Below are 72089 nucleotides of genomic sequence, written 5' to 3'. Positions count from 1 at the left end.
CCCCCCCAAAAAAAATTAAGAGTCGATGTCGCTGGCTCCGACTCCAACTCGTCGGCCCTGGCCCATCACCGACCCCACATCACCATCCCAGGCCCGCCATCATCGTCGCAGCCTGTAGGGCCCACGTGGTCGTGTCCCGCAGGCCCCACGTGGCCGCGATCCACCATCCCGACCTAGGTGCACCGTCCCTGGCACATTCCCCATCCCCATCGTCGGCCAAAACCCACCCCCCCCAAAAAAAAACAAAGATGAAGTCAACTCACCTCGACGGTGGTGGTGGCGACGACGGCGGTGGAGGAAACCGGAGGCATACGGGACGTCGGGGGGGGGGGAGGGGGAGGAAGCTCGTGGGAGGGGGAGGAAGCCGGACTGCCGGGGGGGTCAAGGAAGAAAAATGGGTTTCTGATGGGAGTCGATGGGATGCGAGATATTAGCGACATAAATTTTCATCGTTAATAATTAATTTTCATCATAAATAATTTGAATAAAAAATATTTACAATGAAAAATAAATTTTTGTCACTAATAATTCCCATCAAAAAAAAATTTGCTGAAAAATTCAGCCCAGGAAAATATTATTGACAACAATAATTTTCAATTTCATCGCTAATTACATAATTAGCGATAAATTTTTTTTCATCATTAATAATAAATAAAAAATAATTTTTAATTTAAAAAAAAATTCTGACCAAGTCTTGTTCCCCATATTATTTTCTTCCATTCATTTTTCATTCATCTCTTAGCCACAATAATGCAATAATATATGTATATATGTGTGTGTGTATATATATATAGCTGATGTAGTAAATATATCAACTTTTCAGAATATTTTAGTAATGAAATGGATGAACTATGGTAAGAACAAAAACTTGCAACAACTCTGTCACTTCTCATCGACAGTCATCTCGACGAAGCATGGGTGATGCAGTGCAAGCATCCACTCCTCAAGAGCCTATACCACCACCTATTGTAGAGGACCCGTAATGATTCAATGACCTGATTCGATAGGTCCAAGCATTGACCAACACCATCCAGCATTTACAGCAAACCACAGAGCAATGAAAACCCCCACAACATGCTCCTCAAACGTGCCCTCTCCATGTAGCCAGCAAAACTGCTTCCAAGAATCCCCTTCGAGGTGCCCGTCGTTCTGCCCTGATCGATCGACAATCACCATCCCATCAGGGTCCAGGCATGAAGAATAATGCCAACATTCTCCGATCTCCTCCAATGGAGATTCAACTTTGGGCTATTCTCTGTGCTTTAGAAAATCTCGTCGGGAGGAAGATCTCGAGCAAAAGATCCGAAAGATCGAACATCATCTGGGCAAGATTCAAATGGACAGCCAAAGGAATGATGACATCCTCAGCTTCAATTTTTAACCATCTTACTCTTGATCCATCCTCCAAGAATTGATTTTGGATTGGTTCAAGATGCCACAGATAGAGCCTTATAAAGATTGAGGATCAGGGATATCTTAATATTCTACATACTTTTCTTATGCACATATTATTTTTTAAAATTTATCTAATATTTATTTTTATAAATATAAAAAATTTACTATAATATATCTAAATATCCTTCAATAAAAAAATTTATGGCTAATAATATGTAATTTATAAATTTTTAAAATTTTTATTTTTTTCAAATATTAGCGATTAAAATTATAAATACATGTTATTTTACCATAAATACATGTTATATAAACTGAGTTTTCATCGCAAATAATGTATAATTTTTAATTTTTAATTTTTTTATTTTTTCTCATTTATTAGTGATAAAATTTTTTATCATAAATAATAGAGTATTTACAACAAAAATTAAGTTTTTATCATCAATATTTGATTATTGATGATGTTAAATTTTTATCATAAATAATCTATAATTTTTAAATTTTTATAATTTTTATTTTCTTTCATATCTTAGTGATGAAAATTTTTATCATAAATAATTGATTATTTATGATGGAATAGTAGTTTTCATCATAAAAACTCATTATTTACAATGTAATATTTTCATCGTAAATAATCTATAATTTTTAAATTTTTAAATTTTTTATTTTTTTCATATATTAGAGATGAAAAATTTTATCATAAATAATAAGTTTTTATCACCAATACTACATAATTTGTGATGCATAATTTTTATCATAAATAATTTCTAATTTCTAAATTTTTAAATTTTTTATTTTTTTCACATATTAGAGATGAAAAAGTTTCATCGTAAATAATTTAATATTTATGATAAAAATTTAGTTTTAGTCACCAATATGTGATTTTTAAAAATATAAATATTTATCATAAGTAATCTTTAATTGTTGTATTTTTAAATTTTTATTTTTTCAAATATTAGTGATAAAAATTATCATCTTTATTTATGATAAAAATTTAATTTTTATTGCAAATACTTCTATTATTTATGATAAAAATATTTTTATCACTAATATTTAAAAATTTAAAATTAAAATAAATATTTTATTATTTACGATGATTAGTTTCATCGCAAATTAGTTGTAATTATGATGAATTTTTTTCATTGCAAATATGAATCTATTTACGATGATAAATAATTTTTATCATAAATAAATAATTATTAGTAGTGAATTTTAATTTTTATCATAAATATTCTTATTTGCGATGAAAAAGATTTTCATCGTAAATAAATTTATCGCAAAAAGTAGCATTTCTTATAGTATAGCTTGCCAATTAGCCACCCAATTAGGTTCAATTGACCCATAAAATGAATCTGATTAATTCTTTGATCAATTCTTGATGTGTGACCCATTGGGTTCCATATCTAGCTAGCAGTAGGTCTAGGTGTATGTTGATCAGTCATATTAGAGCCGATCCAATCAATTTAGGTCAAATCACATGCCGACCTAAGTTGTCCAATTAGAATTTTTTCTAATTGACTTATGAAATAAACTCTTTAATTCATAAAATCTACAAGATAAGATTGACGTCTAGCAATGTATCATGCCTACTCCAAAAATATAAATTTGATAAAAATTTTAAAAATATCCTCAGTGGCAAGTTACCATGCAATTCAATCCTTCGATCAACTTTCATCCTGAATAAGTGATGGGCATGGAATTAAGTCAAACCCTAACACTTATTCATATAGATCTCATCTTGCTAATGAAGACTCGATTAAAGAAGTATTAGAAACCATTTCTAATTTTCTTATGCTTTGATTAAAGACTTCTTGAGTCATCATTTGATGAGATAGCTTAGGATGATAAATTCTCTTATCAGGAATGATCGATTCCTTATTGATCGAACTCATGATCTTCATACATAATTCACCATAGCTGGAACACCTCGTTTATGACTTAGTCATGAGTGAGTATGAACTAAAATATGGGTTCATGTGAATAAGATCTCATGGTGGTCTCAGGTCTAAAGACTAGTTGTACAACTCTCACTTAGAGAACCTTCTTTGATATGTAAGGGTTCATAAGAAGTTCTCTTTTAGTAGGTAATTCAGTGAACTCATTACCTAATGAGCACCACATCCTTGTATTAGTGTCTCACATAAGTGATTTGTAAGATCAACTACCCTCTCCTTTGAGCATACATAGGATGTGCCAGTTTATCCGAAATATTGATCCCGACTCAATGTTCCTATGACTAGGAATGATTTTAGACTAGAATTTTAGGATTTTAGGTCTTACAGGCATGACCACTTCATGATCCCAAAAATATTGCCCTAATCTATGAGGTTATCATTATCTTTTAAACATAGAAAGATATAGCTTAAATGATGAATCAAAGGATGCCTTTATTAATATATAAATATCAATACATGAGTTTGGATTTTACAAAGATAAGTGCCATCAAAATATAAATTTGATTGGCTTTAGGGCACCTATCTTTCATTCTCCCACTTGCACTAAAGCTAATCGCCCCTATATTTTAAACCCATACAATCAAGATGGTGATCAAACAGCTGTAATAGTAAGACTTTAGTGAATGGGTCTGCTATATTATTCTTCGTCTCAACCCGTTCAATAGATACATCTTGTCTCTCGACAATCTCTCGAACGAGATGGTAGAGTCTGAGGATGTGCTTAATCTGTGGTGAGACCTCGGACTCCTTTGTTTGAACAATGGTTCCAGTGTTATCACAATAAAGTGGTACTGGTTGTTCAATCTCAAGAACTACTCCTAACTCAGTGATGAATTTTTTCATCTAGACAGCTTTCTTGGTGGCTTCACTAGCAGCATGTACTCTGCCTCAGTGGTTGATTCAGCTACAGTCTGCTGTTTGAAATCTTCCAACTTATGCTCCTTCCATTTAAGGTAAAGACATACCCAGATATTGATTTGCTATCATCTGGATTAGATGAAAACTAGAATCGATATATCCTTCTAGTTTTAGCTCTGATCCTCCATAGATTAGAAAAATATCTTTAGTCCTTCTTAGGTACTTAAGGATGTTCTTCACAGTTTTCAATGTTCTTCTCTTGGATTGCCCTGAAATCTACTGACTATGCCTAAAGCATAAGCCACATCGAGCTGGTACATAGCATGGCATATATTATAAATCCCACAGCTGAAGCATAAGGGATACAATTCATTCTTTCTCTCTTTTTTGTGTCTTAGGAGACATTTTCTTAGAGAGACATATGCCTTGACTCATTGGCAAGTAACTCTTTTACTGCCTCCATGTTGAATCTCTTCAACACTAGATCAATGTACCTAGACTGGGATAAGCCTAACATTCTTTTAGATCTATCTTATAGATCTTTATACCTGATATATAGGATGTTCTCCCAAGTCTTTCATGAAAACTGATTTGATAGTCAAGTTTTGATCGATTGAAGCATTGGAACATCATTCCCAATTAATAATATATCATCGACATAAAGAACTAAGAAGACAATGACACTCCCACTTGTCTTCTTATACACACAAGGTTCATCCAAATTTTTGATGAAGCCAAACTATTTGGCAGTAACATCAAAGTGGATGTTCCAACTCCTCAATGCCTGCTTTAATCCATAAATAGATTTTTTAGCTTGCACACTTGATTTGCTCTCCCACTAGAGACAAATGCCTCTGGTGTGTCATGTAGACTTCTTCCTCAAGATTTTTATTGAGAAATGCAGTCTTGATATCCATCTACCAGATTTCATAGTCATAGTATCAGCTATTACAAGCAAAATCCTGATGGACTTGAGCATAGTCATAGGTGAGAAGTTTTATCATAGTCAATTTTTATCTTTGTTTGAAACCCTTTACGACCAACCTAGCCTTTAGGTTTCAACTTGGCCATCTACTCCAATCTTCTTTTTCAAGATCTATTTACAGTCTATCGGGTGACACCCTCAGGCAAATCAATCAAAGTCCATACTTGGTTGGTCATCATGGATTCCATTTCAATTTTATGGCTTCTAACAATTTATCAGAGTCCTTACTCATGATAGCTTCTGAATATGTCAGTGGATCATCATTCTCAAGATACTGGCTTCATTGTATTCCTTATGATAAAACCATATCTAAGAGGTATATGACAACTCTTTTTGAACTTTGGAGAGGAGGTGTGTGTCGTGGATGTACCTCTTCATTTGGTACTTCTGGATGAGAAATCTCTTAAGGACTGTCCATATTTATTTGTACGTTATTAACTTCTTGAAGTTCAATTGTCCTCCCACTAGCTCCTTCTTGGATAAACTCTCTTTTCAAGAAAGTAGCATGCCTACTAACAATTATCTTTTGTTCAGTAGACTCATAAAGTAGTATCCAATATTTTTCTGTGGATAACCTACAAACCTACTTTTTTGAGATCTAGCACTTAACTTATGTCCAAAAATATTCTTGACATAAGCTGGACAGTCCCAATTCTTAAGATGCTTAAGACTAGATTTCTATCGATCCATATCTCATATGAAGTGCTAGGAAATAGCTTTAGAAGATATCCTATTTAAAACATATGCAGCAGTTTTCAGGGCATATCCCAGAAAGATATTGGCATGTCAGTGAAGCACATCATGGACCGCATCATGTCTAATAACGTGCGATTTCTTCTTTTGCTACATCATTTAATTATGGTGTGTAAGGAGGGTCCATTCAGAAAGAATACCTTTTAATTAAGATGATCAAAAAATTCACTGGATAAGTATTCTCCTCTTCGATCAGATCGAAGGACCTTAATATTTTTTTAGTTTATTTCTCGACCAAGCTTTGATACTCCTTAAATTTACCAAAAACTTTAGATTTATGTTTCATAAGAAATACATATCCAAACCTTGATAGATCATCAGTAAATGTGATGAAAAAGAGTATCCTCTTCTAGCTTGAGTCGTCATAGGCCCACATACATCGGAGTGTACAAGAGCCAACAACTCATTTGCCCTTTCTTCATGTCCAACAAAAGGAGTTTAGTCATCTTTCCTTGAGACAAGATTCACAAGTCCCATAAGATTCTAAATTACATGAGTCAAAGAACATATCTTTGTATAATTTATTTATTCTTGACTCACTGATATGACCAAGACGGCAATGTCAGAGGTATGTCTCATTGATATCCTCTCTTTTTCTTTTCATATTTGTATTAATATGAAAAATTTCATCATTAAGTGACAAAACTAGAAGACTATTTTCAATAAAACCAATGTCAAAGATTTTATTAGAATGAATAATAGAGCAACTGTTGCCCTTTACATTTATTTCAAAATCTTATCTTAATAACAAGAGTATAGATATTATATTTCTAATTATCTTCAGCATATAGTAGCAATCTTTCAGTTTCAGAACTGTCTGAAGGTAACTTTAGCAGGTAGGTGCCTACAGCTTCGGCGTATATGGTCTCTCCACTAGCGCCAAACAGCTTAAAATCACTTTCTTCAGCCTTCGGATTCTCTGCAGTCTCTGCAAAGATTTGCAAATATGTGAACCACAGGCGGTATCCAATACCCAAAGATTACTACTGAATGACTTAATGATAAAGCAGTTTGTATCATATACATGAAAGAATTATGTCCTACAAGCCAATCACATATGGGATGCGATAGGATGTATTTTGTAATTTATCTTCCAAACTCATATAATTGATATTTATTTTATAATTTTTAAAATTTTAAAATCAAATAAATAATAGTTTTATCGAATAAAACTATCGAGCCGAATCCAAAAATACATACCCTTTTGTGCAGTGCTTGCACCCTGCTTCACACTTGCAAGAAAACTTTTGCATTTTTTTCCAATGTCCTGATTTGCTGCAGTGGAAATAGATAACATTCTTAGCCTTCTTCTTAAAGATGCTATTTTAGGGTTCAATTTTTGTTTCGAACCCTTCTTGTTAGTTTTCTTCTTATTCATAAGAAGAATAGTACCCTTCTCTCCCTTGATGTGGGTTTCTGCTATCTTAAGCATATTAAGCAGCTCTGGCAATGAAGTATCCAGCTTGTTCATATGATAGTTGATTACAAACTGAGAGAAGGAGTTTGGAGAGATTGCAATATCAGATCCTGACTGAGTTCTCCATCCATGTGAAAACCTAATTGACTTAATCTAGTGATCAAATCAATGAGTTTAAGCACATGGGTTTGAACTGGTGTGCTCTCAGTCATCCTTGCTCGAAAAAGCTGTTTGGATATTTTATATCTGACAGTCCGGCTCTGTTCTCCAACTCCTTAAGATTAAGGAGTATGGATTGAGGATCCATTTCTCATGTTGCTCTGTAGCTCGTTGCTCATGGAGGCCAACATGATGCACTTAACAGTAGTACTGTCATTCTACCACATCTTATATGTGTGGCTCTCCTCCTCGATAGCATCTTCCCTAATAGAATCAAGACTGGGAGTATCCAAGATGTAGGAGATCTTTTCTTGTGCAAGAATAATGTGCAAGTTCCTCATCCATCCACAAAATTTGGACCGATCAACTTATTATTATCTAGGATGCTTCGCAATGAGAGTGAAGAAGCATAATGAAATTATCTACATAACAAGAACAATAAACAATCAGACCACTCATAATGACATTCACAACAAGATAAGATTTTCTATCTAGTTGTGTCTCCCACTATTTTATCGGATACGATAACCTCTCCTATGGTAAACGAGAAACCCAATCCTGATTTCTTAAGTGGGGTTGAGATCCTAATTCTCATATCAGTCTTGTGGTTTCACAACAAACTTCTATGAGTTCAAAGGTAGGAGATCCTTTCCAATTGCATCCCATACAACTCTCAACAATATTCTTGCCTCTAAAACTCTTATAGTCTTGTGGTTACACAAAAATTATAAAGTTTTAGTTAAGTTAGATCCTTCATTTTCATATAGTCAAATTTGAATAATGATGTCCTTGTGGTTACACAATAAAGCAGCACACTCAAAAATGCCATAAGCATCTAATATGCACCAGAACTATATTACAACTATCCTCATAGCAGGTCTTGTGGTTACACAACAAACCTATATAGTTCTAGTCATAACATAGACCTAGCATGAAGGAAGGCCCCTAGTAGCAATATTTCAACATCAAGCAATCCAATTTAAGATTCGAACTAATCCAATTGGCCAGAAAAGTGTAAATATAAATTTGGTGGGGGTCCCTCCATTGCTTTTCTAGACACCAACAAGTTAGTCAGGCCAGCAAATGAACCAATTAAATAACCACCATATTTGAAACACTCCTAGACACTAATTGATTTAATCGATTCAAGAATTGGATAGCTTATAGTTGCTTATCACTACAACTTAATATAACTTTAATGAGGGTTTTTCATGGTCTCATGCACATCTTTATACTATAACAAAAATTTAAACATGCTATTATCAAAGTAATAATAATATCATATGATGTGCAAGGTGATAGTTATTTTATCATTCTAGGACAACCATTTATCACATAGCAGACATCCACCGCTATGCCAGGGCAACCTTACAGAATGATAAATAACCAATTCTAAACATATCTCTAATGTTGATTAGGATTTTGATACATAGTTTGTAATCATAAACCCTAATCAGTGGCAATCAGAAACATATATATACATACAAATAATACTCTTTGATTGCATTGATTAAGGAAGGCTCTGATACCACTGTTGGATTTCAGGAGCATAACGGAAGATGGATTTCAAAATTTTCTTGAAATTTAAGTCTCCAGAAATCCAAAAACCTTAGAACCCCTTAACCATAAAGTAAATAATAACTAATAGATATAAAACTCATACCTATTAAGTCGATGAAGAAAAGGAAGAAGTCGGTAATCGATTCCACAAGACCCCTAAGTGTGAGTCCTCCAACGTTGATCCACACAGGAAGTTGATCAAAAAATTACTCCGACAGACTAATTGAGCCTTTTAGCCTACCCTAGACAAGACCCCTCTCAGATGAACCTTAGCCTTTCTTCTTTACTCTCTCTACCCTCTAAATCACCTCCTACTCTCTTCCTAAGCCTTGTCTTAAAATCAGCGGACTTGTCTTAATAGAAGAACTTTGTCCTAACAAGACAAGAAGAGAGAGGGATTGATTTTGTTTGAGAGTTTTTTGTGCCTTGGACTCTCGAATGAGTCCTATTTATAGGAGCAAAAGGGGCGTAGAAAAGGGCTTAGATATGCCTCTTCATGTGTTTCTTAAATCAGCATATCAAAAAATTAAGATACTTATTTGAGAAGGACTCCTAATTTTCAGATACGTTGATTCAGGATTTGCATGCATCTATCTGCATTCCGATAAGCATTCAATGCCCCTTTTTAAATCAAAAAATTTTGATTTTTGACACATGGAAAGCTCTTTGAACAAGGCTTCTGATGGCATAAGTTTTGAGGCATGACTATATCCCAGTGAGGAGAAATCTTGGCATGAAGTTGTGACTATTTGCATCACTTCATCCCATGGTGCCAAGAATTAAGGGCATTTGATGCCCCATCTAGCCATGACAACTTTAAATTTTGTACCACTTAGATAGAGGGCTAAGAGGGATCCACATGGGCTTTGGTTTTAGATTAAAAGGATTTTTAAATCCTCTTCACCGATCAAAACAATACAAGGTTTTGTTTTGTGGTGTCGTTCCAAGTTGTGGCGTCCAAACAAAGTCTCCATATTAATTTAAAAATTAAATTTGATCCTATCAAACTCAAGGGATGTGGAAGGCTTCTTATCCATCTAGAATCTATCAAAAAATAAGTGATTAACATGCAAAAGGACTCTCGTCTCTTTTGCATGCTAAATATATTTGTCGCACAAAATTGGTGCACCCCAGAGTCCAACTCCTTTTGAACTCTTTAATATGGGCATGGATAAGGCTTGAGGATGCCCAAACTTAGCTACCCCTTAAGGCTCGATTCAATCAGAGTCCTACATAAATAGGTAAGCCCAATTAAATAAGGTTTAAGCCAAATCTAATTTGGCTAGGAGCAAGGGTTAGCCTACAAGTGCTAGCTTGCCAATTAGCCACCCAATTAGGTTCAATTGACCCATAAAATAAATCCAATTGATTCTTTGATCAATTCTTTGATGTGTGTGACCCATTGGGTTCTACATCTAGCTGCAATAGATTTAGGTGCATGTTGATCAAGTCAGATTAGAGCGATCCAATCAATTTAGGTCAAATCACATGCTGACCTAAGTTGTCCAATTAGAATTTTTTTAATTGACTCATGAAATAAACTCTTTAATTTATAAAAATCTACAAGACAAGATTGACATCTAGCAACATATCATGCCTACTCAAAAAATATAAAATTTGATAAAAATTTTAAAAATATCCTTCAGTGGCAAGTTACCGTGCAATCCAATCCTTCGATCAACCTTCATCCCGAATAAGCGATGGACATGGAATTAAGCCAAACCCTAACACTTATTCATATGGATCTCATCTTGCTAATGAAGACTCGATTAAAAAAGTATTAGAAACTATTTCTAATTTTCTTATGCTTTGATCAAAGACTTCTTGAGTCATCATTTGATGAAATAGCTTAGGATGATAACTCCTTTACTAGGAGTGATCGATTCCTTGTTGATCGAACTCATGATCTTCATACACAATTCACCATAGCCAGAACACCCCTTTATGACTTAGTCATGAGTGAGTATGAACTAAAATATGGGTTCATGTGAATAAGATCTCATGGTGATCTCAGGTCTAAGGACAGTTGCATAACTCTCACTTACAGAACCTTCTTTTGACATGTAAGGGTTCCATAAGAAGTTCTCTTTTAGTAGGTCAATTCAGTGAACTCATTACCTAATGAGCACCCACATCTTGTATTAGTGTCTCACATAAGTGACTTATAAGATTAGCCACTCTCTCTTTGAGCATACATAGGATGTGCCAGTCTATCCGAAACATTGATCCTCGACTCAATGCTCCTATGACTAAGAATAATTTTAGATTAAGATTTTAAGATTTTAGGTCTTACAGGCATGACCACTCCATGATCCCAAAAATATTATCCTAATCTATGGGTTCATCATTATCTTTTAAACATAGAAAGACACAGCTATAAATGATGAATCAAAGAATACCTTTATTAATATATAAATGTCAATATGTGAGTTGAATTTTACAAAGATAAGTGCCATCGAAATATAAATTCAATTGGCTTTAGGGCACCTATCTTTCATTGAATAGATTCAAACCTTATGCCTATTTAAAGGACCTTCCTAAGGTCTCTAGACACTTCAACCAGCAACCCCACACCCCTTTTGGAGAGCCCACACCCCCTTTTCTCTTCTCCCTTGGAGTTCCAACATCCACCATATTGGACGTCCTTCATCCTTCATGCCCAAAGGGGTTTGGGCGTTCCTCTTGTTTGCTGGTTTCTACTCTCTGGTTGCTTCATAATCTAGGAAAGAAAAATCAAGAGAAGAAGAGAAGAAAAAGATCAAAAAAGATCAAAAGTTGATCACGTTTCAGATTTGTTCAGATTCGCAAGTTGATTTCTCTTGAAGAAGAAAAATCAATTTCAAAGAGAGCTGTTCCAGGCTGATCCTGAGTGGATACCCATAGAGGTCGGATACTTGTGCAGCTAAAAGAAATCTCTTCTTTTTGAGATCCAGATTTGAAGAAAAAAATTATGAAACATGTATGTGATTCGATCACATATTCAATTTCAATATATTCATTTAGCATATGAAGTAGATCCTAGTGGTTTATGTTTTATGCATGCACGATGTAGATTAAAAATATTTTAATCTTCTATTCCACTGTAATGTTTAGAAAAAAAAAATTTGAAATATACATGCATGCCCCTATATTGAAATTCCAACAAGTCCAATCCCATGAGTTTCATCATTCCCTTCTGCTGGATGGCTGTAGTGATCTTCTGCTCTAATAGGTACTTTAGGCTGCTTTAGTGGTCATTCTTGATGATGAAGGGTCTGAGATTGATGTAATGTTTCCACTTAGATACTGCTAATAGTATTGCTAAGAATTCTTTTTCATATGTTGATAGTCTCCTGTGCCTTTCACTCAATCCTTTGCTAAAATAAACTATGGGTCTTCCTTATTGGATAGCACTGCTCCAATTCCATGCCCACTAGCATCTACTTCTAGTGTGAATGGTAAGGTATAATTGAGCATTGCAGGATTGGGGCAGTTATCATTACCTCCTTCAATTTCTCAAAAGATTCTTGAGCCTCCTCATTCCAATGGAAGTTATCTTTTTGAGAAGTTCAGTTAAGAGTTTACTGATGGTTCCATACCCTTTTATGAACCTCCTGTAATACCTTGTAAGACCCAAAAATCCTCTCAATTCTTTGAGTGTAGTTGGTGTAAGCCATCTTCTCATTACTGCCACCTTTTCTGGGTTAGTGCCACTCTTTCTCTTATGATGATGTGCCCTAGATACTCCACTTGTTGCGGTCCAAAGAAGCACTTGGATCTTTTGGCATACAGTTGATTTTTCCTCAATAGTTTTAGGACCTCCTTGAGATGCTCCATATGCTCTTCTAATGTTTGGCTGTACACAAGAATATCATCAAGAAAACTAATACAAATTTTTTGAGGTAAGTAGAGAAAACCTCATTCATGATGGCTTGAAATGTTGCCGGTGCATTGGTTAACCCAAAGGGCATAACCAAAAATTCATAATGCCCCATATGAGTTCTGAATGCTGTCTTTTGCATATCTTCAGGGTTCATCCTTACCTGATGGTATCCAGATCTCAAGTCTATTTAAGAAAAATATTGAGATCCTTCAAGTTCATCCAGGAGATCATTAATTAGTAGAATGGGATATTTGTCTTTCACTGTCGCCTTATTTAGTTGTCTGTAATCCACACAAAATCTCAGCTATTATCCTTCTTCTTAACTAAAAGCACTGATGATACATATGGGCTGGTACTGGGTTGAATGATAGCAGAACTGAGCATTCTTGTATTTGTCTCTCTATTTCATCTTTTTGTTCAAAAGTATACCTATAAGGCCGAATGTTGATAGGTTGGTTCCAAGCAGCAGTGGTACTCTGTGGTTTTATGGTCTGCTGGGGGCAATCCTTTAGATTCTTGGAACACATTGAGTATTGTTCTAAAACCTCTTTCACTGTTGAAGGTATTTCTACTTCTCCTTTGCTCTTCTCAGTATTCACCAGGTGCCTGATAGCACAACAATTTTTCTTTAGTCCAGCCTTATACCACTGTATAGCTATAACCATTTGGAGTTTGACCTTGGTAGATTTCAATTTGGACCCTTCAGTTATGCCTTTAAGAGTCATCTGTTTTCCTTCCTTGGTGAATGTAATAGAATTATTTTGATAGTCAAAAATTATCTTCCATAGGTTCTCAACCAATCTATTCTCAAGATTATACTTGATCCATCCAGTCTGATCACCCTTAGATCTGTCTGATATGGTTCTCCTTACATGGTCCACTGGAAGTTGGCATATTTTAATTTACTTAGGACCTTGTGTCCATTGGCCACAGTCACTATAAGAGGATTTGCAATGGTAGGAGTAGCCTTTACTTCTTTGGCTATCTGAAAATCTATAAAACTGTGAGTGCTTCCTGTATCAATCAGAATAATCACTGTCTTATTACCTCTTCTTCTGTATTTTGATGGTTTCATTCTAATTTGTCCAACTAGAGCAATACTGCTATTTTCAACTCATTCTTTTTTCCATCTTGCATCATAATTTCTTCTTCTTCTTCTTTCCTCATGTAAAAGATGCTTATCAATTACCTCATCTGCTTCTACTGTGGTATTGATTGAATGAGCTGATTTCTGAGAACATTGGTGGCCAATATGATACTTCTCCCAGATCTAAAGCATAAGCCTGCTGCCTTCCTTTGTTCCCATTGCTGCCTTCCAGCTTCTTGAGGTAAGTTTGCAAATTTGGTACTTTGGGGCTTATGTATTTCTCTTGTGCAGCAAATTTTGGAGCATGATATCCAGCAGGTTGTGAGAAAGTTGTTCTATTAGCCCCTTTACTCTTCCTCCACATTACTGCTAGTGCTTGTTCGTGTAATTTTGCCTGTTCATACACTTCTTCCAATGTAATAGGATGAGATAAATCAATAAATGGTACCAGCTCTTCTTTTAATCCACTGATGTAGCTTTCTATGAAATGTCTCTCGATGAGCACTGGATTGTAATACAGCATTCTAACTCTCAGATCTTCAAACTTCTCTTGATATTTCTTCACAATTTCTGTTTGTACTAATTTATTAAATTCTCTAATTAACTACTTCATACTGCTATTATCAAATCTTCTGTTCACTGCTTCTACTAGTTCTTTTCAATTCAAATTTGATTTATCTATCAGATATCCTTCCTTCCATCTGTGTGTCTTTCCTATGAAATACATGGTGGCTATTTTCACCCAGTGAGTACAGGGATTTGGTATATTTTGAAGTATTGCTTATATTTGCTGCCCCATTCTCTGGGTTTCTCTCCACTAAAAGTTGAAAATCCAATTTGGATAAGGTATATGAAAGTTTGTTCTGCTTGAAAGGTCCTCCATTCTGTCCATTGACTTGTATGGAGTGGGTAATATTTTTTTGCCCTTATCTTCAGCTGCTAATGCTGATGAACTTGCGCCAGGTTGATCTTGTATATTTATTTTTATAATTATTGGGGTGTTGTATGCAGAGATTGAAGTAACAGGTTGGGATACTGATGATTAGGGTGTCATAAGCTTTAGCAACTGCTCATGCTTGTGATTCTGTTCCTGCATCATGATTTCATGCCTCTTTGCTATTTCAATCTACAGTGCTTCATATCTCTACTTTTTTTCTAGTTGTATCTCATCTAACTACTTTGCCAGAAATCCCATTTGGTGTTATATTCTTTAGTAACTTGATGAATTCTTCCTTATATCTGACTATGGCATTTAGTGGTAAGTACCTGCATTTTTTCTTCTAAAATTCTGAGGCTTTCACTGATTTTTCTTAATCTGGTTCCCTCAGCCATTCCTTCTTCTTTCTAGAAGAATTAGTTCTGATATTTAGTTCTATTTCTATATTTTTTCATCCCTATTTTGAATTCATTTGAGCTACTTTGAGCAGATTTTATACTACTACTTTACTCTTCTAGCTACTGAAAATTTACATCCAAGATGGCCATGATGATCTTGAGCCTAATTGCTGTTCCTAAGTTTTGGAGTAGTAATCACTCCCAGATCTTGATACAGATTAAATCTATGCTATTTCTGTTCAGATCTAAGCTGCTGCTATTCAGATCTATGCTATTACTGTTTACTTGGTATGAAATTCAGAGATCTATTGAATACCTGATGCTGATCTACTGAACTAGATAGATCCAAGTGAGAGTAGTGTCCCCGCCCTCAGATCCAAGAATTCCACTACTCTGATACCAAGTTGTAATGTCCCAATGCTCTGAGATAAGTCTTCCTGGCCGAATGTTTCTAGATCTATGTAGATCCAGGTACAGAAAATGAAGAGTAAGGGTTGAAGAGGGATTTCTAGTAAATCTAAGAGGGAAATAGGGAGAAAAGGAGAAGAATTTAGAGAGGAGGAGGAGGAGGGGTCTGGGAGTAGATCTGAGATGAAGAGGAGGAAAATTTAGGAGAAAAAATATTCGTTCATTGTTTGACCTCTTTAACTTTCTGTTACATGCTATTTGTACTTCAGCTATTAAGCTGATATTATAGTGAATGGGTCTGGATGGGCTTCTGCAGTCTTGGGCCTGGGCTGTAAATGCTTGCTTCTTAACGGGTTCAGATTTCGAATCTGGATTTTACCCGTTACCCACATATCCGTGGATCCCAGATATTTGGATTATGTCGGCCAAACTCTCTGGAATCCTCTAATCCTGTCTTGTCCGACTTCCTCTCTTCTCCTCTTCCTGATTGCAAACCCTAGCGGCCATCTGGGGTTCCATTTCCTTCATTGGTCTCAAATCGGTGCTCCAGATGGACAAGAAGCTCTTCAGGTCCCTTACACTAAGGTTCTTTCCCAGATAAGTGCTCTATCTTTTTTTTTTTACTATTTCTTTCTTTTATACACTAAAGTTCTCTCTTTTGTTGCAGAGAGTGTTACAATTTTCGATCCATTGGGCTACACAAGAAGCATCAAGCAAGTATCTTTCTACACATTTAAGCTGGTTGTGTGAAACTTAAGATTGAGATCAAAAGATACAACAATGAATGTGTAGGATACACAACAGAGGCAGCAACCATTGACAACTTCAGCAGCAACGTGTCCTGTGAAAGCAACCAGACACAGCAAAACCCTGACAGCCATCATAAAGCATATAAAGTTGCCCCACCACCAAAATCAAGAAACAAGAAATCCACCAAAGAATGAGCAACTATTCCAAAACAAAATACAAAAGATAATATAGAACAACTAAGAAATCAATCGCAAGAACCGAATTCCCATTCATCAGTGAATCCTGATGGCTTCTTTTTGCCATCTTGTCATTGAACAAAAAATCTCATTCATCGATCACTCAGTTAATAAATACAGAATAACTAATCCAAACAAAAAGTCCTAGAAAATGAAGAGAAAACAACTTCTTAACCATCCTCATGCGTCAAACCCTCTTCTTTTTTTGCCCCCCCACCCCCAAGAGAAATCAGTCCCTCAATTAAACATTATAGAATAACAAATCGATAAAAAAAATCATAAAATACAAAAAGATAGAAGAATTTCACCAAGGAGCCGGGAGGCCTTCGACATCGAGATCAGGCCCTTCTCGATTCCAGCTATTCAGCACCCACACCGAATAGATCAAGATCGAGACACCACGATGCCTGCAAGAAGCTAAAGAACTTGAGGAGGAAGGCGAGGCAGCTCCGGCCAAAGCTGGGATGCATCTTTCCCTCCTTCCCTAATCCTCTCTCTCCACCTCCAGTAGCAAAAATCCTAGGGCGGAAGCACCCCAAGAACTCGAGAATTCTGCTAAATTCGAAGCCCTGCACCTCCCCACTTTCTTCGATTTCTTCTTCTTCTGGGGAGAGAGAAGAGGGGAGTAAGCGATAATCGGAGAAAAGAGAGGTGCGGTTAACCGAAAACTTTAGATAATATTTAGATAAAAACTAATTTTTTATATCTTTTATATATTAAAAAATAGTTCAACAATTTATTATCCATATACTTTACATTATTACTTCTGTTGCTAACATTTTACCCATATTTTTCATAATAATCTTTATTATATAAATACTATTATTATATATAATAATATATTATTTCTATTATAGATATCATAATATATAATATTATATAATATATATTTTATGTATAATATAATATAATTATATGTGTTTTATGCATAACATAATGTAATAAATTATATTATATATAATAAAATAATAAATATTATAATATAGTATATAATATTAATATATATTAAAATAATATATTATTATATTATGTTATATTATAATAATATAAATATTAATATTATATTATAATTTAAAACATTATACCATAATATTATATTATTATAATAATATATTATATTAAAATAATAAAATATTATTATTTAAATATTATATTATATTATATTATATATAAGATGATATTGTATATATATTATTATTATTACAAGATTAATGATATATTAGGAATGAAATAAAATTGTTGTTTTTTTGATTAATAGTTAAATGATTTAGGACAAGACTTTCTTCCTATTTTATAGATAAATATTGTTTATAAAAAAATAATTTATCTATTTAAAGAAGAATACTACATGCTTTTTGATATATATCTAACAACGTCCAATGCGCACTTCAATTAAATTGATACAGAGTTTTTAATTAGAACATATTTTTATCTTGAGTTATGTATCAGATTATTGTTGGGTGTGTTTTAAAGAAACTCATAAACTCAAAAACTTGGCCTTGTTGAACAATTACCTTTCTTTATAGCCCTTTAATTAATACATTTCCTGCTTGGCATGTTCTTATCACTTAAATTTGTTTCTTTCATGCAATGTTAGTCTACCTTCTATGTTAAGCCAGGAGTTTAATTACTTAAAGATCAAGATTCTTTTGACAGCTCATAACATCAGTAGCACTTCCCAGAAAAGTAAGTAGAACATTCTACTTTTCTCACTTATATAATTTACAAGATGACTTAAAAGAAAGTTGATGGATGGCCATGCATGGGACGTATGTTTTTGTAGTTTTGTTGACGATTTTGAGTCACAGACCGACAAGAAAAAAATTTAGGAAGAGTGACAAAATTAAGAAGTAAACCTAATGGTCTGGGTGTGAGGGAAATTCGTAAGTCCTGAGGTTGAAAAATAATTCATGAGAAGTTATAACTCCATCTATAATATTTTCTGTTAGTTCAGATTATGTTATCTGATGAAAACCAGTGGCATCACAAATTTTTAGACCCATTTTCCATTCTTCTAAGCGTATGTACTGATAAGTGACAACATGAATTGAAGGAAGTCTTATTTCTTGGTGTCAATATACATTGGTAAATTTTATGTGCTGGTGACATAAACAATTGGGTATATCAGCTCTATAGCTTCTATAATTAGAATATAAGTACATGTAAATATTCCTGTGAAGCTTTATCATTCATTTTTTTGATTATATTTCATTGATGACAGATAAAATCCATGAGGGAGATGTCCTTTGCAGACCTCAATGAGCTTGACCAAAAAATTACTTTAGAGTTGCAGCAGGTTCTAATATCTCTCGTGATTTTGTAAAAGAGAATTTAGATTTTCTTTAAAACATTAATAGAAGAAGTTCTTGTATTAAAAACAATTAAGCTTCTACCACCTTTCTGATGGGGAATAACTTATGTATCTATCTTGGTATTTTTATTGTCCACAGCATGATGCTCTCATACCGCCCGCAAAGCAGCCAGAACAGTATGAAAAATTGAAAAGATTTAAGATAATGTTAGAGCGGATTTCAATGATTCTACAGATATCAAAGAGTAATATTCATATTGGTTTGAAGGAAAAACTTCCTACATACGAGAAACTAATTGTTGATGTTCTAGCTTCCAATAAAAAGAAAATTATACCATCACAACCACAGGGCCAGCAACAATTCCAGCATCCTGGTGGACTTGCTCACTCATCCCAGGTTTCTCAGCTTCAGCAGCATGACAATCACATGAATCAGGTGCAACACATGAATTTACAAGGTTCAACAACTTCAATGCAGCCAGCTTCTGTGACTGGCATGCAACATGTATCCATGCCTTTGCCAACCCACTTTGGTGTTCCAACAACACAGCAGAATATCACAAATGCATTACAGCCTGGTTCTATTTCGGATTCAGCTCAAGGCAGTTCATCTAATTCATTGCAGCAGGGTGCTATAGGTTCCATGCCACAAGGTGGTGGAGGATCTGTGCCAAGTACCATTAATGCACCTCAACGGACCAATGCCAATGCTTTGTCAAGCAGCTCTATGAATACATTACAACCTAATGCTATCCTTATGCAACCAAGTTCTAACACACTACAGTAGCAGCAGGAACAACAACAGCAATTGATGGAAACTCAGCAAATGAAGCAGCAGTCACAACAGCGCCATTTGCAGCAACAAAACAAGTGCTTCAGCAACAGCAAAAGCAGCAATTAATGCAGTCGCAGCCATCACTGGAGCAGCAGTTGCACCAATAAGAAAAACAACAACCAGCACAGATGCTGGCACACCAAATGCCCCAGCTTCACCAGACAAATGAAGCCAACGAGTCAAAAGTAAGACCAGGGTTAGGCATCAAACCTGGTCTCAATCAACAATGTTACTCTACTGGCCAGCACCATGGGTATTATCATCAACAACTGAAGCCAAGTGCTTCTGGTGCTTCTTTTCCAATTTCCTCACCTCAAAATTTTCAAGTCTTATCACCTCAAAATTCACACCATGCTTCTCCTCAAGCTAATCAGTGCAGTTTGTTGTCTTCTCAAGTAAAAGGTGGAACCCCTCTGCAATCAGCTGGCTCACCCTTTGTTCCATCTCCTTTCACTCCCATGGCCCCATCTCCTATACCAGTGGATTCTGACAAACATCTTTCTGGTATCTCATCGCTTATTAATGCTGGACACGTTGGACATCAGCAATCAGCTCTTGCACCACCTCAAGCACTGGCTGTTGGTACACCTGGCATATCAGCCTCATCCATTCTAGAAGAAAGCTCCAGTCCAGATGGTAATCAGGCTAATGCATCAAGTATAGCTCCTGACAAAATGAGTACATCAGAATGGCCTCTAGGGCGCTTAATTAAAGTGGTTGGTCATCTTTTTTTACTGTTGTTTCTTTCCATGTTATCTTATGTAGAAATATGTACTAATCAAGTTGCATCACATCTACTTCCTCTGTAAGGGGTCAACTGTGTCACGCCCCAAATTTAAGATATGACATGGTCATATTATCAAGGAATGGAGCTCTCGATAACACAAAGCCAATCAATCATAATCAGCTAAAATTCAACAAATAAAAGATTCAATTACATTATTCATCAAATAATTAAACCAAAATTGGTTCAAAGCATCTAAATCCGAAAAAAAATATTAACTCAAGTCTCAAGATTCATAAATAAATAACTACAAGCCCATTCTAAATTTTTAAAATAAAATTTTCAAGCTTGTTTCGTAGATCTCCAAGCCTGAATTTTCTTTGCAGATCCTAACCTTATTTCTCTGTTAAAGAAAAAAAAATAAAAAGAATATGAGCTACACTAACCCAGTAAGTAGAACCTGTGCTTCCTTATCGGATCAAGCATAAATTTTTCATGATAATGCATTATTTAGAAAATAACAGATAATATAAAATAAAATATTTATAGAATATATAATAAAATAAGTCATAAACTAATCATGCATGCATAAATCATGAACATTTCATAAACATGATTTGTAAATCATTCTTGTCATATATTCATGTCATGTTTCTAAATCTTGCTAATAGATATTCATGCTATGGTCACTTTATACCTGTGACAGGACCAGTGTTCTTAATCGATAAGTTTATATTTCGTATGCAACTTTATACCCACTGGCAGGACCTGTGTTCTTTTGGATGCTAGCTCCGAATATCAACCTTCTTCGAAAGGATTCGTTCATAGCTATCTGAGAACCTTTAAAATCTTTATATCTTTTCTTAAAAATACATAAATAGATGAAAAAATAATAAAATTTATGCTTCATAATTATGCTATTTTATAAAACATATTCATGGAATCAATGCTTATAACAAAATATATTTTTTCATATCACATATACTGATCTTTATTTTATGAAAAAAATATGATTGCAGCAATAATTTTTTGAATGAAAAAAATATGATTATTTGAAAATAAATAAAGAGCGTAAGATCCATTTATCTCGATCGTCCTAGATCTTTAGTCTTCCTTAATCTTTAGTCTTCCTTAATCTTTAGTTTTCTTAATTAATCAGATATTTTATTTAAAATATTAAATTATGATCAATTTTTATTTATAAATTTAATAAATTTAATAATAAAAGAAATGATTGACTAGGTGATCAGTCTATTAAATCATCCGGGCACTAAATCGATTTAGGGTCATGGATCTCTAGAAGAGAAAAGATGCCCGATACATGATCTACAAGTCTTTCTTAGAGAGAGAAAGGAGGAGAGAGAAAATTTTAGAGAGATTTAGAGAGAGAGAAAGAGAGAGAAAGAGGGGGAGAGAGAAAATTCTCTCTCTTTTTTCTTTTTTTTTCTTTTCTTTTTTTTTTCTTTTTTTTTTCTCTTCTTTTTCTTCCTTCTTTCCTCTTCTTTGGCCGAACGGGAGGGACCAGAGGGGCGTCGCCGTGGTCCGCGGGCTGCAGCAGCACGGCCGATGGTCCGCAGCGGCGGCCGACAGCAGGAGCAAGAGAACGCCGGCGGTGAGGCTCGGCCAGCGGAAGATTTAGAAAAAAATGAAAAACAGGGGACCGCCTCCTTTCCATGGATTTCTCCGGTCATTGGCCAATCACCGGTGGCCATGACTTTCGAAAAAGATAGATAGAGGGGTGGGGGTCCAAACCTAAGGGTGAGATACCACAAACGACTGCGTCGGTGGTCGAAAAAGGGAGAAAGATGTCTCGGCGAAAGGGAAAACCAGGGCATCCTTTTCTTCTAGATTTCCGGCAAAGTCGGCGGCCGGCAATGATGTTTGGGGCCAGAGGGGAAAGGGAAGAGGAAGAAAGGTTGGAACCTTACCTGAGTTCCGGTGGTGTCTCCGGCCTCTGTTTTCCGGCGAGCACAAGAATAGGAGGCCGCGGCCAGTCTTAGAGGAGAGGAGAGGGGATCTTATAGGGGGAGGGGAGGCCGAATCCTTCCCAGATTCGACTTCTCTTTTCCAGTGGGATCGGTGGAAGAAGACTCCCAACAGGAGTCTTCTTCATCATTTTTTTTTTTTTTGCTGTGGGCCTGATGGGCCAAACATGGGTGGGCTTGATGAATTTAAAATCGGGTATTACAAACTGTTCAATCACATTCTGCATTGCCTAGATTAGCACAAATTTTGGAGTTGTTGTTGAGCTTTACATTTTTTGCACAATATAAAACTTGGGACTTGCTTTGTTCAAAAGATATTGTTTATCTGACCTTTATTCTTTACATCTTCTATAGCTTTATATTCAATTAAAAAATTGACCTTGCAGAAATTCACGAGTTCATCTTATACAAGGATATGAACAATCACAGTATGAGGGTTGTACAGTTTTCCTGAGGGATGGTATTCCCCATGACCATCCTGCTTCCAGCCCCTGGATGCAGTGTGTCCTGTTCGCATCTTGACCAATTTAAGGTGGACCCAGAGTAAAATGGTTATTTGGGCCCAATAAAGCACATATCTCACTTATATGGTGCACAAAACCCTGTTCAGTGCTAATTCCATGAACGTGAAGCAACAAGGAAGGAGGAGGGGGGGGGGAGATGCTAACCCCCCTCCTCTAGTCCACCCAGGAGCCTACATGACCCAGGGGCTGTCCCAATCCCATGTTCGTGCTGGAGCTGTATGGTACCAGTGGTGCTGTCCCTTTCTGCTAATATTCGAATCCATGATCTTATATGCCATGCTAAAGAAAGACAATAATATGAATCATATAATTTTTCAAAAATACAAGTTCATTGTAGAATTCCTGCTTACATTCTTGCAATTCATTGAAATTAAGGTAGAGTTTGGGCTTCTTAGTGACTTTACTAAATGGATGCTTGATAATTACATCTAGCAGTTCAACTCTTTTCTGATGTTATTATTGAGTAATATCGGGTTAATGAAATTAATGTTAGATTCTTATCATTTAATTTTTTGGAAATTTGTGCCACATTTGTTTCTTGTAGGACGACAATATAATGGTATTGACATTTAAATATTTTTTAGTGTTAAAAGTTCTATTTAAAGAAAATGAATGTAATTAAACCAAATATTGGCAATGATAGGTTATATGGTAACCCAAAGAACATTACAGAAATTGATCCATTTATGTAAGCTTCGTTGATTATTGTTTTGGGTGCAAATATGAGAGAAAATTGCACTCATCACTATTGAATCAATCCAGTCTTGCTTTGATCATTCTGGATCAATGAACATGTCTTTGCATGCTCCTGATCCAGTATTTTTGGTTACATCTGATCTTATTAAAGATAATTTAGCATCTCTTCGTTCGAATCTTTGGTAGTGGGCATGCATGATGCAGTGTATTTTCTAGAGTTCAAGACTCAGAAATACCCTAACACTCGTGGAACTCTTTCAGGTAAAGTCATCATCTCCAAAGGCTTGAGCTCTGCCATTAGTGAAATTGGATATGTTGTTAGCATGATTGACAGAATAGCAGGTTCAGCACCCGGCAATGGTTCTAAGGCTGCTGTTGGTGAAGATTTAGTTGCCATGACCAAGTGCCGTCAGCAAGCTAGAAACTTCAAGTCACAAGATGGAATCTCTACAGCAAAGAAAATGAAGCATAACACAAATTCTATGCCCTTGAATAATATGTCGTTGGCTGGCAGTGTAAATGATAGCACCAAGCAATCTTTTGGTTTTGATACATCTGAGTTGGAGTCAACTGCAACATCCGTGTCAAGAGGCAGAAAATTGAGGTACATATTATCCAGATTATTTCTTGAGTCTGACAGTTATTCAGTTTGTTTTATTGAGTTCTTTGTGTATATATTTTCTTTAATGTCGCTTTGATGATACTTTGTAGTCTTAAAGTCTGGTAATAAGCTTTTCTATCGGCTTCATGTCATGAAGAAGTGTGCTTATATACAAAATTTAAAATTTATTGAGTTTGTAGTTTTAAAGTCTGGAAACATCTACTTTTGGTATAGTTTTTCTCAAGCATGATGAAATTTAACCACTCTTCAATTTAACAATGCAAGTCAAACCGACAATCATACGTAGTAATCTGTATATATGTAATATTAATTGGATCACACATTAAATTTTATATGTTTGGTAAAAGGCTTAGTTTAGAAAAACAATGATGGGCTATCCAAACTGTTGATCATAATCTATTCGATTAAGAATACCTAATAATAGTGCATATGTCTTGCATGAATAGATATACCAAAATCATGTGCTATTTTTTTTTAATTTCTGCATTTTAGTTATCCATTCTCTTTCTTAGCTTTTTGTGAGTTTGCTTTTTCCAAGTTCTGGATTTTTGCCTTTACTTGAATTGTTCCAAAAGGCTGAACTTGTCATTATGCATGGAATTTCCTCATTCATTGACTCCACCAGGAGTCATAGGTATTGGGCATTTATGGGCAATTTGTGTATTTAGAGTTCTGTTGTCAATATTGGTCGGAGGTGTGATATGTCTCTGTTTATAAATAACAAAAAAAATGGACAAGAAAGATTTTGAATGGTTGAAAATTTTAGTAGTGAAAGAGGAATTCCAGATGTTTCTGATAATATCAAAATCAGCACACATCATTTCTGGATGGAATTATGCATAATTACCAGTGTTGAATATCTTGTAGATAATACTTTATTATAGCCAACCCCCCCTGGGATCTGGTCAGGGCATCAAAAATCTCAACATTACTGAATGGATACATCTGATTGCAGGTAAACCATGCTCTACTGGAAGAAGAGATTAAGGAGATAGATCAGCAGCTCATTATTACAATAGTCAACATAAGTGAAGAGGATGCTGATTCAGTTGCTGTTGCATCTGATGGAGAAGGAACAGTCATCAAATGTTCTTTCACTGCAGTGGCTTTCAGTCCAAGTTTGAAGTCTCAATTCGCTTCATTACATATGGTAAGTCCGATGGGGATAGAGTTGCATATGTGCTTCTAATATATATTACTTGGCATAAATTTGCTTTATGCAGAGTCCGATTTTGCCTCTCAGGTTGTTCGTCCCTGCAAACTATCCTAAGTATTCCCCTATTCTCTTAGGCAAGCTTCCAGATGAATCAAGGTGGGATGTAAAAACTTACATTTATGTGCTTATTTGTCAAGGCAATCCTGTTCTCTTGCCACCACAAAACACATCATTGAGGCTATGGAGAAATAAGGCTATCTTCTGATAATTCTGATAAGCATGATATACATTATTCATCATCATGGATTGTCCACAGGAAGTAATGCAGTTTGAGTAACGTTAAAAATAAAGCTACCTGTTAACCATCAAATTTTTTATGGAAACATCAATGATCCAACCATTACGAGGGAACAAGACTAGACGCGACAAAAGTGGAAAATACATTTGCAGCTGCTACTTGGATGCACTGTATTTGCATAATTTGGCTATCATTCGATTGATGGCAAATGTAGCCTCAACCTGAGATGTAACTGTTCCTTTTTTTTTCTCTCCATTTCCTGTTGCTTAGCATGCTCCATCTTCCATTTACCTAATAATTATGCATAATGTTCATAGCATGCTTTTAGACAGTTGCAGATTACTATGATGATAGGATATACATTGATTACATTCACAATGGAGTACTTTAATATGGTAATACATTGATAGAAGGTTGCTGATTGATAATATGTTTACTACTATGATTCATATGGGCGATTATTTTATAAGAAGATACATAATATATTCTATGATTTATAGAGGAATTAATTTTTTCGAATGTGGATCTCATGCCAATTTTTTAATTCGCAAGCCTAGATAAATTTTATTAAAAGATTTTTGAAATGCTTTTAAATTGTTAAAACAAAAATGATTGTGTTTTGTTGGGACAAGTAGGAGAATGTTCAGCATGATCTAATTCAGACCAATTCATATGTGGGCTTCACTAACATGATACTAGGATTTATTTATTTATTTATTTTAATCTGAGTTCTATATTTAAGATAAAATCCTCAGAATTGGGATTTGGAAACTAAAGTGGGTGACAACGAGCACATGCAGCTCTTGTTCTTGTGTTACAGCTCGACTCTCTAGACCAGTAGATAGAGTTTCGTTTTCTTTTACATGATTCTATTGCCCACACAGTTGAATACAACTGTCTACCATAAAAAGAGGAGAAAAAGAATATGAGGACGAGCACTCGAAAGGCATGATTAGTCAAGAAAGTTTCAAATAGAGTATGGGGATAATGATAGTCCAGCTTTTTTTCTGAAAAGAGAGAGAGAGAGAAAAAAAAAACTCTTGTTGGATGGATGTCTGGCCAGGACACCACCTTCCAGGATCTTTCTGGTAGCACACGTTGCAGCAGAAAGAAAGAAGAAATAAAATAGAAAATGATCAATGACGTGGATCAGCCAAAAAAGGATTCACCTCCACGGGACATGCAAACTTCACTATGAGAAAAAAAAATTTTACAAGAGGAGATCTTACCCTCAACCCTCGTATACCCAATTTCTCCCTCATAGAAAGTTCTCCTTCATAAAAGCTCTCTCTCTAGGAAGACCCCCCTGAACCCCTGAAGTGATCACTGTCCCCTGTTCAAGAGCCTCCCTGCTCTTTCTCTCAGCATCTCAGCCTCTCTCTCTCTCTCTCCATGGGTTCTCTTCTCGGATTTCCACATGAAGCCATTCGCACCACGAGACCACCAGGCCACCACAATCCTCTGTTCCATGCATCAGGCCTTTTAAAGGCCTTAAAAATGTGTTAGATTAGGTTTAGGAGTCCTAATCAGGCCCAAATCAAGTAATAAAATCTCCTAAGCTGTCGGATCAACATCGAAATCAACCCATGCCCTCTGATCATGTGCCGGTCCATAGAACAGTGCTGTGAACTACGAAAAATGGTGAAAAATGCCCACGTGGTCCACGGACCTCTCTGTGCACCGTCTGATTCATGATGGATCGGGCAAACAGGCTCCCAGTGGGTACCCAGGCCTAGGCTGGCCCGTGCATGGGCTTGGGCCGTGCATGCGCCACGTGCTCGGGCCTGGGCTGGCCCATGTGCCCATGCCTGGGCCGGGCACCGCACGCCTTGGCCTGGGTCGGGTGCCGCATGTTGGGCCATGCCCTACCGCATGCTGTCGCATCACCGCTGCTCCACCGATCGGCCGTCGGTGGTCCTCCATTGCTTCGAATTTCATGCCATCTTCAATCGTGCGTATCTTGATCGTTCGAACTCCATTTGGGGTGATCTTAATCTCGTTGGACTTCATTTTTTATTGTAGACCTCACTGTGGACTTAATATGGACCGAATTTTGAGATGTTAAATTCTAATAATCTCCACCTCAACTCGATATTCGGCCTCCTTCTAACTCCGAAAGCTTCTGAATCTCCTCGCCTCCATGCCTTGGGGCATCACCTACTAATCATAGATGGGCAAACATGAGAGTCGAGCCAGGTCGCTCGATCTCATCTCCGTCGTATGCTGTGCCCCTCCTGATCTAAGACCTACTCGGGGCATCATCCTGCGGCACTAAGAATCTTGCCTTGCGACGTTGCCTCTCATCCTCCCGAGTCTCCTATCTCATGCCCGATCCACCTCCATCTGAAGCTCTACCTCGCTCTAGGCTCTACCTGACTCCTGAAGCTCTACCTCGCATTGAGCTCCCCATCAGGTAATAATATCCTCTCCTCTCCTTCTTTTCCTCCAGTACAATCTTATCACCGCATAGCACTTTCAGGATTCCTCCACCAGCTACCATCCTGTAGCCTCTCGAATCTAGTCTACTCAGTGAGATAAGATTTTGTTTGAAATTAGGTATGTATTGGACCTCCCCCATTCTCCTCACTGCACCATCATGTATCCTCCAACTAACCATCCTAATGCCTCTGACCGCACAGCTCGATCCATCCGACAGATAAACAGTGCCTTTACTACCCTCCAAGGAGTCAAACTGCTCTTCTCTGCAACATACATGATGGGTGCATGTAGAATCTAATATTCACTGTTGGGAAGAAATAGATACTTCATCAGGTATCTCTAGGACATCTCCCTCTGAATCGCTACTGACCGTCGCTACAGCAGCCATCATCCGATTTTTGAGTTGAGAGTAATCTCTGGCTAGATGCCCCAACTCGTCACACTGGTAACACCTAATTTTGCTCAAGTCCCTCCTGGACTTGGACTGTCCTCGTTGCGATCTCCTGTCGCTCTGTCCATCGCCTCCTGCTCCTTCAGAAGCCACCAAAGCTGAGCTATCGCCACTTGAGCTCGAAGCCAGGTTCTCCCTCTTGAGAACCTCATTCTGGAGTTTCACCGTAGTGACCTTGTCTATCTTGATGGTGCTCTTCTCCATTAGAAAAGCAGTCACCAAGGACTCGTACGAAGGAAAAAGTGATGCCAGCAAAACCAGCACCCTGATCTTCTCCTCAACATTCTCATCAATGCTAAGGAGATCGGTGAGGATCTTTTGGAAGTAACTTAGATACTCCTGCACGCTCTGTTCCTCAGCCATCCGCAACTGATAAAATTATTTCCAGAGAAAAAAAGTGTTGGTGAGAAATTTCATCATGTATAACTCCTCGAGCTTCGACCACAACACCATCAGAGAAGTCTCGCTAAGCACATGGATCACCACCTCTGCTAGGTACATGTGGATGGTACTCACCGCCAGCATCTGTAGCCGTTTCTAATCCTGCACCTCCATGGTGGTTGGCTTCTCTTCACATAAGAGAACATCAATCAACCCTTGCTAGATGAGCACGTCCTTCACCCTTACCTGCCACAAGAAAAAATTGCTCTTTTCATCAAACTTGTTGATCTCCATCTTGATTGATCCTATTTTCTCCATCTTTAGTCTTGCTCACCACTGCTGTAATCTGCATCCTTGTACTGCCTCGCTCTGATACCACTTGTTGGGTGGATGTCTGGCCAGGACACCACCTCCTAAAACTTTTTTGGTACCATGCATTGCAGCAGGGAGAAAGAAGAAATAAAATAGAAAACAATCAATTATGTGTATCAGCCAAAAAAGGGCTCGTCTCTATAGGGCATGTAAACTTCACTATGAGAAAAAAAAAAATTACAAGAGGAGATCTCACCCTCAACCCTCGTACACCCAATTTCTCCCTCACAAGAAGTTCTCCCTCACAAAAGCTCTCTCTTTAGGAAGACCCCCATGAACCTCTGAAGTGATCGTTGTCTGCTGTCCAAGAGCCTCCCTTCTCCTTCTCCTTTCAGTGCCTCAGCCTATCTCTCTCTCCATGGCTTCTCTTCTTGGATTTCCACATGAAGCCGTTCATGCCATGAGACCACCAGGCTACCACAATCCTCTGTTCCACGCATCATGCCTTTTAAAGGCCTTAAAAACTTGTTAGACTAGGTTTAGGAGTCCTAATCAGGCTCAAATCAAGTAATAAAAACTCTTGAGCCGTCGGATCAAAATCGAAATCAACCCACACCCTCTGATCGCACATCGGTCTATAGAACAGTGTCATGGACCATGAGAAACCCATGGTGGACAGGGCAAACAGGCTCCTAGCGGGCGCCTGGGCTTGGGCCGGCCCGCACGTGGGCCTGGGCCGCGCTCGCACCGCACACCCAGGCCTGGGCCGGGCGCCACACGTTGGGCCGCGCCTTGCATGCCCAGCCGCACATTGCCGCACCTGGGCTGCGTGCAACTGCGTCGGCGGCCAGCCATCGCTCTGCCGGTCCGTCGCTAGCTGTCAGTGGTCCTTCGTCGCTCTGAGTTCCATACCATCTTCAATCGCACGTATCTTGACCGTCCGGACTTCATTTGGGATGATCTTGATCTCGTTGGACTCTATTTTTTATCACAGATCTCATTGTGGGCTCAATGTAGACTGAATCTTAAGATGTCACATCCTAACAACTCTCATCTTAAAAGTCAAAATAAAGAAATGGCACACTTCATGAAACTGGGGTAGAAGGGCTGGTGCATGGTGATGCTTACGATTCCTGACTCGTATCCCTTTTAAATAGCCTCTCTCACCAACAGAAACTTCGACAACATAAGACCAGAGAATATTAGGTTACCACATATTTATTAGAGCATTATGTAAGAATCAAGGCTTTCCAAATTACACTTGGTTCATAAGCATCCCTAATACTATTTGTTGATTTTATTGCATAATCTTTCAGGTGATTCAGAAGCATGTTTGTTGGTGCAGAATTCCACCGAAGCTGGAGAAGCTGGAGCTGAAATGACCGTGGCCGCCGTCGGGACCTACAAGGCAAGTCTAAATCGGAGTTGGGGTGCTCCGACAAGACCCTCCGATGCTCAAGTTAGTACTCTGCTTCAACAGAAATGGAGTGCTCAAGGGAAAATTTTAGCAGAGTTTTGAGATAGAGTTTAGAGCCTAGAGAATAACGTATCTGGGGGGTCCCTTTTATAGATGGAGGAGCGTAACTGATTGACAGCGACGTCTGTAACCGCCTGGTAGTGGGCCGTTCGTGGCCGTGCAGAGTTTGTTGTGGAGAGTAGTGGCGTCAGTGGACCGTTCAGAGCCACGTGGGGTCTGTTGTGGAGAGCGGAGTGGTGTCCGTTGTCGCGGCTTGCCAGAGAGGGGTGGGACCACGTGGAATCTGTTACAGAGAGTGGAGTGGGGTAGTGGCCATTATCGTGACTTGCCAGAGAGTTTGGGCATGTTGGCTGAAGCTCGATTGGGACGTCTGATGGAGCAGAGTGACTCTCTGTCCCTATAATTTGGAAGAAGCTCGGATGTTCCCGAAGTTGTTGATGGGTTAACGGTTGTTGAGTGCCGTTGGTGCTGCAGACGAGAGTCATCTGCTGTAGATGCTCGGACAGGAACCGCCGTTGAAGAAGTCCGATAGGAGTCCGATTGCTAGAGGAGTCTGTCTGGAATTTGCCTGATGCGGAAGCTCGTCTGAAGATTATCCGTAGGAGAAGTCTGGTTTCATGAAGAATCTGGCAGAGGGTCGGCCGGCGGTGGACTTCGGATGACGTTGGAGAGGTTCGTCCGCTAGAGGAGTCTGGAGATCCTGTGGAAGTCTGGATGGCGTTATTGGAGTCCGGCTGCTGGGGCCCATCTGTTGTAGAAGCTCATCCAGAATCCATCTGCTATGAAAGTTCGGACGGAGTCCGATTTTTGCCAAAGGCTGAAAGGAGGCCTCTTATTGTAGAGGCTCGATCGAAGATCGATTATCGTGGGAGCTTGGAGTAGTGACCTAGCCGGTGGAGCCTATCCCATTGTAGAAGCTCATCTGGGATCCATCCACTGTAGGAGCTCGGCTGAAGTCTGTCTGTGATAGAAGTTCGAAAGAAATTTATTTACAGTAGAAGCTTGAATGGAATTCGCTTACAGTAGAGGTCCAGAGTAGACGTTTGCTGTAAAAATTCAGAGTAGACTGCTTGCGGTAGAAGTTCGGAGTAGACTGCTTGCGGTAGAAGTTTGGAGTAGACCGCTTGTGGTAGAAGTTCGAAGTAGACTGCTTGCAGTAGAAGTTTGTCCGGGATCTGGTTCCCGTGGGAGCCCGAATAATATTCGGAAGGCGATCGACCGTCGTAAAAACTTGGATGGAACCTGACTACTGCAGAAGCCCTATTGTTGGGAAAGCTCGAACGTCGACGAAGCCCAAAGGAGTCCGGAGTAAAGTCGATAGTGGCTGGGAGAAGTCCGAAAGAGATTCGGAGAATAGTTGATTACTGTAGAAGATCGGCTGATAATGAAGCCTAGAGAGTGTTTGGAGTGGCCCGATAGATGAATGGAGAGGCTCATTGTCAGAGAAGTCTGGATGGCATTATGGAAGCTCGGACGGTCGAGGGGGTTCAGAGAGACGCCACACAAGGTCGAAAGCTAGAAAAATCCTGGAAGGGTCGGTCTTTCACAAACTTCGACCGGGGGTATTTTATACCCAACACCAATCCCCCTACTTCCGAGTTCAGGTTCCGAATGAAGGAAGTACAGAGAAACTCTCACGGTCGAAGTTGTCCCCTTTTGATTTCTGCACTATGTGGTGCGCTGGTGCCGGAGCCTTTTCAAATCGAGGCGATCCAAAAGGATTTTTTCAGAATTTCTGCTGGCGCTACCCTAGGTACAGTGCAATAATGGTTTTACCAATTGTTGGCCACCTTCAGCCGCTTGCCACGGCGAGTGGCCATGCGGTGGTTATAGACTGGCCAGAGGAGTCCTGCAGTCATTATTGCACCGGACCCCATCGCCTATTTAAACCCGCCTCCCTCCTTCGGGGATCTCACTTTGCATGGGAGTTTCTTTGGTTCCTCCTTCTTCCTGAGAGTTTTGTTCTTCCTCAGCGTCCTTCTCAGCCCTAGGCATTCTTCGAGTCATCCCCATCCTTGCACCTCCATCTCCTTCGGACCAGTCTAGGTTAGTTCCAGAACTCCCCTTATTTTCATGGCTCTGTTTCTAAGCTGTGCCGATTTTCTTTCGTTGCAGGTGTGGACGCGGACGTGGCTTGGATGCCAGCCAAGAGTCTCGAGGCTCACAAGAGGAAAGGCGCTGCAACTTTCGGGCCAGCGAAGAAGGTGAGGGTAGAAGAGACAGATCCGGCCATGCTTCGCCTTGATCGCCTGAGCCCGCGCTTGCGGCACATCTTCGACCATGAGTACTTCCTGATCTTGCAGAAGGAGGAAGCCGTAGGGAGACTGGAAGAAGAAGTCAGAAAGAAGGAAAACTCGATCTCAGGAAGAAGGTCATGCCTGCTGTCATTGTGAGGCAGCGGAAGCCATGGCACAAAAAGGGTGGCATCTACATGTACTTTGAAGATAATGCTGGAGTAATTGTGAATCCAAGGGAAGACTGAAAGAAGAAGTCGAGTACTTAAAGCAATCCTCGACGATGGCTGAAATCGAGAGTTCGAAGTCCAACGGCATCGAGCTTCCTTGGAGCTCTTTTGCCTTGTATTCTTTTCTTTCTTGTCATTTTTCTTTTTGGGCCTTCAAAGGCTCTGTAATGTACACTTCACTAATGAAATGAAAAAAAAATTTCTATTACCTTGTCCATTTTTATATGAAGTTGTCGTTTACCGAACTTCTTGTGTCTTCCGTCTTGTTTGGCGTCGGCGTTGTTTGTAATTTCTCACCTATTCTAGCTTTGAGTCATTGTTCATCAAACTTCTTTTGTTGATGTCGATATTGTTTGAAGGTTTCCTGGTTGCCGCCGTATTGATTTGCCCCATTTTGTTCATGACCATAGGTCGTTTCGAGGTCATTTGAGTTTGACACTTCCTCCTGGTGCTCGAGCTTGGAGACCCGAACTTCTCGTTATTTTGAGGAAGTCGATTTCTCTTTGGCCTGTGTTGAGTTCTCTCTTAGCGACTGAGGGTTTTTTGATAGGAGTATCCTTCCTCGTTGAGATGAGGTCCCTTGGGTCTTTGGTGTAATTCATTTTTCACTGATCGCTGGTGTAGCCCGTCGCTTTTCCTTTTCATCTCTCTTTTTTTTTTATGTTCGAGTGAGGGTTTTCCCTCTGCTCTTAACGGGGTCGTGAGAGCATAGAGGAGCCATTGAGGAGGCTTTCCTCCTTGTCCGGTCTTGACCGACCAGGTCTTTGTTTGTGTCAGGATGAGGTTCTCCTCCTGCTCCCGACACAATCAATTTCAGCTCATGTTAGGATGAGGTTATCCTCCTGTTCCTAACAAGGCTGTGGGGGCATATAAGAGCTATTGCAAGGGCCTCTCCCTCCATCCAGTCTTAAATAACTGGGCCTTCGACTTTGCTCATGTTAGGATGAGGTTCTCCTCCTGTTCCTAACATGGCTGTGGGGGCACATAAGGGCCGTTGTAAGGGCCTCTCTCCCCATCCGGTCTTAAATAACCGAGCCTTTGACTTTGTTCATGTTAAGATGAGGTTCTCTTCCTGTTCCTAACATGGCTGTGGGGACACATAAGGGCCGTTGTAAGGGCCTCTCCCCCTATTTGGTCTTAAATAACTGGGCCTTCGACTTTGCTCATGTTAGGATGAGGTTCTCCTCCTGTTCCTAACATGGCTGTGGGGGCACATAAGGGCTGTTGTAAGGGCCTCTCCCCCATCCGATCTTAAATAATTGGGCCTTCGACTTTGCTCATCTCCCCCCATCCGGTCTTAAATAACCAGGCCTTCGACTTTACCCATGTTAGGATGAGGTTCTCCTCTTGTTCCTAACATGCTTGGTTTGGATTGTCGGAAGGAGCTACTCCCTGTCGTTAGGAGCTCATGCCAAAAGAAAATATATGCAAATATGAAAGAAACTTTTACTTAAGGCAAAGTTATTGGTAATACACTCGTAGATTTTTTGAATTCCATGATCACGGAAGGTCTGCTCCTCCGAGCTCTTTCAAATAGTACGTTCCAAGCCGAACCACCTCCTTGACTTCATATGGGCCTTCCCAGTTAGGGGCGAGCTTCCCTTGATTCTGAAGTTATGAGACAGCGGCTCATCGAAGCACTAAGCCTCCCACTCTGAAGGCTTTGCTCTTGACTCGGGAGTTGTAATAGCGGGCCACTTTCTGCTTGTAGGTGGCCATCCGAACTTGAGCTGTCTCCCGCTTCTCTTCTAATAAGTCGAGGTTGGCTTTGAGATCCTACGAGTTGCGCTGTTCGTCGAAAGCAACAACTCGCACCGAGGGGAGTTTGAGTTCAATCGGGATCATGGCTTCTATTCCGAAGACTAAAGCAAAGGGGGTCTCCCCTGTGTGTAGCCTTTGGGTAGTTCGGTATGCCCACAACACATGATAAAGCTCATCTGCCCAAGTTTCCTTTGCTCTTTCAAGTCTCGCCTTGATCCCTTGCAGCAGAGTCCTGTTAGTAACCTCGACTTCATCGTTTGCCTGTGGATGGGCTACCGAGGTGAAGTTATGGGAGATATTTAGGTCCTTACAAAATTCAGCAATCCTTGCCCCGGCAAATTGCCGCCCATTATCAGTTATGATAGTTCTGGGTAGGCCGAACCTACAGACAATTGATTTCCAAACGAAGTCTTGCACCTTAGCTTCTGTAATTCTCACCAGAGATTCAGCTTCTACCCACTTGGTGAAGTAGTCAATTGCCACCAGGAGAAACTTTCGCTGCCCGAATGCCATGGGAAAAGGTCCGAAAATATCCATTCCCTATTGCGCAAATGGCCATGGGGCATTCAAGGGTGTAAGTTTGGAGGCGGGTTGCCTTTGGATATTGGCATATCTCTGACACCGATCACATCTTTTGACATATTTGATGGAGTCGTGATACATGGTAGGCCAGTAATAGCCTTGTCGGAGCAGCTTGTGGAATAAAGATCTGACCCCCAGGTGACTTCCGCAAACTCCCTCGTGTACCTCCCATAAGGCGAAGTCGGCCTCAGAAGGTCGGAGACATCTCAAAAGGGGTAGAGAGTACGATCTCTTGTACAGCTTGCCTTCATAAAGAATATATCGGGAGGCCTGGTTCCTAAGCTTCCGAGCTTCTTTGCATCAGGAGGAAGAACCCCGTCCTTGAGGTATGCTACCAGTGGGTCAATCTAACTGGGTTCATGGCTGATCTCCACCACAAGCTATGGTTCTTCCGTACTTGGGTACTTCAGAACTTCGAAGAAGACTCCCTTAGGCAGCTCAGCCGGAGCTAGTGTAGCCAACTTGGAGAGAAAGTCGGCCTTGATATTTTCTGCTCTTAGGATCTACTTGATGTCAAAGCTGTCGAAAGTAGGGACGATCTCCTTTACCTTTTCGAGGTACTTGACCATACTGTCCTCCTGAGCTTCATAATTTTTGCTGACCTGTCCCACCACCAATTGAGAGTCACTGTAGGCTCGAAGCCGTTCTACTTCTAACTCTTTGGCGATCCTTAGTTCTGCAATCAGAGCTTCATATTCTGCTCCGTTATTTATCGTAGAGAATTCGAAGCGCAGCGCATACTCTGTGATAATTTCATCTGGATTGACCAAGATCAGACCCGTGCCTGCGCCTAACATGTTGGAGGAACCATCCACAGAGAGGGCCCAAAAGTCATCAGGGGATCTGTTCTTTCTTCAAGGGAGTTCGGTAGGAGCCCTGGGTCGATAGCTTCATCTCATCCAAGTTTGGCCTCTTTCGGAATTGTGCATTCCACTATAAAGTCTGCTAATATCTGGACTTTGATCATCGATCGAGGTTGATAGTTGATGTCGAATTTCATGAGCTCCACTGCCTATTTTGCTATCCTCCCGAAAGCATTCGCTCGATGCAGAATCGCCTTGATCGGCTGGTCAGTGAGCAGTGTTATGGTGTGCCCTTGAAAGTAAGGTCGGAGCCTTCGAGCTGCAATCAACAAGGTGTAAGTTAGTTTCTCTAACTTAGTGTACCTGATTTTGGCGTCTCTCAATACTCGGCTTATGTAGTAGATCGGCTGTTGAATTTTTGCTTCTTTCTTAACCAGGATAGCTGTGAGAGCCACCAGGGAGACTGCCAGGTACAGAAACAACTCCTCTTCGAGTTCAGGCTTTGCCAATAGTAGAGACGAGCCGAGGTAGTCCTTCAGTTCTTCGAACGCTCGCTGACATCCAGCGGTCCAACAGAAGTTCTTCGACTGCTTGAGAGTCTGAAAGAAAGGTAGGCACCGCTCGACCGATCTTGAGACAAAGCGATTTAGAGCCGCTACTCTCTAGTAAGGCGCTGAACTTCTTTATTGATTTTGGGATAGTTATTTCTTGGATGGCACGAATCTTTTCTGGATTTGCTTCGATCCCGCGCCCTGATACCATAAAGATCAGGAATTTTTCTGAGGTTACTCCAAAAGCACACTTAGCTGGGTTCAGCTTCATCTTGTATTTTCGGAGGGCGCTGAAGGTCTTCTTAAGGTCGGCGACGTGGTTCATCGAGGATTTACTTTTTACGAGCATATCATCTACGTAGACCTCCATGTTGTGGTCGATCTGCTCTTTGAAGATCTTGTTTACCAGCCGTTGATAGGTCGCCCCTGCATTTTTGAGGCCAAAAGGCATGACCCTGTAACAATAAAGACCACGGTTAGTAATAAAAGTAATTTTTTCTTCATTCTCTGGTGCCATCCTGATTTGATTGTAGTTGAAGAATGCATCCATGAAAGTGAGAAGCTCGTGGCCCGAGGTTGCATCTACCAATTGATCGATTTTGGGCAGGGGGTAACTGTTCTTCGGGCAGGCTTTATTCAACCTTTTGAAGTCTATACACATCCTCCATTTATCGTTCGCCTTCTTAACTAGGACCACATTGGAAATCCAGCTCGGATAGTTGACCTCTCTGATGAACCCGGCCTTTAGGAGTTTATCAACTTCCTCAGCTATTACCATTTGTCTTTCGGTGCATGACTTCGAATTTTTTTCTTCGTTGGTCGGTGTTTGGGATCAACAGCCAGACGGTGCTCCATAACTTTAGCGTCGATCCCTGGCATGTCCGTCGGAGCCCAAGTGAAAACATCCATATTCTTTTGTAGAAAATTGATAAGCTGCGTCCGCACCTCTTTCCCCAAGTTGGAGCCGATCTTCATCACGTGCTCTTCATTCCCATCATTCAAGGAAATTGAGACAAGATCTTCTATTGGCCCACCCTGCTCTTCAGTCAGGTCATCGCGGGTGTCCAGTCTGTCAACTGGATAGGGGTCAGGCCGTCCACTTCTTTGTAGGGCGATGTTATAGCAATGTCTTGCCAAGGCTTGATCTCCTCTGACTTCTCCGACCCCTTGGCTAGTAGAAAATTTTAATTTCAATTGGTAGGTCGACACTATAGCTCGGAGGGTATTGAGATCAGGTCGGTTGAGTATTGCGTTGTAGGCAGACGGTGCCCTCACTACTAAAAAATCTACTAGCGCTCTAGATTATTTTGGATACTGACCTGCAACTACAGTCAAAGTTATTATCCCTTCCATCGGTACAACATCGCCAGTGAATCCTACCAATGGGGAGTTAATCGGCCCTAATCGATCATCCAGAATGGATATTTTTAAGAATGCCTCGTAAAACAAAATATCGATCGAGCTTCCACTATCAACAAAATGCGGCGTACATCATAATCAGCAATGTTCAAAGAAACTACAACCGCATCATTATGCGAAATTGAATCTCCTGGGCATCTTCTTCAGTAAAAGTAATGGACTCTTCAGTCCTTTGCCGCTTGAGCGGTCCGATCGATCCACTGGCTGCTCCCCTCCGGGGCTCCCCAGAAAGGGTGTTGACGATCTTAGTCGGAGGTCGATCTTCTGGCTATTCCTCCCTCTTTGGTGGCCCTGGCCGTGGAATGGCCCTCGGTCGATCCTCCCTATCCTCAGGTCAACGTCGGATGAATCTGTCGAGCCGACCTTGTCTAGCAAGCTCCTTGATCCGCCAGTTCATTTCTTGGAGCCTTTGATCCAGGAGGTCCTCTTGACTGTGGGTCTCGAGGGCCTCCTGGTGGAACGGGGTAGGGACTCTCCGAGGGTGGAATCATGGTCGGATGGTAGGCTCTCTGCCTTTTGCTTCCCTTTCCTGGGGAAGACAGGGCGACTTGCCCAAGTGGCCCACCCGGCTGTCAGATTCTGAAACTCCGACGATGCTCTTTCCAGCCGCACTGATGCCTGCGGCTGCTGCTGCATGGCCTGCACTGCTTCGGTGAGGCCTCTGACCTGCTGAACCAGCAGGTCAAACTGCTCCATGCCGATTGCCATTGCCGGAGGAGGAGGAGGAGCTTGAAAAACTGGAGACCAGGTCGAATCTTGCGGAGCTCGCTGAGATCTGACCGCGGAGGCCATGGATCGCCTAGTGGATGCCTTTCGGGGAGGCATCAGGTGGAGATCTAGGGGAGAAGGAGAAGAGGGTGCCGGAGAAGATGACCGGAGTCAGTCCCGTTGAGTACTCATTTAAGAACAAGGGTACTGCGAAGACACACCCCTTCCTCTAGCACCAATTCTGTTGGTGCAGAATTCCGTCGAAGCCGGAGAAGCTGGAGCTGAGATGACCGTGGCCGCCGTCGGGACCTGCAAGGGAAGTCTAAACCGAAGTTGGGGGTGCTCTGGCAAGATCCTCCGATGCTCAAGTCAGTACTCTGCTTCAATAGAAATGGAGTGCTCGAGGAGAAATTTTAGCAGAGTTTTGAGATAGAGTTTAGAGCCTAGAGAATAACGTATCTGGGGGGTCCCTTTTATAGAAAGAGGAGTGTAACTGATTGACAGCGACGTCCGTAACTGCCTGGTAGTGGGCCGTTTGTGGCCGCGCAGAGTTTGTTGCGGAGAGTAGTGGTGTCAGTGGACCGTTCAGAGCCATGTGGGGTTTGTTGTGGAGAGCGGAGTGGTGTTCGTTGTCGCGGCTTGCTAGAGAGGGTAGGACCACGTGGAATTTGTTACAGAGAGTGGAGTGGGGTAGTGGCCATTGTCGTGACTTACCAGAGAGTTCGGGCATGTTGGCTGAAGCTCGACTGGGATGTCTGATGGAGCGAAGTGACTCTCTGTCCCTGCAATTTGGGAGAAGCTCGGATGTTCCCAAAGTTGTTGATGGGTTAACGGTTGTTGAGTGCCGTTGGTGCTGCAAATGGGAGTCATTTGCTGTAGAAGCTCGGACAGGAACCGCCTGTTGAAGAAGTCTGGTAGGAATCCGATTGCTAGAGGAGTCCGTCTGAAATTTGCTTGATGCGGAAGCTCGTCTGAAGATTATCTGCGGGAGAAGTTCGGTTTCATGAAGAATCTGGCGGAGGGTCGACCGGCGGTGGACTTCGGATGAAGTTGGGGAGGTTCATCCACTGGAGGAGTCTAGGGATCCTGTGAAAGTCTGGATGGCGTTATTGAAGTCTGACTGCTGGGGCCCGTTTGTTGTAGAAGCTCACCAGAATCCATCCGCTATAGAAGTTCGGATGGAGTCCGGTTCTTGCCGAAGGCTGAAAGGAGGCCTCTTAATATAGAGGCTCAGTCGAAGATCGATTGTCATGGGAGCTCGGAGTAGTGACCTGGCCAGTGGAGCCGATCCCATTGTAGAAGCTCGTCTGGGATCCATCCACTGTAGGAGCTCGACTGAAGTCTGTCTGTGATAAAAGTTCAGAAGAAATTTATTTACAGTAGAAGCTCGGATGGAATTCACTTACAGTAGAGGTTCGGAGTAGACCGCTTGCTGTAGAAGTTTGAAGTAGACTGCTTGCGGTAGAAGTTTGGAGTAGACTGCTTGCGGTAGAAGTTCGGAGTAGACTGCTTGCGATAGAAGTTCGTTCGGGATCCGGCTCCCGTAGGAGCTCGGATAAAATTTGGAAGGCGATCGACCATCGTAGAAACTTGGATGGAACCTGGCAACTGCAGAAGCCCTGTTGTTGGGTAAGCTCGGACGTCGACGAAGCCCGAAAGGAGTCCGGAGTAAAGTTGATAGTGGCTGGGAGAAGTCCGAAAGAGATTCGGAGAATAGTTGATTACTATAGAAGATCGGCTGATAGTGAAGCCTAGAGAGTGTTTGGAGCGGCCCGGTAGATGAATGGAGAGGCTCATTGTCGGAGAAGTCCGGATGGCATTATGGAAGCTCGGACGGTCGAGGGGTTCAGAGAGACGCCACACAAGGTCGGAAGCTGGAAAAGTCTTGGAAGGGTCAGTCTTTCACAAACTTCGGCCGGGGGGTATTTTATACCCAACAATGTTAATTTAATAAATTTGGGGAAAGTGTCCTACTTCCTCCGTTACACAAATTGAAAAAGAAAAAGGATAGGGAAGCATCCTAATAGCTTTTGGTAAGGAAGAAAATGACGAGAACTATGCAAAGAAAGTTATTTGAAATAGATTTCTCTTCAAATAGTGTTTTTGTTTGATTATGGTTTCTATTCTTGAGAGGAGAAAAGGAGATTATCGGCTCAATGAAAGGCTGATATCCTAGAGGGAACCATCACTAACATGACTCTTGAGGTAGTGTGCATTTAAGCTGAGAGGTTAGTCACAAATAACTAGGATTTCCAGGTTGAATTGTGTGCTTGAATGCTAGCCCATGCGGACATCACATGGTCTAACACTAGAAACCTTATTAATCTCTTTGCCAAAGGTGTTAAGGGCCCTCATGACTGGTGACAAGGTGCCATGGGTCCTCCTCATGACAAAGATGTGGATTCCTTTCTCCATTTCACAGCCAAGAGGATAGCCGGGTCTCGGCCATTTAATGTCCACATCCACCATTAACTCTCTTCCTTGGCCTCACAGTAATCACCAGTCTAACTGCCGAACCAATGGCAATCATGTGGAAGTCCTTTTGCTTTCTCTTGATATCCTCCACTGAAGGACCGCGATCGAACAAGATCACGCCAACTGTAGCCGACAGCAGGGCATCATCTGATAAGGTAGCGCGACAGTGTCCAGATAGATTTGATCATTCTGGGAACAGGAGGAAGAAATGCTGGTGATAAACAAATGGCATCTTGGAGTTGCCGAGCAAGCTTTGCATTTTTTTCTTTTTTTGATCCACCTCCTGCAATTTCAAAATGATCACAGATTTGTCAAAGGATCCAGAGTAGACTTACAAAGTTGTCCAAATGTTTGAATGGATGAGGAGCTTTTTAGAAGGACTTGTCTTTCACTTGTTTTCTTAAACAAAGAAAGATCCGACTAAAAGTTTTATCCCTTTATAACCTCTTTTGCATATATATTACTCTTTGCAACAAACCTTGAACCACTAGATTTGATCGTCCATGATTTTATTTTGAATCATCTGTATATTGGTTTAACTATGACTTGATTAGATTATTTTGATTTGGACCAATCATGATGTTGGACTATGTTACCTAATCAATTTAGATTGTACCTTATGAATTCTTTCTCTTCTGATTTTCTCTCTCTCTACTTGATTTATGAACTCAATGAAGAAATCTCGATCCTATCACTTTAAAAATCGAATTTGGTATGATAGCCAAACTTTGGACCATCTATGTTCTAATTAGATTTTGATCAGATGAAATTAGATGACCGGATCAGTATAGACTATAGATGTGGGTATCCATCAATTCTATCTTTCCTAATTATTCATATTCTTTCTAATTATTGAAATTGATCCTATATAGGATTGTGGATATTTGATTATGGGATATCGCAATATGGCCTATGAACAAAAGATTTTAGAAGAAAATTTTTAGAATTATGTAGATTTATTGAAATACATATGAGGTAAGTAAGCTTCACTTTTTTTAGATTTATCGATAAATTATAATATATTTTTCTGACATGATTTGAAAAATGATGTATGAATTTGATGAATAATATTTTATTATTAAAAAAAATATTATTTTAAAATATTACGATGAGACATGATTGAATGTATTGATTTTATTATGCATTACATTGATTGATTTCGATGCCACATGATTATGTGTATTTTTATCAAATTAGAATAAGAAACATGAATTATGAAGAATTTTAATTCAAGAATGATATGGACTGACAACTTGACTATGTAAAGGATCCCACCAATGGAGGCAAATATGTTGGTAATTGATTTATCCTGAGGATTTATATCACCAGTGAGATCAGCGACAAACCACCAGCGAGACCAACGGTTTCGAAAAATTTTACTGCTAGATAATTTGTAGTTGATTGCAAGATGATACACGGTGTTATGACCTTACCATAAAAAAATATGATCATAGCTCATGGTTGATGAAAAAAACTTAAGAATGAAAGAAATTAAAATCTTGAAAGAAACTCAAATTTTTGAAAACGAAATGAATTTAGCATGAACTATATTGTATAATTAAAATTAATTTCAAATTGATAAACTCTATATGCTTATTTTATAAGTGATTATTTATTTTAATATCTAATAAAATTTATTTAAAGTGATCATTGATTACTGGACTGTTTAGCTCATTACCTCCTATTTTATTATGTTTATAGATGTTAAAAAATTAAGATGATACAAGATAAAAATGAAAGAGTGATTAGAAACAGAACCTCCATAATTTTATTTTAGATTGAAAGTCTTATTGAATTTGATGTAAGGTTTATTGAATATTATTGAATTTATTAAGATATTAAAGTTAAAATTTAGATTGTTATATTTTTTATTTAAATTATTGACTAATTATTCTGCTGTTATTTTATAATAGCATGATAAGATGCCTTTCATGCTTATAAAGAGAGTTCCCTATGAATATGTGATAGTTGCCATGATCTTCGACTCACAATCTTGGATCGGAGGTATGATAATTAAAGTGGTATCAGAATATTAGTAGATAAACTATGACATATAGAATCAAATATAGGATGAGTGTAAGTGGGTAGACACTAGAGATATTGTGGTGTAGATTTATGATGATTGTAGTATGAGGTATCTTTATGATTTTTAGTTAAATATTGTGATTATATATGAAAGGATCACAAGACATTATAACACATAGAGTTTAGAATATGATGAACAATCTATGAATCATGTTATGATTTACTAGATTTGATCTAAAGTAATTGCATGAGGATTGATCATGAAAGTTTATTGTGTATTATAATTAATAATTTGATCATTAGTTGTTCAAGTGAATTGTAAGCTCAAATTTGACATGAGAGAATACTGTGATATTGCTCTTAATTTTGAAATTAATTATTCGGTGATAAGATGAAGATTTATTCATAAAAATGTTACTTCAAGTTAGACTAAGAAAATCTTTTATGATATTTGATTGCAATATTCTTTAAAATTTATAACAAAATGTTCATCATATATGAAGCTTATATGTAGAAACAAAAATATATATTTGAAGAATATTGTAAAGAAGTTTATTTCATATTGAAAAAATTAATTATGGGATAGTTGAATATTCATTTGGGCGGAATCTTTAATTACCATCTTCGGATCTAAATGATAGATATTGCTTATGACTATTGAAGATTGTATGATATATATGAAATTTTAATTCAAGGATTATGAATGTAAGTTGATCAAGAGATCTTCTACCATCATGGATGAGGGTGCTAATAAAATCCTTAATTGCTGTCTTTAGATTGAGATAAAAGATCTAGTTATCTCTATTTGAGATTTTGGGACATCTATAAAATTGCAATAAATCTATTGTTAATTGAAGAAATTGATTTGATTTGAGATTGTCGAATATTCATTTGGTAGAATCTTGATTTGCCATCTTGGGATTAAGATAAAAGATTTTAGTTATATCTACTAGAGATTATGAGACATAATGTAAAATTTTAACTTGAAAATTTTGAGATTATGAATTGATCTAAAGTTTTTTTATCATTGTTATTGAAGTCCTTAATAAATCTAATATTGAATGGAGAATATGACTTTAAGTGGCTTGCATGATTATTATGGAAGGTTTTTGATAAATGCTAAAGGTCTTAATAAAAGAAACGTTACAAGAGATGAGTAAGTTAAATTTATCTAATGCGTTTGATGAAAGATCTTAGAACTTGATTGGATCGATTGAAAAAATTTATCTAATTATTTTTATTCACTAGAGTTTGATATGAAATTGTTTAGATGAATTGATAAGAGAATCAAAATTTAATTTATATTGAATTACAATAACTACTTATATGATGGTTTTGATTATGTCGATTGACTCAAGGGTTAATTTGGATAGAGTTGTTTGATGCATACAAGGAACAACAATTAAAATGTTCTCTTGAGTTACTTAAAATTTAAATTTTGAATATTTTTACTACATAGTAGTATTTGATTGAAAGTCATTAATGTTTCCAAAGAATTTGATGGTCAAGATCAGAGTCTGTAGTGAAAGTGTGGTGGCTTGAATCATTTATAAGATGAAATTACGTTCTCTTAGTTTGAAAAAATTTATGACAAAATACTCAATTTAATTTTTTCCTTGTGGGATGATCTTATTGTCAAGAAAAAGAAAATGGCTTAAATTGTTAACTAAGTTGGATGTCTTGGTGTGATTTTCACTGGCAAGTTCTCCTATCATATATTGAGCTAACTTTTTAGCATCCCAAGTCTTAGATAATTAGACAATTGATTCTTGATCTTGGATTAAAATATTCAACAATAGATTTTTTTTCTTTCAGAATTGAAGTTTATACTTCTCTATATATTAGAAAGAAATTAAGATTAATTATCGATCTTAAATTTTGATTTTAAATTTTCATTTATCCTCGAACGTTCATCTATTGAGAGTAAAGTTATTCATGATCTTGTGATAAATTGATTAAATCATGAGTTGTAGATATTTTTGGTAAGAAATCTGATATCTTTGTTTGAAATTAAGATATTGATTTTGAATTATCAGGAATAATAGTTTTGATTTTGATTTACATTTATAATATTGACTTTCCCTTTATGAGTCAATTTAATGTTGAAATTACATTAAAAATTAAAATATCAAAAATTTCATGGATGAGATTAGAATGGTGAATCTCTAACTTATGAAAGCATGGCTGAGAGAAAATACTTTTGATTCTTGACTGATTTGGATATCACTATATAATTCATGTTATTATGTTCTCCTATCTTGTGTTGAGATAAGTTTTAATGGATGGATCTAAATAGTGGGCCATCGGTTCATGATCTTGAACAAGAAATATTTTGGTATAGATCTTTTTTCTCCAAAATATAAAGTTTGAACTCTTTTGACTAATATCATTCCTCTACTTGATTGAAAAAAAAATTACGGTCATCTATTGATATTGAAGATTGTTCTACGAGAGGTGGATTGGAGTTATTTGTAATTTAATCTTGTGATGAATCTATTAATTAAGAGTAGTTAATGTTTAGATAATGAAAATTGATATCCTTATTTATTAGAATAGAGACACTGATTCGATTATAAGAAATGAACGATTTTGATTTAGATCAACTCTTGAGGTATTGACCTTTTCTTATAAAATGACTTAACGATGAAATTACTTCGAGAATTAGAATATTGAAGAGTTTGAGGATGAAATTAGAACTATGAATTCTAAGTAAGAAATTTTGAGGACTTGAGCAAGAAAAAAATTTTTGAGGATGAAATATTTTTTTAAAGAGAAAGAATGTAATACCCCAATCAGGATTAAACCCATTACATAAATTTTAAAGTAGTGGAAAAAAAAAGAAGAACAAAAAAAAAATGGCTGCATGTGCTGGGTGGGAAGGATGCTGGACTCCTATTGGGAGTCTTTTCGGTGTGGTCTCCCGATGGAAATTGAAAGCCGGGGAGGACTCGGAATCCTCCTTTGGCACTCTATAAAAGGAGGATGAGCCTCCCTTCGAATCCTTATAGCTTCGATCGTTTTTCGTCGCCAGAGACTAGTGTTCACCTTCTTCTTCTCTTGGAAAACTTTCATCGTGCTTGCAAGAAATCACCACCAAAGTCCATCGAAAATGAGGTAAGTCCCTTAAGAAATCTTCTCCTTGATTTTTTCTTGAATTTTAGACTGAGATTTTTGTGATTTAGCTACCGATTGTTGTTGAAAAAATTGGATCTCAAAGTGCTCTGTTTTTCCTTCCGTATTTGATTTGATTCTGACATTGTCCATCACCGTTGTTCATTGAACTGAAGATTTAGGACCTTGCTACCATGGGCCTCACCTCCGGTCATCTTCCTCAGCAAGACTCCCTTGGAGTTGGCATGGGAGAAGGAGAGTTAAAATATCCCCTGTTTCACCACCCAAATAGAAGAAGAAGGAAGATAGAGAAACAAAAGAAGAAAAAAAAAGAAAAGAAAAGGAAGAAAAGAGAGCTTTTCTCTCCCCTCTCTCCTCCCTCTCTCCTCTTTTTTTTTCTCTCCTACCTTCTCTCTCTACTTTCTCTCTCTAATTTCTCCCTCTAAAATTTTCTCTTTAGATTATTTTTCTCTCTTAAGATTTTTTAGAATTATGAGACGAGTGATGATCAGTTTGAATGATTCTAATGAAAGCATCCTAATCCGTGGTCGTCGGACAATATACCAGTACCTTGATCAGACCATGAACCACTAAATTTGATCATCCATGATTTTATTTTGAATTATCTGTATATTGGTTTAACCATAACTTGATTAGATTATTTTGATTTGGACCAATCATGATGTTGGACTATGTCACCTGATCAATTTGGATGATACCTCATGAATTCTCTCTCCTTTAACTTTCTCTCTCTACTTGATTTACGAACTCAATAAAGGAATCTCGATCCTATCACTTTAAAAATTTGATTTGATACGATAGCCAAATTTTGGACCATCTATGTCCTAATTGAATTTTGACCAGATGAAATAAGATAATCGGACCAATCTAGACTATAGGATGCAAGTATCCATTAATTATATCTTTCTTAATTATTCATATCTTTTTTAATCATTGAAATTGATCCTGTATAGGGTTGTAGATGTTTGATCATAGGATATCACGATATGATCTATGAACAAAGAATTTTGAAAGAAAATTTTTAAAATTATGTAGATTTATTGGAATGCGTATGAGGTAAGTAATGCTTCACTTTTTCTATATTTATCGATACATTATAATATTTTTTTCTAACATGATTTAAAAAATAATACATGAATTTGATGAATGATATTTTATTATTAAAAAAATATTATTTTGAAATGTTATGATGAAATATGATTGAATGCATTGATTTTATTATGCATTATATTGATTGATTTTGATACCACATGATTATGTATATTTCTATCGAATTAGAATAAGAAACATGAATTATAAAAAAATTTAATTCAAGAATGATATGGACTGATAATCTGACTATGTAAAGAGCCCCACCAATGGGAGCAAATACATTGATAATTAATTTATCCTGAGAGTTTATGTCACTAGCAAGATCAGTGACAAACCACCAGTGAGACCAGTGATTCTGAAAGACTTTACTGCTAGATGATTTGCAACCTACCATAAGATGATACGTGGTGTTATAACCCTACCACAGAAAAAATATGATCATAGCGCATGGTTGATGAAAAGAACTTAAGAATGAAAGAGATTAAAATCTCAAAAAGAACTCAAATTTTTGAAAAAAAAATAAATTTAACATGAACTATATTGCATAATTGAAATTGATTTCGAATTGATAAACTCTATATGCTTATTTTTATAAATGATTATTTACTTTAATGTCTGATGAAATCTATTTAAAATGATCATTACTTATTGGGCTGTTTAGCTTATTACTTCATATTTTATTATTTTTACAGATGTTGAGAAATTAAGATGATATAAGATATGAATGGAAGAATGATTAGAAGCAGAATCTCTCTACTTTTATTTTAGATTGAAAGTCTTATTGAATTTGATGTAAAATCTATTGAACATTGTTGAATTTATTGAGATATTAAAGTTAGAATTTGGATTGTTATATTTTTGATTTAAATTATTGATTAATTATTTTGCTATTATTTTGTGATAGCATGATAAGATGTCTTGCATGCTTATAGGGAGAGTTCCTTATGAGTATGCGGTGGTTGCCATGATCTTTGGCTCACAATCTCGGATCGGGGACATGACATGTGTAATATTAATTGGATCACACATTAAATTTTATATGTTTGGTAAAAGGCTTAGTTTAGAAAAACAATGATGGGCTATCCAAACCAGAGATCCATACTGTTGATCATAATCTATTCGATTAAGAATACCTAATAATAGTGCATATGTCTTGCATGAATAGACATACCAAAATTATGTGCTATTTTTTTTTAATTTCTGCATTTTAGTTATCCATTCTCTTTCTTAGCCTTTTGTGAGTTTGCTTTTTCCAAGTTCTGGATTTTTGCCTTTACTTGAATTGTTCCAAAAGGCTGAACTTGTCATTATGCATGGAATTTCCTCATTCAATTGACTCCACCAGGAGTCACAGGTATTGGGCATTTATGGGCAATTTGTGTATTGAGAGTTCTGTTGTCAATATTGGTTGGAGGTGTGATATGTCTCTGTTTATAAATAATAAGAAAAAATGGACAAGAAAGATTTTGAAGGGTTGAAAATTTTAGTAGTGAAAGAGGAATTCCAGATGTTTCTAATAATATCATAAATCAGAACACATCATTTCTGGATGGAATTATGCATAATTACCAGTGTTGAATATCTTGTAGATAATGCTTTATTATAGCCACCCCCCTGGGAGCTGGTCAGGGCATCAAAAATCTCAACATTACTGAATTGATACATCTGACTACAGGTAAACCATGCTCTACTGGAAGAAGAGATTAGGGAGATAAATCAGCAGCTGATTATTACAATAGTCAACATAAGTGAAAAGGATGCTGATTCAGTTGCTGCTGCATCTGATGGAGAAGGAACAGTCATCAAATGTTCTTTCAATGCGCAGTGGCTTTCAGTTCAAGTTTGAAGTCACAATTTGCTTCATTACATATGGTAACTCTGATGGGTATAGAGTTACATATGTGCTTCTAACATATATTACTTAGCATAAATTTGCTATATGCACAGTCCGATTTTGCCCCTGAGGTTGTTCGTCCCTGCAAACCATCCTAAGTGTTCCCCTGTTCTCTTAGACAAGCTTCCAGATGAATCAAGGTGGGATGTAAATGTAACAATTTTTTTATGGAAACATCAATGATCCAACCATTATGAGAGAACAAGACTAGACGTGACAAAAGTGAAAAATACATTTGCAGCTGCTACTTGGATGCACTATATTTGCATAATTTGTCTATCATTCACTTGATGGCAAATGTAGCCTCAACCTTAGATGTAACTGTTCCTTTTTTTTTTTTCTCCATCTTCCGTTTACCCCATTCTTCAAGAGCTAAATGTCCATAGCATGCTTTTAAACAGTTGCAGATTACTACGATGATAGGATATACATTGATTACATTCACAATGAAGTGCTTTTAATATCATAATACATTGATAGAAGGTTGCCTGTTGATTGATAATACGTTTACTACTATGTTTCATACGGGCGATTATTTTATAAGAAGATACATAATATATTCTATGATTTATTGAGGAATTAATTTTTTCAAATATGGATCCCATGCCAATTTTTTAATTTGCAAGCCGTGATAAATTTTATTAAAAGATTTTTGAAATGCTTTTAAATTGTTAAAACAAAAATGATTGCGTTATGTTGGGACAAGTAGGATTATGTTAAGCATGATGTAATTCAGACCAATTCATGTGGCCTTCACTAACATGATACCAGAATTTATTTATTTTATTTATTTATTTATTTTAATCTGAGTTCTACATTTAAGATAAAAATCCTTAGAATTGGGATTTGGAAACTAAAGTGGGTGATAATGAGCACATACAACTCTTGTTCTTGTGTTACAGCTCGACTCTCTAGACCAGCAGATAGAGTTCCATTTTCTTTTACATGATTCTATTGCCCACACAGTTGAATATAGCTATCTACCATAAAAAGAGGGGAAAAAGAATATGAGGACGAGCACTCGAAAGAGATGATTAGCCATGAAAGTTTCATATAGAGTATGGGGATATGTGTTAGGGTTCCTAATATGTGTCAGGGATTATATCTATTTAAAAGGAGGTCTCTAGGATTTCTTAATATTGATTTTTCATCAAGAAAACCTTTTCTCTCTCCATCTCCATGCCTCCTCTCTCTCATATTCTTCCTTTCCATGCCTAAAGGTTGGGTGTTCTCTCTTCCACATGCCTAGAAGGAGTTCTGGTGACTTAGAGATCAAAGATCGAGGAGAAGAAGAAGGCTGCAGATCAAGGAGTTGATCTCTCAGTTAAGGTCAAAAGAGTTGATCAGAGTTCTCAAGGCCAAGGTTCTTCTTGAGAAGAAAAATCTTCTATGAGAAGGAAAGTTTGAGATTGATCTCGGTGGATACCCGTAGAGGTCGGACACGTGTGTGGCTCCATCTTCTACGAATCCGAGATCATCTGAAGCAGTGAATTTCTACCTATGCAAAGGTAATGAGATATGATCTCATATTTTTCTTAAATTTTAGATTAATTATATGTGCTTTTCTTTTTTGGACTTGGATAGGTTTAGATCTGGTATCTTGCAAGTGGAGTTAAAGGGTTTAACTCGATTTATTTTTCGCTGTATGTTTTCAAAATTTTAAAATCTACACATGCTGCCTACCCTATTTTTTATCATGATTAGCCAAGAAAGTTTCATATAGAGTATGGGGATAAATGATAGTTCAACTTTTTTTCTTTAAAAAAAGAGAGAGGGAAAAAAAACTCTCATCTTAAAAGTCAAAATAAAGAAATGGCAGACTTCATGAAACTAGGGTGGAAGGGCTGGTGCATGGTGATGCTTACGTTTCCTGACTCGCAGCCCTTTTAAATAGTCTCTCTCACCAACAGAAACTTCGACAACATAAGACCAGAGAATATTAGGTCACCGCATATTTATTAGAGCATTATGTAAGAATTAAGGCTTTCCAAATTACACTTGGTTCATAACCATCTCGAATACTATTTATTGATTTTATTGCATAATCTTTTAGGTGATTTAGAAGCACGTTAATTTAATAAATTTGGGGAAAGTGTCCTACTTCCTTCATTACACAAATTGAAAAAAAAAGGATAGGGAAGCATCCTAATAGCTTTTGGTAAGGAAGAAAATGACGAGAACTGTGCAAAGAAAGTTATTTGAAATAGATTTCTCTTCAAATAGTGTATTCTTTTGATTATGGTTTCTATTCTTGAGAGGAGAAAAGGAGATTATCGGCTCAATGAAAGGCTGATATCCTGGAGGGAACCATCACTAACATGACTCTTGAGGTAGTGTGCATTTAAGCTGAGAGGTTATTTAGTCACAAATAACTAAGATTTCCAGGTTGAACTCTGTGCTTGAATGCTAGCCCATGCGGACATCACATGGTCCAACACTAGAGACCTTAATAATCTCTTTGCCAAAGGTGTTAAGGGCCCTCATGACTGGTAACAAGGTGCCATGGGTCCTCCTCATGACAAAGATGTGGATTCCTTTCTCCATTTCACAGTCAAGAGGATAGCCGGGTCCCGGCCATCTAACGTCCACATCCACCGTTAACTCTCTTCCTTGGCCTCACAATAATCACCAGTCTAACTATCGAACCAATGGCAATCACGTGGAAGTCCTTTTGCTTTCTCTTGATATCCTCCACTAAAGGATCATAGTCGAACAAGATCATGCCAAATTGTAACCGACAGTAGGGCATCATCTGATAAGGTAGTGCAACAGTGTCCAGATTAATTTGATCATTCTGCGAACAGGAGGAAGAAATGCTGGTGATAAACAAATGGCATTTTGGAGTTGCCGAGCAAGCTTTGAATTTTTTTTCCTTTTTTTGTCCCACTATTTCAAAATGACCACAAAATTATCAGGGATCCGGAGTAGACTTACAAAGTTATCCAGATGTTTGAGTGGATGAGGAGCCTTTTAAGAAGCAATGATCTTTCACTTGTTTTCTTTGTGTTATAATAGGCACAAAATAAAGCACACACAGACTCGCACAATCACACAGAATAGAGAAGAGAAGAAAAATAGACACAGAATTTATGTGGTTCGACTGTAAAGCCTACGTTCACGAGCAAACATGAAAAAAAAATTTCATTATGATGAAAAGAGAGATACGATCACTCAGAACTCTCCAAATCCTAGCTCCAATCTGATTTTCCAAATCTCTCACACAAATTGCCTAGATTGACAGAAAATACAATATTTATACTGATCCGTGCCCTCTGCTACCATCACAGATCTCACAAAATATTTCATTCGGATTGCAACACAGGCTTTTCGAATCGGGTTATAATTCGGACCCATGAAAATATCTAAAATTCAAGCCACATTAACAATTCTTCCCCTTGGCTTGAATGCATACTATCATCAACAAAATCATCTTAACACTCTGTCTTGCCAAATGCCCTTGCAAGGGTGCTACTGAGTACTACAAACACCAACCAAGTCTAAAGAATGTCTAAACTTGCTAACTGGGACTTTCTTAGTCATCATATCTGTCGGATTATCATATGTAGATACTTTCTGCACAACTATAGTATCTTATGATACAATATCCCAAACGAAGTGATATCTGACATCAATATATTTTGTTCGCTCATGGTACATCTGGTTCTTTGTGAGATGAATGATACTCTGACTATCACAAAACACTGTTGGCTTGTTTGTATCAATCCAAGATCACTCACCAAATTCTGTAACCATATAGCTTCCTTTACTGCTTCTACTAGAGCCATATATTTAGCCTCTGTGGTAGACAAAGCAACTGTAGCTTGCAATGTTGCCTTCCAACTGATAGCACTATCAGAAAGAGTAAATAAATAACCTGTCAGAGATCTCCTCTTGTCTAAGTCTCCTGCAAAATCTGAATCCACATAGCCAACAACTGAATCACTCATCTTGGCCCTATCGAATGTCAGACTAACATCTATAGTACCCTTTAAATACCTTAGAATCCATTTCATTGCTTGCCAGTGCTCTCTTTAGGACACGCCATGCATCTACTTACAACACTAACTACATGTGAAATGTCAGATCGAGTGCAAACCATAGCATACATGATGCTACCCATAGCACTTGAATAAGGAACACTAGACATTTACTCATCTTCTCATTTGTTTCAGGTGACATATCTGCAGATAACTTGAAATGGGCAGCAAATGGAACAATTATAGGCTTCACATTATTTATGTTGAAATGCTGAATTATTTTCTCATCATAGGTCTGCTGAGACAAGAAAAGCTTTCCAACACTTCTATCTCTGATAATTTTCATTCCCAAAATCTTCTTTATAGCACCCAAATCCTTCATCTCAAACTCATCACTCAACTGCTTTTTCAATATATTAACCTGTGACATAATTTTAGCAGCAATAAGCATGTCATCCACATACAACAGTAAATAGACAAAGGAATCATCTGAAAGCTTTTATGATACACACAACTATCATATGAGCTATGGATAAAAGCCATTACGAACCATGAAGATATCAAACCTTTGTACCACTGTCTAGGTGACTATTTCAAACCATATAAAGATTTTTTAAGCAAACAAACATGGTTTTTCATACCTGAAATGACAAATCCTTCAGGCTGACTCATATAAATTTGCTCCTTCAGCTCACCATGCAAAAATGCTATCTTCACATCTAACTATTCGAGCTCTAGATCTTGAAGAGCAACCATAGCAAGGACTCTGATGGAACTATGCTTTACAACTGGAGAGAATACTTCATTGAAGTCAATCTTCTCTCTCTGAGTTAAGCCTTTAGCTACCAATCGTGCCTTCTAATGAGGTACTTTTACCCATGGAGTGCCTTCCTTTTTCTTGAAAACCCTCTTGCAGCCTATCACTTTCTGTTCCTTAGGTAATGTCACAAGCTCCCAAGTCTGATTCTTATGAAGTGATTCAATTTCTTCACCCATAGCACCAACTCACTAATCTGCATCTGAATAAGAAATAGCATCCCTATAATTGCTTGGTTCATGCACATCAACTGTCTTAGCAATGACAAAGCATATGCAACTAGATCTGCATATACATATCTTTGCGGGGTCTGATCTGTCTTCTCTCCCTACCAGTTGCAATGTTATATGGCTCTTGTTGCTGTTGCTCATGTTCATCATCTTCTTGATTAGGATCTTGCACCTCATCCTCTAGATCACTGGACTGAACTACCGAAGTATCAACCTCAAGCTTTACTATTCTCTGACACCATGATCTGATTCTGCTATTGACTTCTCCCTCTGACTATCCAATAAAGCAGATCATTAATGTCACATCCCTGTAATTATTAACCTTGGAGACTTTGGATCATTACACCACAACTATAGCCTTTCACTCCAGATGCATATCCTAGAAATATGCATTTCTTTGCCCTAGCTCAAGCTTATCATTCCTCACATGAGCATAAGTAGAACAACCAAATACTCTCAACTGAGAGTAATTAGCAGGTGATCTGGACTAGATCTCAAAAGAGTTTTACACTCAATAGTTGTAGATGGAGATGATTTACCAAGAAACAGGCTGTATTAATTGCTTCAATCTAGAAATCCTTTTCCAAATCTGAATGTGAGAGTATGCTTCGTACTTTGTCATAAAGCATTCTATTCATGCATTTTACAATACCATTCTGTTGTGATATCCCAATACAAGTGCGATGTCTCACTATACCTTCATCACTGCAAAAAACATCAAATTCACATTACAAAATTCCAACCCATTATCAGTTCTAAGATGCTTGACTTCTTTTCTGTCTTTCTCGATCATCGTCTTCTACTTAACAAAGTTGAAATATCTCATCTTTTATTTTTGAAAATACATTCAAACCATCCGAGAGTAATCATCAATCAAAGTCATGAAGTACCTGGCACTATTTTGGAAGAAATTATGTTAAGACCCCATAGATCTGAATGGATGTAATCCATTATACCTCTGGTCTTGTGCACTATCTTTTTGTTGAACTTCATCTTGGTCTGCTTGTCAAACACACAGTGTTCACAAAAATTCATAGATTCTATTTTCTATCCGTCCAACAAATCTCACTTGCTCAATACAGATAACCCTCTCTCACTCATATGATCAAGATGCAAATGCCACAACTGAGTCTGATTCTGATTACTGCTTCTGGATGCTACTGTAGCTTCTCTAAAACTGTACTTCCTGAAGAACATGCAATCCTGAGACCAAATTACTTTCATGAGTACCATAGAGCTCATGCATACTTTGAGAATTCATTCCCTGCATGGTATTATATCCATGAGAGTCTAGTGTCCCAAAAGAAATAGGTTCCTCTTCAGTCCTGGAACATGCCAACACTCCATAGTTCTGACAATCCTATCAAACATCCTCAATCTGATGTTACTTACACCCTCCACAGTAATGCATAATCATTCCAGAAATACCTTACCACTCATCTATTTGTAAGTGACAAATCAATTTATCTTGAGCACATGTGATAAGTAGCACAGTATCAAGGACCCAAAAACTCTGTCCATGATCTAAACTCACAGATAAAATTTCTCAGCATTATCACTATCATCAAATTATTAAACATGTCCATGACATTCGCAGAACTCTCGATTGCTTCCCCTTTTATTTTTCAACTTGGATAATCTCTCCTTAGTGTCCCTACTCTCCACACTCAAAAATTGCCTTTTTCATTCTAGATTTTGATCTAGCCTTAGATTTCTTTTTGTTTGAAGAACCCTCCCTTGACTGTGTTCTTCCCTGCTCACCAAACCTCTCCCTCAGATCTATCTCTATTATCTGAAAAAATTTCTCAACTCTTTCGATTTTAGTCAATTACTAAATCATCTAGTGAAATACTTCTTTCCCATACAACAAGTATCAACAAAAGTCTCATATGAGGGTGGCAATGAACATAACATAATCAAAGCCTAATCCTCACTATTAATATCAATATTATATTCTTCAGGTCCATAATGATTGAATTAAATTCATCCAGATGTTCTTTAATGGGCTGCCTTCGATCATTCTAGATTGTATAGTTTTTCTTCAGATAGAGATGATTTATCAGTGATTTGACAGAATACAGCTCCTCTAATTTCTTCCACGCCTTAAATGCTGATTTTTCATCAATAATTTTTATAGAAATTATAGTGATGCTCATGAAAATCACACTCAAGGCTCTCTCTTCAGATAGCCTCCTTCGTACCCTCTGAAAAATTATCCTCGATCGCCTTCCGTAAACCTTGCAAATCAAGGAAGATTTTATTTTAATCTTCCACAGACTGAAACTGATCCTCCATTAAACTTCTCCACCTCATACTTTGTTAAAGACAACCATCTATGAATCCTAAATTGCACGCACACAATGCTCTGATACCAGTTTGTTATAACACGCACAAAATAAGGCACCACAGACTCGCACAATCACATAGAAATAAGAAGAGAAGAAAAATAGACAGGATTTAGTGGTTCGACTGTAAAGCCTACATCCACAGACAAGACATAAGAGAAAAAATTTACTATGATGAAAAGAGAGAACAATCACTCAGAACTCTCCAAACCCTAGCCCAGTCTGATTTTCCAAATCTCTAATACAAATTATTGGGATTGACAGAAAATATAATATTTATACTGATCCATACTATGAGGGCGTTGCCCCCCACACCCCCCAATGAGATCAGTGGTGGGCTTACAAAGTTGTCCGAATGTTTGATGGATGAGTAGCCTTTTAAGAAGAATTATCTTTCACTTGTTTTTTTTGTTTTAGAAGGATCTGACTATAGAAGTTTTATCCCTTGCAACCTCCGTTGCATATATATTACTCTTTGCAATAGAGGACAGGTAGGCTTTCCCAGCCTCCTTCAACCAAACAAAAAAAAAAAAAAAGAAAAGCAAATGACATGTTCAAGCTAGCACGAAAAATTAAACTTGCAACTAAGTGCAGTTTCTGCTCTTCACACCTGAAACTTAACCCCTGTAATCTACCTTCTCTCTCAGGTGTGGAGTAACACTCAAACATGAGAGAGGGAGAGAGAGAGAGGGGAACTAAGCGGCCAGATTGGGCCTCGTAGATACCAGTATGGATTCGGTATCCAACAGTAAAATAGCACCCGAACAACTCTTATTAGCATTTAGTAATGGAGGCATTGATTGGTGACCGTTGCGTACCTAGCGTCTGTGTCTGCCTGTACGTTTGCAAGCATAATGCTCATTTTTTCATGATTTGCCGATCAATCCTTGAGTTGTAACATACGGAATGGACCAACAAATGAGGGGGGGGGGGGGGGGGGGGGGGGGGGGGGGGGGGGGGGTGCATGATCTATGGAAGCATATATATGACAGTGGAGAAAATGGTCCGTGTATGCTCCGTGGGAAATACAAAGGAACAGGATTTGATGACTCAAGAGAAAAGAAACGTTTGTTATACTAAAGCAGAATCTGCCTTGGATAATGAATACATACATCTAAGTTCAGAACTGAGAAAAGTTAACTGATGCTGACCCCAAAGCGCTGGCTGACCTGCTTCACACCTTTGCATCTCACCTTTTTGCCTCCCTTATTATCAAAAAAAAAAAAAAGCCTTTGTATCTCACTTATGTAATGCAGTGGATAACAGAACTACTGCATAAACACTAGAATTTAGACAGAGAAGGTAATTATTATGGCAGACTAGCAATTTTTTGCAATGGACTGTAACAAATACGCCTGAAGTGAGATACTTTCTAACTTATAAACTGTTGATTCTAGAAATTGTTTATTTGCCAATCAGTTTAGGCTTTTCTACATGAATGAATAACCTGAATATTTATATATATATATAGTTGAATTGAAGTATATATTTCATGACATAAAATGGTCGTGACATCCTTGATGTGATAGTAAATGGACCAATAATCGACATTCTTTATCAGAAAGCTCATTGCCATAGCCAAAATCTGAAAAGTGTGACTTGTCGTGACATCCTTGATTGTGATAGTAAATGGGGACCAATAATCGACATTCTCTTAGTGCCAGAAAGAAAGCTCATTGCCATTCTTAGCCGGAAAATCTGAAAAGTGTGAAAGACTTGGAATTGGCATTCTTTGTGAGAGGTCACCAGTTAATTCAAAAAGAGGAGGATGCAATCTCATACTCATGTTCCTCTCCTACAGACCGATCCTCCATGGTTGTCAGTGACCTGGTTTATCATCAATCTAGATACATGATGCAACTGGGGACCAACATTGCAAAGGTTCTTGAGGAATACAATTACACTTCCGTGGAATATTTGGTTGAAATAGATCCGACAATCTTATCATGTAAATGACTAATGTCTTTTTGCCAAGCATGTATCCTGGAGGCAAATTAGCCAACTAGCTAGCTAGAGAAGCAGGGTAGGACTTAAACAAGAACCTAAATTTTTTGATGAATTATAGAAGGATATCTCTGCTGGTTTCACCCAAGGAATAGTAACTGTGTTGCCTAGGGCTGGAAAGTTCTTTCTGTAAAAGCTGGTGGAATATATTGTGGCTAGAACAAGAACATTATGCAGTTCTTGAGCTACAAGATACTTGCAAGGCTAGGGCATGTGACTGAGTTTTTATAGTTGTAGTGGGGTTCACCGTCTGAAAGTAGCTCCTGACATTTATCTCTCTTCTGAAATAATTCACACTAACTGAAGTATGTTTTGCTGCACTATCATAGATTTCCACACGACCAGTTCATATCAAATAATTGATTCTTGCCGGCTACTACACAATTCAACTTCTTCTATTTATAAGCATTATCATTATGGATTCTGACCCCATTCCAGTCACACATGGTAAGTTGGAGCTATAGCCTCAGTCTTCCTCATAAGTTTAATTTAAAAAAAAATTGGCGCCTTATATTAGATGTATGTCCTAGAAGCCAATATGGCTGACATATTGTCATCAATATAGGGCACAATTTTATACTTAATATATTGATATGATCAATAAAAGGATAAATTCTTTTTCATTCAAGTGTAATATATCCTGAATCATCCATGAAATTAGTTTTGATACATACTCTCAAGGTGTTGAGAATAAGAGACATGTATTTAATTCCTAAAGGCTCCCAGTCATAGAATCATCATGAGGATGGTGATAGGTCCAGATAGACTAGCACACAAATCGCTTCCTTCAGGATAAATGAATCTTTAATCTACTATGTAGAGAACAGGACGACGAGTGTGGTGGTTGTTAGAGAATAACTAGCACTGAGCGTGACATACGAGAGATCACTTGGATTTCTATTCAATCATCAGTGATTGTCTCGATGCTGTAGTTGTGTCTGATCTTTGACTTGAGATGGTACTACTGCTCGCAGTGAGACTGCTGGAGTTTGATTGACACATAAACATGGTCTCAATGAGCTCTTGTAGTGGATATTGACGATAGTTGGTCCATTGTAGGAGTAGGGTACGTATCAAGATAGGATCTATCAACCTTGATAGAGAGGAGTAGTCTTATGAGATTTGAGAAGCTAAGTACATAAATTTGTAACCACAGTAGAGTGATTGATGGAAAAGATTTTCATAGACATCACATCTAGACTTGAGCTAATCAAATTTATCATATGACTGATGTTGATGTTTGACGATTTATCCATGACCTGCTATCTAGTCGAGACTCATGATAGAGGGACTGAATCACACGTTAACTACATCTAGAGGTTCATTTTAGTTCTAGTGGATTGTCACTATATACTGCTATGTGTCACTAGTAGATTATGAGAGCTCACTAGGATTGTTTTGGATCAACAATCTTTGATTGAGTTAGAGTGAAATTATTTGATCCATTGAAAAGAGTTTCAATAATACAATGATAGAGATCATTGTATATCTCACTATCAGATAGAATTGAACCTATGAGTCACACAACAAAGAGATCATTTTGGAATTAGTAATTGAGCTTATGAAGTGTCAATTAGGTTTAGAAAAATCATTGGATTCATGGTAACCTTACTAGCACATGGTTGGACCCAATTCCTCTTTTCATTGGGATTACTTATTTGATAAGCTAATTCTAACTTAATTACCTGCTAATTACCTATATGAATAAGATTTATGAGACCCAATTGTTGGTGTCTAAGGTTATGGATCATATAAATTAAGGGTGCAAGTTCCTTATGAATCTCTTAATAGTTATTATGAGGCGCCACTTTGATTTGATCAATTTGGATATGTCATTAATTAGAGGGCCTTTGTTTTCATATAAGGTGTCTCTTGAGTGCAAAAGAGGGTGTCTAATTATGGGTGTAAGGGCTCCAATAGTTGACGCCTAATGGTTTCCTAATATAAGTTGGATAACTTAAGTTAATAAAAATCCTAATGCAAATAGGACTTGTATTGTATGATTGAATAGGATTCAATCTTTGTGCCTATAAAAGGAGACCTCTACTAAGGTCTAAGATCATCCAAACCACATCCACTCACACCCAAAGGCTCTCCCACGTCCTCTCTTCCTCCCTTTTCTCTTCTCTTGGGCACACACCCTTCCTTGGGATTGCATCCCAAGGTGTTCCATGTCTAAAAGAGTTTGGGTGCCTCTTCCTTCCTAGTTTTTAGCATCTGGTAGAGCACATAGCAAGGAGAAACTATAAAGAAAGGAGAAGAAGAAGATCAAGAGAAAGATTAAGTATTGATCGCGATCCAAGCTTCGTTCAAATTCAGCAGGCTGAATTTTGGATATTCAAAATTCAGATTATAGAGGGCTATTCCAGACTGATCCTAAGTGGATACTCATAGAGATCAGATACTTGTGTGACTAAAAGGTATGTGATTTGATCATAATTTAAATTTCAGCATATATCAATTTCAGCATATGAAATAGATCCATGTGCTATTATATTTTTATGCATGTAAAATTTAGATTAAAATTATTTTAATCTTATTCTTTTCTACATATTTAAAACTTAAGTTTTGAAATATATATGCATGCTTCAAATCCCAAATTTCAATAGTGGTATCATAGCCACAGATTTTCATATGTTGAATTTTAATATATATTTTTTAAAAGATTTCAAAATCAATTTTTTCTTAATATATAAGATGTATGGATGGATCTTCAAATCTGAAATCTAATTTTAAATTTAGTTTTAGAATATATAGTTAATATGTTATTACATGCATAGATCTGAATTTTGATTTAGAAAGAGTTCTAATTAATGTTCATGTGAAATATAGATACATGCATGAAATCTAAATTTTTTATGATCTAAATTTTGATTCATATATGTGATATATGATTATATATTTAGATCATAAATTTATTTTAATCTTATTCATGACTAGTATATGAGATATATGATATCATGCTTAGATCTAAAATTTTATTTAGATCTGATTATACATGCATATATATATATATGTTTGTATGTTAAAATTGAAAATTATTTTTATATTTTAAAATTTATTTCATGCAAAAAATTTAGATCTGAAATATGATTTTAGAATATGAAATTTGTGTTTGTGCATGAGAGTTTTGGTCATGAAAAATCAAAAATTAGGTCATATAATAGGATTACATCTAAGGTTTTTGATTCGAGTCATATGGATCTAATTCGATTAAGTAATTAATCAAATCGAGTCAAGTGTTGAATTAAGTTAGATCAATTAAATTAATGATTATACAATTATTGTTGATCAGATCGATTGAGTCCCATATATAGAATCAATTAACCTAAAGATCTAATTTGGCTCGTTGGTTTGAGCTCGATACGCTTGAGCTAATCAATTTTGATCAATCAACCTATTGGTGTCTAAGAAAATTAATGAGATATGGTTATTTAATTGATTTCGTTAGCCGATCTGGCCAATTCATTGGTGTCTAAGGAAGGTAATGGGGGATCCCACCGTTCTCCACTTACTTGACCAATTTGGAAGATTGGATATTTAATTAGGTTACTTAGCATTTTAGTTTAGCCCATGTCAGTTAGATCAGTCATATGATGACTAATTAGATGAGACCTAAATTCAAACCTCCCCACAAATATTAAGTCCATAGGTCTTCCACCATTGTAGATGTGCGGGTATGTTACCGATGTTGATTGTTCTTAACTGGTCACAGTGATTCAGTTGCATCAGAAATATGCAACCACTCTATTAGCAAAGAATTGCTCCAGGATAAGGATGGGTTGGGCCCAATAACTATTAGGTGAGAGACCCAATGACGGCCTTGCACCTGCTTGTGAATGGTGGATCAGGCTTAACTAAGAAGTGTGAGCAATAACTATTAGGTAAGCCCATATGACTTAGAGACCAAGTAGATGCATCATGCTTAGTGAAGCATCTGGGTAAAGAGTTGCCCACGCATCGATATGCATATTACCAATAACTGTTAGGTGAGGTGCATGTCATCGATGAGACCGTAGCATCCACTAGGAATCTTTTGTCACGTTAGGGTTTTTATTTTCTTTTCGAGGAGTGAAGGGATCTAAAAAATTAGTGGGAGTCATTATTTGCATCTTAAAGTTCTTAGAAGTAAATTAAAAAATTAAGTATAAAAGTCTAACTTGAATCTCTACTCTTGCAGTTAAACCATTATGTCAGCCTCAAACTCTCTAGCTTGCATCCTTGAAATCAATCATTTGATCAGTAATAATTTCAAAGACTGACTCAGAAATCTCAAGATTGTCCTGACTTCAGAAAAGTTAAGCCATGTTCTCGATCAGAATCCCGTTGTGTTGCCAAACTGTCCTACTGCTGAACAGAGAGCTGCTTTTGAGAAGTGGACTGATGAAGATAGTCGGGTTAAGTGCTATGTGCTGGCGTCTATGTCAAATGAGTTACAAAGTTAGTACAAGCATATATCCACTGTCTGGATCATAATTACTCATCTACAAGAGTTGTATGGTGAGCAGAGCCATACTGGACACTTCAAAGTGTCCAAGAGTCTCTTCAACCTGAAGATTTACGAAGGGCAGTCTGTCCATGAGCACTGTATGACAGTGATCAAGGATATTGAGGACCTTGAGAAGCTCGGGCTGGATATGCAAAAGGAATTGCAGATGGATCTGATCCTTCAATCCTTTACCAGTTCATATAGTCAATTCATCATGAATTTTTATATGAACAAACTTGACTGCACTATTTTTAAATTTGTCAATATGTTAGTCATAATGGAGTGTACCTTGAAGAGTTCAAGAGGCTCTATTTTTATTGTGGAGTGGACTTCTTCTTCCAAGAGAAAGTCTGTTGGAAGGAAGAAGGCTAAATCCAGAAAGAAGTAGAAGAAAGAAAGCAAACCGAAGAAGGATGGTCCAAAAATGGCTGAGGCAAAGGAAAAGTGTTTCCATTGTAATGCTGAAGGCCACTAGAGGTGGAACTATCCAAAATACCTGAAGAGTCTAAAGACCAAAAAAGGTGATAAACCTTTCGAAGGTATGCTCGTAATTGAATCTAACCTTACGATTTCTTCTACTTCTAGTTCGGTATTGGACTCTAGCTCGAGTGCTCATATATGTACCTCAATATAGGGTCAGATAGAAAGTAGGAGGTTGAGGGAAGGTAATATGATCCTTCGAGTCAGCAATGGAGCAAAGATTGCTGCAGAGGTCATTGGCACTTATCCTCTTCGATTACCGTCTAGCATTAGATTAGATTTGAGAGACTGTTATTATGTTCCTGTACCTAGTCAAAATTTAATTTTCATATATGTGCTAGCACAGGAAGGTTTTAAAATTAGTTTCAATAAAGATTTTTATTTTATTTATTTATGAAATAAATTGGTTGCACGAGATCTTTCAATTGACAGTCTTTATCACTTGCATGTTGATGTGAATGTGAACTTAAATGAGCAAATAGTGAGTGTCGTAGGTCAAAAGAGACTCAGAGATAAAATTAACCAGAAGTACTTGTGGCACCATAGACTAGGTCATATTTGAGAGGACAGGATAAATAAGCTAGAAAAGGATGGGATCCTTGACTCTCTTTGCCCAGAGCCATATCCAGCTTATGAATCTTGCCTTATAGGAAAGATGGCTAAGTTACCCTTTGTAGGAGATGGGTAAAGGGCCATAGAGTTACTTGCCCTGGTACACACCGACGTGTGTGGGCCATTTGATGTGTAGGTCAGAGGTGGTTATACCCACTTCATTACCTTTATCGATGATTTATCTAGGTACGGATATGTGTATCTAATGAAACATAAGTTTGAGATCTTTGAAAAATTCAAAAAATTCAGGCATGAAGTAAAGAAGCAGATAGATAAACCCGTTAAGGTTCTTTGATTTGATCAAGGAGGTGAATACCTTAGTCGAAAATTTTTAGGATATCTTAATAAAAATGGCATAGTCTCTCAGTGGATCCCTCCTGAAATATCTCAGCTCAATGGGGTATCCGAAAGGAGGAATAGGACTCTATTGGATATGATCCGATCCATGATGAGCTTCATTGATCTACCCTTATTTCTTTGGGGACATACCTTGTTAACTACCATTCACATGTTGAATAGGATTTCTTCAAAGTCTGTTCCCACCATACTGTATGAGATATGGTTCAGTAAGAAGTCGGGTCTAGGTTATCTTAAGATTTGGGGATGTCCGGCCTATGTCAAGAGACAGATGACGAAAAAGTTGGAGGATAGATCTATTATAGCTCGTTTTATAGGGTATCCAAAAGAATCTATGAAATACTACTACTTTTCATAAGATCACAATGTGATTGTGAGTCAAAATATCGTATTCCTAAAAAAATAGTTTATCTAGGATGGCGACAGTAGGAGATTAGTGGAGCTCGAAGAGAAGGTCTCTGAAGAGCTCAGAGCTATAGATCCTCAGAAATCTATAATTCATGAGCCAGTAGTTGATGTTTCGCTACCACCTTGTAGATCTAGCAGGGTCTCCCGACCTTCTGTAAGGTACATGGATATGCTTATGCTGGAAGTAAAGAAAATATTTCTTATGGGAGATAGGGGTCATACTGATGACCCTAATATCTTTGACGAGATGATGTCTGACATCGATTTTGAGAAGTGATTAGATGCAAGAAAGTCAGAAATCGACTCAATACACTTGAACCAAGTTTGGACTTTAGTGGATTCATTTGAGGGCATTGTACCTATTGGGTGTAAATACATCTACAAAAGAAGAATAGGTGCCGATGGTAAGGTAGAGACCCATAAAGCTAGGCTTGTGGCTAAAGATTATAGTCAGCATGAAGGCATTGACTATCAGAAAATCTTCTCGTCCGTAGTCATACTGAAATCTATCTGCACTCTACTTGCTGTTGCAGCTTATTACGATTATGAAATCTGGCAGATGGATGTGAAAACTGCCTTCCTGAATGGATATCTTGAAGAAGATAAGTAGCCTATGGGTTTCACGTCTGGTGATGGTGATCACAGAGTCTGCAAGCTGCAAACGTCCATATATGGATTAAAGCAAGCTTCTCGAAGTTAGAACCATCATTTTGATGAGACAATCAAATCATTTGATTCCATCAAAAATGAAAAAGAACTTTGTGTATACAAGAGGATCAGTGGGAGCGCGATCACCTTTTTCATATTATACGTGGATGATATTCTTCTTATTGAGAATGACATTTCCATGCTGACCATAGTCAAAAGATGGTTGTCCAAAGAATTCTCCATAAAAGACCTAGGAAAAGCATCCTATATTCTCGGAATAAAGGTCTATAGGGATAGACCTAGATGGATGCTTGGCCTATCACAAAAGCTGTACATAGAGAAGGTACTGAAGAGGTTCAGCATGAAAAAATTCAAGAGAGATCTTTTACCTCTCAGGCATGGTATTCGTCTCTCCAAGATAATGTGTCCGACCACATCTGAGGAGGTTCAGCGCATGAGTAAGATTCTTTATGCTTCGACAATATAGAGTCTCATGTATACCATGCTATGTACCCGATCTGATATTACCCTTGCTGTGAGTGTCACGAGCAGATATCAGTCGAATCTAGATGAAGAGCACTAGACAGCTGTGAAGAACATCCTTAAGTGCTTGAGAAGGGCTAAGTATCTGTTCTTGATCTTTGGAGGAGACTCTGAGTTGCGAGTTGAGGGGTACACTGATTCAGACTTCATATCTGATTCTGATGATAAAAATCTACATCAGGATATGTATTTGTTTATAATGGTGGTACAGTTAGCTGGATGAGTTTCAAGCAATCCATCATAGTGGATTCGATCACGGAGGCTGAATATGTCGCTGCTTTGGATGCTACAAAGAAAGGTTTCTGGTTCAAAAAGTTCATTGCAAAACTTGGGGTCATGACATTGGATGCCATACCACTGTATTGTGACAACAATGGAGCCATAGCACTTGCTAAGGAGCTGAGGTCTTATCAGAAATCAAAGTATATCGAACGGCATTATCATATCATACATGACTACCTCGATAAAAATATGTTAAGGTGCGAAGAGTAGACTCCGCGGATAATATGACAGACTTGCTGACTAAATAGTTGAGCCAATCAAAAATGAAAATCCACCTTGAAAAGATGGGACTTAGATTTATGATCAATTGACTTTAGTCCAAGTAGGAGATTGTTAGATGTATGTCCTAGAAGCCAATATGGCTGACACATTGTAATCAATTTAGGATATAATTTTATACTTAATATATTGATATGATCAATAAAAAGATAAATTTTTTTTCATTCAAGTATAATGTGTCCGTGAATCATCCATGAAATTAGTTTCAATACATACTCTTAAGGTATTGAGAATTAAAGATATATATTTAATTCTTAAAGACTCTCGATCATAGGATCATCATGAGGATGGTGACAGATCCGGATAGACTGATGCACATATCACTTCCTTCAGGATAGATGGATTTCTAATCTACTATGTAGAGATACAAAGCAACGAGTGTGGGTAGTTGTTAGAGAATAACTAGCACTGAGCGTGACCATACGAGAGATCACTTGAATTTTTATTCAATCGTTAGTGATTGTCTCGATGCTATAGTTGTGTGTCTGGTCCTTTGACTTGAGATGGTACTATTGCTCGCAGTGAGATTGCTGGAGTTTGATTGACACATAAATATGGGTCTCAATGAGCTCTTGTAGTGGATATTGACGATAGTTGATCTACTATAGGAGTAGGGTACGCATCAAGATAGGATCTATCAACTTTGATAGAGAGGAGTAGTCCTATGGGATTTGAGAAGCTAAGTCCATGAATCTATGATCACAGTAGAGTGATTGATGGAAAAGAGTTTTCATAGACATCACATCTGGATTTGAGCTAATCAAATTTATCATATGACTGATGTTGAGGTTTGATGATTTATCCATGACCTGCCATCTAGTCGGGACTCATGATAAAGGAACTGAATCACACGTTAACTATACCTAGAGGTTTATTTCAGTTCTAGTGGGTTGCCACTATATACTGCTATGTGTCACTGATGGATTGTGAGAGCTCACTAGGATTATTTTGGATCAACAATTCTTGATTGAGTTAGAGTGAAATTATTTCAACCCATTAAAAAGAGTTTCAATGATACAATGATAGAGATCATTGTATATCTCACTACTAGATAGAATTGAACCTATGAGGTCACACAACAAAGAGATCATGTCTGGAATTAGTAATTGAGCTTATGAAGTGTCAATTGGGTTTAGAAAAATCCATTGGGTTCATAGTAACCTTACTAGCACATGGTTGGACTCAATTCTTCTTTTCGTTAGGATTACTTATTTAATAAGCTAATTCTAACTTAATTACCTACTAATTATCTACATGAATAAGATTCATGAGACTTCAATTGTTGGATGTCTAAGGTTACGGATCACATAAATTAAGGGTGAAAGTCCCTTATTAATCTCCTTAATAGTTATTATAGGGTGCTACTTTGATTTGATCAATTTGGGCGTGTCCATTAATTAGAGGGCCTTTGATTTTCTTATGAAGTGTCTCTTGGGTGCAAAAGAGGGTGTCTGATTATGGGTGCAAGGGCTCCAATAGTTGGCACCTAATAGGTTTCCAAATGTAAGTTGGATAACTTAAGTTAATAGAAATCCTAATGCAAGTAGGACTTGTATTATATGATTGAATAGGATTCAATCTTTATGCTTATAAAAGGGGATCTCTTCTAAGGTCCTAAGATCATCCAAACCAGTAGCCTCTCACACCCAAAGGCTCTCCCCATGCCCTCTCTTCCTCCCCTTTTCTCTTCTCTTGGGCGTTCTACATGCCCTTCCCTTGGGACAAGCGTCACAAGGTGTTTCATGCCCAAAGGAGTTTGGGTGCCTCTTTCTTACTGGTTTCTAGCATATGATAGCAGCACATAGTAAGGAAAAACTCTAAAGAAGAGGAGAAGAAGAAGATCAAGGAGAAAGATCAAGTGTTGATCATGATCCAGGCTTCGTTCAGATTCAGCAGGGAATTTTGGAGATTCAAAATTCAGATTATAGAGGGCTATTCCAGGCTGATCCCAAGTGGATACTCGTAGAGGCCAGACACTTATGCAACTAACAAAGAGTCTCGTCTCTTTCAGATTCAGATTTGAAGAAAGAGATTGTGAAAAAGGTATGTGATTTGATCACAATTTATGTTGGGTGGATGTTTGGCCAGGACACCACCTCCCAAGATCCTTTCAGTACCATGCAATGCAGCAGGAAGAAAGAAGAAACAAAACAAAAGTAAAAACAATCAAAATACGTGGATCAGCCACAAAAGGGCTCGCCTCCACGGGGCATGCAAACTTCACTATGAAAAAGAAAATTTTACAAGAGGAGATCTCACCCTCAACCCTTGTACACCTAATTCTCTCTCACCTGAAGTTCCACTCACAAAAGCTCTCTCTCTCTTGGAGACCCCCCTGAACCCCTGAAGAGCCTGGCGACCGCTGTCCAGGAGCCTCCTGCTCCTCTCTCACAGCGCCTCACGCCTCTCTCTCTCCTCTGGTTCGTACGGCGGCGTGAAAACTCGAATCCACGACCCTCTGTTTCGTCACAGGCCTTTTTAAGGCTTAAACATAGCTTAAACCTTGATTAGAGAGGGATTAGGAGTCCTAAACAAACCAAATCAGCTTCCCAGCCGTCGGATCAAGACCGGGAGCCTCCTCGGCCCTTAGATCGCGCTCCGATCCACAGAATAGTATCGTGGACCGTGAGAAATGTGTGGGAAATGCCCATGCGGTCCACAGACCGTGCCGTGGACCACCCGGTCCATGGTGGACCGGGGCAAGGGGCCAGCAGGCCTGGGTCGCGCGTCCCGCGCGGGCCTGGGCCTGGGTTGCGCGTCCCGCACGGACCTGGGTCCCGCATCCCATGCGGGCCTGGGACGCGCGTCCCGCACGCCGCCGCCTGCGGCCGCGCCGCTGCCGCCCGCCGCCGGTTGCCGGCGGTCCTCCGCCGCCTCGATTCTCGTGCCGACTTCAAAAGCTCGTATCTCCTCCATCCGAGCTCCGTTTCAGGTGATCTTGATCTCGTTGGACTCTATTTTTTGTCGCGAACCTCACTGTGGGCTCAATGTGGGCTGAATCTCGAGACATCAAATCCTAACAATCTCCACCTCGACTCGATATTCGGCCTCCTCCAAACTCCGAGAGCTTTTAGATCTCCGCGCCCCCATGCCCTGGGGCAATCGCCTGCTGATCATGGATGGGCAAACATGGGAGTCGAGCCAGGCTGCTCGATCCCATCTCCGTCGTATGCTGTGCTCCTCCTGACCTGAGACCTGCTCGGGGCATCATCCTGCGGCAATAGGAATCTTATCTTGCGACGTCGCCTCTCATCCTCTCGAGTCTCCTGTCTCGTACCTGATCCACCTCCTGGAGCTCTACCTCGCACTGGGCTCTCTGCCAGGTAATAATGTCCTCTGCTCCCCTTCTTCCCCTCCAGCACAATCCTATCGCCGCGTAGCACCCTCAGGATTCCTCTACCAGCTACCGTCCTGTAGCCTCTCGAATCCAGTCTGCTAAGTGAGATAAGATTCTGCCTGAAATCGGGTATGTATCGGACCTCCCCCAATCTTCTCACTGCACCGTCATGTGTCCTCCAGCTGACCGTCCCAATGCCTCTGATCGCACAGCTCGATTCATCCGGCAGATATACAGTGCTCTCACTGTTCTCCAAGGAGTCAAACTGCTCCTCTCTGCAACACACATGATAGGGGCATGCAGAATCTAATATCCACTGCTGGGAAGAAGCAGATACCTCATCAGATATCTCAAAGACATCTCCATCTAAATCACTGTCGACCGTCGCTACAGCAGCCACCGTCCGATTTTTCAGTTGAGGGCAATCTCTGGCTAGATGCCCCAACTCCTCACACTGGTAACACTTGGTTTTGCTCAAGTCCCTCCTGGACTTAGACCGCCCTCGATGCGATCTCCTGTCGCTCCATCTACCACCTCCTGCACCTCCAGAAGCCACCAAAGCTGAGCTATCGCCACCTGAGCTCGAAGCTGGGTTCTCCCTCCCGAGAACCTCGTTCTGGAGTATCGCCGCGGTGACCTCGTCCATCTTGATAGTGCTCTTCTCCACTAGAAGAGCAGTCACTAAGGACTCGTACGAAGAGGGAAGCGACGCCAGCAAAACCAGCGCCCTGGTCTTCTCCTCAACGTTCTCGCCAACGCTGAGAAGGTCGGTGAGGATCTTCTGGAAGTGGCTCAGATGCTCCTGCACGCTCTGTCCCTCAGTCATCCACAGTTGGTAGAACTGCCTCCAGAGGAAAAGAGTGTTGGTGAGAGACTTCGCCATATATAACTCCTCGAGCTTCGACCACAGCACCGTCGGGGAAGTCTCGCTCAGCACATGGATCACCACCTCATCCGCCAGGTACATGCGGATGGTACTCACCGCCTGCATCTGTAGCCGTTTCCAATCCCTCACCTCTATGGTGGTCGGCTTCTCATCACACAAGAGAGCATCGATCAACCCCTGTTGGATGAGCACGTCCTTCACCCTTGCCTGCCACAAGGAGAAATTGCTCTTACCATCAAACTTGTTGATCTCCATCTTGATTGTTCCTGTTTTCTCCATCTTCAGTCTTGCTCACCACCACTGCAATCTGCGTCCTTGTACCGCCTTGCTCTGATACCACTTGATGGGTGGATGTTTGGCCAGGACACCACCTCCCAAAATCCTTTCAGTAGCACGCGATGCAGCAGGAAGAAAGAAGAAACAAAACAAAAGGAAAAACAATCAAAATACGTGGATCAGCCATAAAAGGGCTCGCCTCCACGGGGCATGCAAACTTCACTATGAAAAAGAAAATTTTACAA

The 72089-nt window shown here is 38.5% G+C and overlaps 1 pseudogene; it reads left to right on the top strand.

Moving 5' to 3' along the window:
* Window positions 1–15273: 15273 nt before the first annotated feature.
* Window positions 15274–25875, top strand: LOC140855243 (mediator of RNA polymerase II transcription subunit 15a-like; annotated as a pseudogene).
* Window positions 25876–72089: the final 46214 nt, after the last annotated feature.

Source organism: Elaeis guineensis, chromosome 2 (genome assembly GCF_000442705.2).
Source record: "Elaeis guineensis isolate ETL-2024a chromosome 2, EG11, whole genome shotgun sequence".
Classification (NCBI taxonomy): Eukaryota; Viridiplantae; Streptophyta; class Magnoliopsida; order Arecales; family Arecaceae; genus Elaeis; species Elaeis guineensis.
Note: the sequence above shows the minus strand (reverse complement) of the source record. Positions and strands in the feature narration are given on the sequence as shown.